General features: G+C 37.6%; 1 protein-coding gene across 1 annotated transcript; it reads left to right on the forward strand.

Moving 5' to 3' along the window:
• Positions 1 to 32,439: 32,439 nt before the first annotated feature.
• LOC149800913 (arrestin domain-containing protein 17-like) lies at positions 32,440 to 60,663 on the forward strand. Its single transcript, XM_089954973.1, has 7 exons — positions 32,440 to 32,732; positions 39,117 to 39,239; positions 46,675 to 46,904; positions 49,390 to 49,572; positions 52,505 to 52,690; positions 56,948 to 57,122; positions 58,470 to 60,663. The coding sequence occupies exons 1-7, from the start codon at positions 32,615 to 32,617 to the stop codon at positions 58,586 to 58,588; spliced, it is 1,134 nt and encodes a 377-aa protein (XP_089811099.1). The 5' UTR covers positions 32,440 to 32,614; the 3' UTR covers positions 58,589 to 60,663.
• Positions 60,664 to 60,948: the final 285 nt, after the last annotated feature.

Genomic DNA, 60,948 nt, shown 5'->3' on the forward strand with positions numbered 1-60,948 from the left:
TAGCAATGTTGACCGTGTGCAAATAAAACTTGCTGACCGGCAAATAGTGAGGATGTACAAATTCGCGGTGAACGTGGTAAGTGTTTCCACCTTCCTCGTCAGTGACCGTGGCAGAATCCACTTTGAAAGGAATGGCACGCAGTAACGGTAGGGAGGTGTGTCCCACCACGTTATACTCCACCACATCGGAGTACACAAACATCAAATTCAGTCCTTGGTTCAGTTCTACCGGGGCACGAAATAACTTGCTAAAAGACTCGTTGTCGTAAATGACTGGTAATTCGTTTTTGTTCAGCATGGTCATCCTCATGTTCGTGTCCCCACCCAACATGTCAAACAATTCAGGACAAAATAAAATGGACACGATTTTACTCCGGTCAAATTTCATCAAGAAGCGACGAGCTGCTTTGTGGTACTCCATGGTGACACTTTTTTGGGTACTTTCCAAAGCTTTCAGAAACACAACATTAAACCTGGAGCTTATGGTGCTGACCAAATGTTGACCACTAAAATAATAGCCTGGGGGAATCAACAAGTTGTAGGTCCACGTTTGAGTTTTGTCATCATAGGTTTTATTGTCATATTTGACATGGGTATTCAAGTACTTTTGCATTTGCTCGTCATGAACTTCCACCTTAAAAGAATTCTGATTGGGAAGAACATTGAGGACTTGGGTCGGGTGAATGATTTCTACTAATGCCACTTCCCAATGGGCTTCGTGATCTAATGGGATGGCCTGAGGTAATTTGGCCGTGTAACAGCACAACGTGTTGTGGGGAAACACCTCCATGGAACTGTCACTGGGTAAGGTTAAGTAAAATTGGTTTTGGTGACTCATAATTCCAGAGTTCTGTGGCTGTCCAAGGGGTTACTGGACGTCAGAGGCGTGTCTCCGCCTAAAATGGGGTTCTGGTTGTGGTTGTTATTGGAGTGGTGACTGACACTGGCACTGGACACAAGGTTCCCGTGGTTCCCGTTCGAGGAGAATTTCAGGGAGGGATTGGGAAGCAGGTAACCGATGCAACTGCTCAATAGGGGCCCCGAGTGGCCGAGTGGTCTAAAGCGCTCACCGTTACGGATCACTGCCATCTCACCTCTGTCTGCGTGAGTTCGAGTCTCAGGCTCGGCTAACGTTGGTACGTGAGAAAGCCTGTCAGTAGCTTCTCGTGGGTCGGTGGTTCTTCCCGGGGTTTTCCAGGGTTCTTCCTCCACCAATTATACTGACCGCCATGTATAGCTTATCTTGTGCTGAAAAATGGCGTTAAACCATACAACTACAACAACAACAGCAACTGCTCAATAAAATGGTCCACAATTGTTTGTCTCCTTGTTGCAAACTCAAATTGGCAATGGCTGCCCCGATGACACAATACACCACGAAGATTTGGCAGAAAAAGACGATTTACGTTTTAGGCACACGTTCTCCACACCACACCCACAAGGGTTGTTTTTGTAAATCTTGCACAGAAGAACTAGGTGAAGGAGTGGTCGACGTAGCTGCGTCTGTGTAAAAGGGCATGATGGTCACTTCTTTTTACAGTCGATGACTTGCGAAGCGTCGATCCAAGAATCAAAACTGGGTGGATATCCTTTTCAACGTACTTTGACTTCTTTGACACGTCGTTTGCCCACTTTACGGGTTCTGCGTTCGAGAATGCTTTCGATGTCGTACACGTCGTCTTCTTTTTTGGTGACACGTTGTAACTCGGGCAAATAAAACGTTCCTTTGAGCACTTCTCCGTTCATGTCTTCCAATTTATAGACGGCAGGATGACGGCCATGCACTCGTCCAGTGACACGAAACAATTCGGTCGTCCAGTTAGGTAACTAACCTTTGTCGAAAGTGCGTTTGGTTTTGCCAATGCGCACCCAATCTCCTACGGTCAACTCTCCACTTTTCTTGGGGACAGCCCTCGTCCGGGACGTACCGAACAGGCGCTCAAACACCAACACTTCGTTGTCGGGAGTCACTTCTTGCGGGGCACGTCCGATGCTTCGATGGTAAGATTGGTTGTACGCTTGCACCAGGTACGGTAAGATGTCGATGTACTTCAGAGTGTGGTGATGCGTAAAATATTTCCACGTGCGTTCTTTCAAAGTACGTTGAAAACGTTCCACGATGCTGGCTTTGGTTTCAGGATTCTCGGTGGTAAAAAAATGAATGTCACGTTTCTTTAATTCTTTTTGGAAAGCTTGGTTCAGAAATTCGGTACCTTTGTCCGTTTGCCATCGAAGCGGGTGACGACCGCTTTGTTTCAACACCCGTTGCAGGGCTCGCACTAACTCGCTGCTCGATTTGGAAGTCAAGGGTACGACCCAGGCAAATTTGGAAAAGACGTCGATGACACAAAACAAATATTTGTAGCCACGATTGTAGCTGGCCAAATGAGAGACATCGGCTAAATCGGCTTGCCATTGATGATCGATGCCTTCCACTCGGGTGCGACTTCTGGCAAACTTGCGTCGAATGGGTTTGTGTAAAGTGTAGGTAGCTTGTTCTTGTAACCATCGTTGCACTTGAGGTAAACGGAGACTTTTCAGTCGAGTTTTGGCATCACGATACAAATTTTGAACTCCTGCGTAACCTGCAGGATGGGAGGGATCGTAGTAAATGCTGGCTAACACCTTCTCCATTTTTTTCGTGTTTGTGTGTTAATAAGTCACCCACTCTTCGGTGATACTACTTTGGGTGGGTCGAAAGGGTTGTTTACAAACGGATTTACGTGTCCGATGGGCTACGGGAGTAGAAGTCGAAGGTAGTGGTGGTGGAGGTGGCAATGGAATGGATTTGCTCTTCTTTTCTTTTTTCACTTCTGGTTTCCCTTCTTTCTTTTTCTCTTCTGTCGAAGGAGGAGAGAACATCATCTTTTTAACCCATGCTTTCGTTTCTTCTCGTTGGGGTGTGGGGGACGGGGTCAACAAGGATGCTGCAATCTTACTCGAAATGGGAGCTGCTGACGGTGTTTGAAACACTTCTCGCATCTCTTCTTCCTCAGGTCTTCGTGGGGTATCATCTCTGGTGACCCTTGGGGATGGTAGTAGTGGTGGCGGTGGTAGTGATGATGGTGCTGGACTTTTCATCAAGGTCTTAAAATCTTTCAGAGTGGGTAGAGCTGTTTCGTCTAAAGCTTTCTGGTAAAAGAGTTGTAGTCGTTGCAAGAGTTGACCGTACTTTTGCGATTTTTCTGTTTCGGACAAATCTTGGCGACCCATCAAGGACTGCAATTCGTGTTGTAACTGGGACATCTCGCTCAAATGGGGATTGGGAGGTAAATGCGGGGTGCGTTGTTCTTGCCACCGATGGTATTCCATCCATCGTTTGTAAGGCACTAAAGCTAGTTTTCGTCCTTCCATGGGGTTGTCAGGGGTCGATTCTGAGATCTTGGGACTTCCGAGGGCCTTTTTATCTTGCTCCCACCAGTCCTCCCAACATGGTTCCCAAGACTCCTTTCAGTAAGGGACCTAACAATAGGGGTAAAATACCTCCACGTTGGACCAACATCTTCTTCTTTTGACGAATAGGAATTTTCTTTGGAACCGTTTGGCGAAGAGCGTGACGATGTTTGCCTAAGCATTGTTTCTGGTATTTGGACAAAGGGATCGTGCCTTTCAAGACGTTCAAGCAACATTCGCACACGGTATCGATGACCTCTTTGGAGGCCGATTGAATGAGTTTTTTTCGTAGAGGTGGAGAAGCTTTGGACAGGACAGATAACATGTCCCCATGTTTGACTAAACGAGGAGGCAGTCCTTTCCTTTTCTTTCCTTGGGGTTTTCTGGAGGGTGACATCTTTGAGTCTTCAGGAGCACCAAAAAACACTGATACCCTACTTGGTCACAGGCCTTTTTTATACTGGAACGCGTCGCCACTGATTGTCTTTACGTCGTATCAACTTCAGGACAGGCATGACAAGTCGTGCAGGGGTACGTAACGGACTAAATCGAGCCAGTTCTTGCTTGGACAAATCCAGTAAACTTTGTAACATGCCCGATCTTTCTTGGACTTTGATTTTGGGAGAAGGTACTTTGTGAGCAGCAGCCACTGCCACTAAATTGGAGGGTCCTGCCACTGGGTAAGTTCTTTTTGGGGTCATCAACGGAGAAGTTCTTGGTGTGATCAACGTCTCCAAGTACTCTTCAGTTCTTCGTTTCATCAACGGCGATGTGGATGAACGTGAGGCTGCCGGAGACGCAGTCACCGCCGTGGCAGGTCGTGGTTTGCGAGTGTAAGGTTGCGTCCTGGCCGAAGAAGTGCCTCTCTTGCGACTAGTTTTCTTCTGTGGGCTTTTCATTTTTTGAGGGCTTCTTTTCTTTTTCCGGGGTGGTGTCTGGTAAGAGGAGAGTCCCGCTACTGGAGAAGTTCTTCTTGGAGCTTCGTTTGACTTTTTTCTTGGGGAGAAGTTTGGGGGCATTAGGATCCCATCTTAAGAGAGAGGAATGATGACCCCTCCTAGAGTACCGCTCCCTCCAGGTTTCAAAATGATTTGTTTTTTGGTTTGAGTGTCGATGCGGGGATCGGCCAGTTGGACCAAAGCGACTTTGTTTCGATCGAAAAAGCGTTTGGTTTGATGAGGAATCTGAATGATTCCTTGGAGTAATTGACGTGCTGTCACCGTGAACCATCGTAAGACTTCTTTGAGACTAGCTTCTAAGACACGAGCTCGTATTTGTGGATTTTTTTCTCGACTGATGCCATACAAGGCACGAATCAATTTGACGGGAAGATGCGACTGAAGGGACGTCATGTTCAAAATGTGTGTGAGACAGACGAAAAGGGTCTGAGGTTTTTATAGATTTTTTTTTGTGGAGTGAAGTTAAGTCGAAGACGGAGACGTGTACAGGACAGGCCCTCCGTCTTGGCACCAGTGGTGAAACAAGTGGGTACGAAATCGCAAATCCTCGGGGGTGGTAGGTTCCAAATCGATGAATAAATAGGCGTGTGGCGTTTGAGTGGCATCGTCGTACGCCTGAGTCAGCCAAGGCGTTCCTAACTGTTTGGCTAAGACTTGCACTTGCGATTTATCTCGAGGGCTTTTAAACAAGACCACGTAATGCGCATTGAGACTGATGGTGCGATGGGCTTTACTTTGTTGAAACAAATTTTGGGTGATGTAAACGACACTGGCATTACGGTGATGCCCTTTGCGCGTGAACCACAGTTTAATTTCTTCTTCGTCTTCTCCTAACATGTCGTCAAAAATGACCAAATGGGTTTGACGGGAGTCAGAGACGATGCCGTCGTTTTCTTTAGGAATGCCTTCCACAAACACGATGGAATCGCCTTGACTTTCTCGCAAGAGGCTGTACGCCGCTTGCCACTCTTTGTAACACCACACGATCCGCTGAGGTGGCCGATCGATCAAATGATGTTTATGTTCGATCAAACGTTTGACGAATTCGGTTTTGCCTGAACCGCTAGGTCCAGCAATGAGCATGTTAAAGGGATGGCTAAGATACAAAGCCTCCCAATTGGCACGATCTAAGTTTTCGTCGATGACTTTGACAGTAGAGGAAGAGGGAGCAGAGACAGCAGAGGTAGCCATAGTGTTAGGATTGCCACTTGTGACACGAAAACAAACAAGACAAGAGTTTATATACTTTTTTCAGAACACGTTTATTGAATGTTTTAAACATGAATACGAAAGACAAAAATACATAAAAGCCAAAGGTTTAAGTACAACGATAAAAGGCACATGATAACCATCAACGTGGAATAAACACAAGTGTCTGTACAACATGTTTTGGGTAATGTTCTGACCAGTTCTATAGGGGGTAAGGTCACACAAGTGTCCTACCGAAAGGGTCTTTCAGGCCTGTCCACGACAGTCCTGTCCTGGGTGACGGGTTCTTCTGGCACCGTCACTAACACAGGTTGAAAAGTAACTTTTTTCTTTGGACGTTGAAAGGAAGGATCACAACTCTCGAGCATACTGGGCCACTTCTTGGGTCCAAGTCTCAAAATCCCATTTTTTCCAGGCACGGACATCTGTGCAATGGGGGTGTAAGTCACAAGCTACACACACATCGCCATACACGTCTTGGGTAGCTAAAAGTTGACGAATCTTTTTTCCCGTAGAGGTCGAGAAGTATCCAGATGAAAACGTAAGGCTTTGAGCAAAGGTAGTCTCTCGTGAACATTTAAAGGCACCACTTTCATGTTGAATGGGGTGGTAAGTACTGATCGTAAAGAGTCCACAAGGAATCGGCTGGTAAACGAAATCCCAGAAAACAAGTCACTAAGACACACACCACTTGCCGACCCAAATTGAATGGATACAGTTCTTGTAATAATCGATGGTAATGATCCACGGTTTGAATATGGTCATTGAGTTCCTTCCACGGAATCTGTTCAATAATATGTGACATAATCCGTGGCATGGCAACTTGATTTTATAGTCTCTTTGTTTCGGAAGCAATAAAGGTAATTTCTAACTAGACATGTTCGTTCTCCAGTAGGGAATTTAAATGTTACATACTGTAACTGAAACGGCAGAGTTTGTCTAGATGTTTCGTCTTTCTCTAAGCAGATTCCATGTAACAAATGTTGGTAATCCTTTAACTCGTCTTCCTCAATACGTTGCAGTAAGTGAATCTCGAAGTAACCAAAATTACGAACGATTACATACGATAAAAGTCGTGGCATGGCAGCCTGTTTTTATAGTCTCTTTGTTTCGGAGACAATACACGTACTTTATAGCCAGACATCTTCGTTCTCCAGTGGGGAATTTAAATGTTGCATACTGCAACCGAAACGTCAGACTTCGTTTAGAAGTTTCCTCTTCCGCTAAGTAGATTGCACGTAAAATATGTCGGTAATCCTTTACCTTGTGTTCCTCATTGTGTTGTACTAGGTGAATCTCGAAGTAACCAAAATGATCAACACGTCGATCATCGGGGGCCTGGAAGTATTGAACAAGGTCTGACCACTGAAACAATTTCTGTCGAATCAGTTCTCTTATACCATTCAGGTACCAGTGCTTAAAGATCTGGTGACGTAACGGATGCAATTGTTCTTTACGTTTCACTTGTATTTTGACCAGCTCACGGTAAATGCGTTCTCTCAACTCCACAGGCAAGCCCAAAATGTTCTCTTGTAAAGTATCCATGAATAGGTCAGTCCGTATAATTCACAATCTTCTCCTAGAGCAAAAGTAATCCACATAGTGAGTAATTTCTGGCCACTGTCATGCAGGGTAACGTCCAAGAATGTCACTGAACTCTTTTGATGTAAACGGTCTAGAGTAATACAATAGGACGAATGCACACTTGACCCAAAGAAATCTAATACACTGGTTGACTTTTTTCACTTTCCTCTTGTGAATTTCTCGGCACAAAAGTTCTACAGTCACCCATTGAGATTTCACTCTGGCAAGTCCCTGCCAAACTTCCTTGTAAATCTTCTCTTGCAGTTCTTTAGGTAATGATTCAATATCGTTTTTGAAATGAAGTTTAAATACTGGTCTCGTTGATGTCCAACATTTGACTCCTAGCCAAACTAGTTTCTTCTTCGTCAACGACATGGTAAGTTACTTTAATGTCTCGGTCCCACTAAGGGTAAGTAATGACAATTCGGTGACCATCGAGCATGTTCTACATAGGCCGAATCTTGCGGTTCCCAGTAATGAAGTGACACACCGCAACTGAAGCACTTCACTTTATCTCCTTCGCCCAAGTAGAAAAATCCGGCTCTGGCTAATTCTTCGGGGGTCGGGCCTCACAGATACTTAGGCATTTTCCTTTGAACGATTGAAGACGATTTTCAAAGTCGCAGTATTCCGACAAACGCACAGGAAACGAATATTCGTCTTTCACAGGATCGTTTCGATGAGGGTTGGGCAACATGGACAGGAGTTTGCTCAGAGCTGGATGACATCCGTAGGGGAGTAGACGTGAAGGTGAACATTTCCCTTTAAAACGAAACCCAGTAAAATGTCCAAGAGGACGAGCGGCATCGCTTTCGCATCCCTCAGGTTTGACACGCACAGCATCACTTTCCATGATAGGGGTAGTGAGAATAAAGTTCCCACGATGCTTTACGGCATCGCTAAGGTCACAACGTATAGCATCGTACCCATCGCGAGGCTCACAATCGCATTCCACTTCAGAAGCCCCACACTTGAATTGTGCCTTTCTAAGCTTGTTTTGTGTTTCTCTGAAAGTATTCATCTTGTTCGCTTGGTCTTGGTAGTCACAATGAACTATCGATCTTGCCTAGAGTTCCTTTTTATATACAGACCAATACCGACGTGTCCATACGGTAAGGTGAAATGATTGGGAAGTCGCACTCGCTTCTGGTACACGATTTGATAGACTTTTTCCAAGGGTCGACTGACGATGTGGTGAGTGGGTAAACGTACAATCTTGTTAGGTTGATAGGTGGTCACTTTAAAGTGTTCATCCTCTCCCGATTGCAAGGCTTCTTTCAGTACCCCGAAGTTCACCACTCGACTGGTACAATAATTCAGAGTCAATCCTTTCACTTTGCACGTCGTGTGCACTTCTCCTTGTTTGTCCCGGTATTCGTAGCCGTAATTTTTGGGACCGCCACTGACGAAACTTAGAATCTTGTCGTCGGGATGCTCGTCTGTCCAGGCTCCTAAACGGTCTCCTTCGATGTCAGGGTGCTGTTGACTCGCGTGATGGATGTAAATGCAACTGTCCGTGTCAAAGTACAGGACGCGTTCCCCTAACAGTTCTAAAGCTTCGTACAATTTTAAGCGAGCATGGGCTGTCACGTAAGCCGCAATGATGACATTTCCAAAAGGGTCGTCTTGTACAAAGTCCAGATCTTCTTCATAATTGACCAAGATCAAATCCTCGCGAACGACGTCCACGTGTTTCATGTATTTGGTTTTGTCGTGAATCATCTGGAAGTAGCGGGAAGGTTCTGTCAAATATTCCGTCTTGGGTAAACACGGACGTTTTGCCATTTTTCCCCACAAGCAATTTAACATCACTTTGGCAAACGATCGCCTGCCTTCGTTTTTCTCGATGTGATCTAAAGTGATGCCTTCTTGTTCATAGTATTTCTCTTTGAATGTCTTTTCGTCTTCGGGAGTGTGACACCAGGAAGGATAGCCGCTGGCTTCTTGTTTCAGTTTCAAAAAGGCATCCACGTAGTCGGCGAAAATGCCTTTCTGCGTGGGGTCACCCTTGTGGTATTGTTCTGTCTTGGGAAAGTGACAAATTTCGCACACTTCTAACAGTTGGTATCCCATGTCCATAGCTTTGAACAATTCCAGGCTGACCCACGTCCCCGTCAAGGCCCGTTCTTCCTGGGTGCGATGGCAAGGCTAGTCTTGGTTGCACGTTTCGGCACAAGTACGGCACAAAGGAAACATCAGTTTGCCTTGGCAATGGTGAGGTAACACGGGATGGTACAAGTCCGTGGGCGGCAAAACTTTGCACTTGATCAGACCTTCGTATTGTCGAATGTTTTTCAGGTCGATGTGTTGCGTCAGCAATTGTGGGTGCCCTACAGGAAAGCGACAATATTTGCACACGTAGGGATACAGCGAACACACATCCAAGTATTTGATTTCTTCTCCTTTCTCTTCGTCGGCTTGGTACAGCAAACAGGTGGCATTGGTCCTTCCTCCGTACAAACTATCTCTCGGGTTCAGCGGGTCCATCAGCTTGTAACTTTCCACGAGGCGTTTAAACTCGGGATCGGTTTTCAAACGGTGATCGTACTCGTGTTCCCACATTTCCACCTCTTGGTATCCTTCCTGTTCTAACTTTAGGCGTCGCTGACAAGTGTCCTGGTACAAGTCTTCCATGGTTCGTTGTAAAAACTGATTTTTAGTGCTACGATCAGGGTAACAGACGGGACATCCGTGAAATAAGCAACCGTTAAACTCGTACACGATCTTGGGGTTTTCTAAGTCCCAGCCATCTACCGAATACGTTCCGATGGTCTTTTCACCTCCGTTGCGGGCATGCTGAATCCATTTGTCTTCCTTGTCGCACAAGTAATGTAACCAACGTAGGGCTTTGACCGAGTATTGACGTTTGACATAGTTGGTCGATTGAGGGCTGATGACAGTCACGGTGTTTTCAGGCATGAATCGTTGGCGGTACACTAAGGAACACGCTTTGGCAATGGTGCAAGCTTCTTTCAAAGGATCGACCCCTCCGTGTTCCATGAACAGTTCTCGAAATTTTCCACAGCAACGTCGTAAAATGTCCACGTCGGAACGACAATACTTTAGCATTTCTTCCTGAAAGTCGAAAGGATCCGAGGCGTGAGCCTGGTACCAAGCGTAGAAAGCTTCTCGTTGTTCGGTACGCATGTTGTCGGGGTCGTAATAGTGAGCCTCAGGTAAATGGGGTAGAACGGCGTGTTGATTGGCTTCCGTATTGAAAAAGTGTGGAAAGTACCTTTTAGCCATTTCTGTCATTCCAAACGTTTTAGGCATTCGGCTCAAAGGCATGGCCAAATAACTCATCGAATCTTTAAACTGTACTTGTCCTACTTGCATGAAAATGATTTTGGCTGCGTTCAAAGTCACTTTAGGACGTTCGGTGCCTTGTTCCGTATAGTATCTCAAAAGAAACTGTCTATCGTATCCGGAGAAATTGTGAGCCATCACTGTGGCATGACGATGACAATCTCCGTAACGTTCGATGTCCTCTTGGCTCCATGTCTTGTCGATGGGGTCTAAGACCCATTGGGCAAAATCGGCTAACGTGTTCGGTCCTCGAAAGATTTTTTCACGTCCTCCGGGAATCTTACTGCAGTGAGGGCAATGACTGAAGATAGGTTCTTGAATGCACTTCTCGCACGCTCGATGAGCCACGCAGAAATTAGGAATGTGAATGCCAGTCTCTTGCATGCATTCGAAATCGAAAAAGATGAAATTGCCTTTCTTCTTCTTGTGACCGTCCTCTTTCTCTGGTGGGGGTTGGTATTTTTGCACGTAGCATTGGTGTTCCAAGTCCACGATGTGATGACAAATGTGACATTTTTTCTTTCCTGAACATACGTGTGCCTTGGCACTGTTGGTACGTATGCCTTGTCCACACGTAGGGCACAATCTCAGCAGTTGACAAGCACATTTCTTCTGTGAACCTTGCGTCTTCAAATGTTGTTGGTAACAGGTAGGGCTGACAAACGTGCGCAGACAAGTTGAACAAGGCACTGGTCCTTCGCTCAGACAGGGTGGAGAGGCCAAACATCCTGAGCATTTCAGTCCGCAATGCTTGTGTTGCTCTCGATTATTATAACCATGGTCACATTTCTCACAGTAATATCTGTATCCCAGGAATCCGGTAATAGTGGTAATGGTATCGAAATGGTCATCGTGATAATAGACATGAATGTATTTTCGATCCTTAAAGTCTTTCCCTCGAAACAACAGAGGCCCGCGCATTTCTTGAGGGTACACTTTTAAGGTGTAGAATGGAGTTAGGGCATCTTGCAATTTTTGCATCTCAGGAATGCCACAGGGTGTGTCTTTGGACAGTCCGGCTTGTTGCAACAGGAGTTCTGCTTCACTTCGTTGTTTGGCTCGGTTTGATTTTCGAATGTTCTCCCAGGCTCTTTTCCATTCTACCGTGTCGTTCTTGTTGGCATAGGTTCGTCCCACCACGATAGCCCTGGCTAAACACATCTGGTCTTGAGGGTTGTGAATTCGGACGAGACTTGTTTTGGTGTTGCGAAGCTCGTTCACCAATAACATCTTTTTGCGTCCAGTCCCTTGAAGAGGATAGACGTGGGTCATGTCGAGTGTGGCTTTTCCATCGGTGATGTCAAACTGGTCATTAGATTGTTGCACGTGTTGAATTTTGTCCATGACTTTGGAAGTGGTCAATTCTGCAGGGGTGCTAAACTCGATCCAAACAGGGGATTTCAAACCGTCGTGTTGTATGGAAAGTCTCAAGCGATCGTCTTCTTTGGGTTGACAGTGTCGCATGAGTGTGGTGAGCAAAGAATCCCACACTCCGGTGATGAACCCTTCTGCTTTCTCTAACGGTACTTCAGCCTTGAAATCTTTAAACTTCACCGTGTATTTGTAAGCCGTGGTTCTAAATTTTCTAGAGGAGCGCTTTTGCGTCTCTCGAATGGAATAGTATTTTTCAGGGTTGACTAAGGGTGGTGAACTTGGTTTAGAGGGTTCGGATTCTGGTTCACTCATGTCCTCTTCAAAATCACTGGCATGAATTTGTGCCAAGATTTCAGCCCTGGTACGAGGCGATAGATCACGTTTCTGCCTCTTACTTTCTTCTTCTTCTTTCTTCTCGAATGAATTAGATCGTTTCATCTTGAAAGCAAAAAGTCAAATGACTCAAGTTCAAACACCATGAGCTACTTTATAGTCATGGCAGACCAGCGTATATAAAAGGGTGTGTGTCTTATCCTTTCACTATTCATTTCACTCTCAAGCTGAGCACAACGATGGAAGAGACTAACCAGATGGAACGTTTCGTCAGAGCTTTGCGAGGGGTCATTAGAAAATTCTCTTCAGACCAGCCTACGGACTACTCTCCTTCCTTTAGAGATAAAAGTCAAGATACTTGCTATATCTGTCAGAAGAAAGGGCATTGGTCTTCAGAGTGTCCAGACCGTCAAAAAAGAACAAAAACAGGGACTAAAAAAGACAAAAGTCAAGATACCTGTTATTATTGTAAAGAAAAAGGACATTGGTCTCCAGATTGCCCAAAAAAGAAACAAGAGGAGTCAGAAGAAAAGAGGGATTCTTCAGAAGAAGAGAGGGATTCTTCGGAAGAAGAGAGGGATTCTTCAGAGGAAGAAGAGGAAGAAAAAAGACAATTCTATTTACAAGAGGCAAAGAAACAGGAGAAGAAAAGAAGAAGGGAAGAAAATGAGGAAAAGACGGTGAAGAAATTCAAAAAACAGAGAGACTAAACAAGGAGAAAGAAGAAGTCAATAAACTTTTCTTTAAAGTGTTGTGTTGTGAATTGTGAATTGGATTGTAAAAAATGGATAAAAGAATAAATGAATGATATAAGGTAAGAGTCTTTTAGTTTTGATTTTAAAATAAGAACGTACACTCACGCACTCATACACAGACACGTACTATAAGGGTAAAATGGGTGGGGTTTTTTGAGTTATTGGCAAATTGAAATTGTATTTCTTTTCGAGAAATGTGGGTGGCCCTGAAAAGGGCCTTTTTTATCTTTATGGTGTAGGGGTGAGTTTAAGCAATCAACTTTAACTGCCTTATGCCTTTGCCACGGCCAAGGCCTACTTCTGAACTGCGTAATGTTGATGATGATTGGGTTGAAATCACTAAGGGTGGTACGGTAGGCTTAGTCACAGGGTTGACGTGTTTAGCTCGGGAAGGTCGTATTCTCTTCGGTCGTGATAAAGAAGTCTGATACATTTATTTCAGACTTCTTAACTCCGCTAAAATGTCCAACAGTACCGTGACCGTTTGATTTTCACCCTCTTGTTTCTTTGCTGCTACTTCTTCTTGCTGTTGTTGCTGTTGTTTTTTTCTTACCTCTTCTTCTTGTTGCTGTTGCTGTAGGAGAAAAGCCTGTTCCGCTTCCTTTTGTCGTTGTATAAATTTCTCCAATTCTTCTTTCTGTCTCTGTCTAAAATTCTCGTTGTACTAAAACGATCCTGTAGGTATCTAAAGAGTGGTAAATCACACTCGGCGCTTTTTTTTTATACTGTCAGCAAGTTTGAAGTTGTTCCATATATGCCCTGAAAGAAATTAAATATAATTGCTGAAATACATTATAGAAATACGTGTAAAATTGCATTTACCTTATTTTATCCTATATTTTCGTTTGTATTATCCACCATATTAGTTCATATAATACCTACGTTTGTTTTCAGACTCGTTCCTTTGCTTGCCATATATGGACATTCGTATTTGGAGATGTAAACAGATCCTAGTAAATATGGCATGCATTGAATAACGTATCGTAGAATATCCAAATATAGTATAGCAAGCCTTATTTGGAAAACGGAATACGGTGAGAACCTCGAGTTACCTGTCATGGCGCACAAAATAAGGTTGCGTAAACATACCAATACAATTAACTTGTATTATAGAAGCTTGATAGCTTTATCATTAGCCAAACTTCCTGAGAGAAAAAAATTATGTTTGGTTCGTATTTTTTTAAAACTCATATCACCTTTTTGTCTCTGAAAATAGTTTTATTTGCTCCAAGCTAAAAACTTTTACGTGCTTGTAACAGTATGCATTTTGCAGATGTCAGTGAATGTGCAGATACCATTGTGGAACACCGCCATTTTAATTTGATATTTGTGATTTGGCACGGACTTAAAATCGATGGCATATGTAAGGCTACAGTACTTTAATCGGTCTGATGTAGAGATGATTGGTTTTTAATTAGGTTCCGTCTAATAAATATGTTAGGCGAATTGATCAAGAGGACGTGCTTGGTTACATACATAGAAAAATGCCAAAGGTAGCGTCTTTATTTGCTGAAATATTTGTATTAAGTTGAAACTTTGCATAGATCGATTAAGGAAAGCGGAACGAATGCGACATTTTCCAAACTCTGGAGGGGCGCGTGTAAATAATGACGCTTAGATAACCCCATTTTCCGATTGGATAGGTAACGACTTGGGATATGTCTCCATGCGAAGTTTCGAGTTTTATAAATGTGCTACCCCGCAAAATTAGTTTAGTTTTGAGATCGAGACTCAGAGGAAAGTAGCAAATACCTTTTCCCGTAAAAGATTGTCCAAATGGATGTGTAGGGAAGTCTTTGAGAGAAATGGAACCAGAAGATAAAGAAACTACTCTGTAAAGTGGGAAGCGAACGAATCTCGAAAACACCAGGTACGGTGTCTTAATTTCATGTAATGTTTCTTTGATACGAGTCCGAACAGAATTATTTTAATTTATCTGTCTTTTTCCGTACATCATTTTATTCGGGTATTAAAATAATTGATTCAAATTGTCTTAAATGATATAAATCATGGAAACTAAGAACTGATTATTATTAAGTCCGTAGGATGTTTATGTCGATGAATCTTTAGTTAGCAAATAACATAGTTAAGACGAGAAGTGAATTGTAGCAGCAGAGAGGGTGAACAGACCACTTAAGGGAGTGGTCACCCTTGTGTTTGGACCAAAAAAAATAGTGACCCTTCATAGAGGTCAATACCACGTCTACGATTATTGTTTGTCCCAAGCAGAATTGTAGACGCCCCCTCTCTGCTGCTATCCATGTTGTAAAAGAAATTTTAAGTTTGATGAATATTTTTCTTTTCATCTGAAACTTCGGAATCTTCGGAATCTTCATCTGTTTCATCTTCATCTGTTTCATCTTTATTTGTTCTATGTTTCAAGTAATATTCAAGTTCTGATGGTGGTTTTTCTATTTTTGGATTTATGTTCTTTCTGTGTTTATAATATATCATCAAACTTCTGTATCGATCTCCACCGCAATTTTTGCAAATCTGATATAATCCTCTAACGCCGTTGTTACATCCAACACAACTTCGTGGACCAGCATGAGAATTTTTCTTTATAAGATAATTATGTTTCTTGCAATATTCTCCACGGCACCTTTTGTTGCATTTATCTGTTGTTCCTTGACGTAACCACGCACAGTTGTTCATTATATGAACGATATCTTTTTAATTAAATTTACACCCCTTCTGCTGATATTAATTAAATCATTATGTTATAATAAAATGATACATCCAGAATCTCATACTGCAAGAATAGCTCGAGAACGATTAGAAGCAATTAAAAAATTTCTTCCTGTCAGAGACTCATTCAGAAAAAATCTGCAAGCGCAGCAAGAAGCACAAGTTGAGTACGAAGAAGAAACTAAAAAACTGTTTAAGCCCGTCACTGCAGTCATCAAAGAAGATCTTCTTCCGGTATCAAAACAAACTGCAGCGCAGACTGAAAAAATAGCAAGAAGAACTAAACAGACAAAGAAGATTTTACGAGATCTTCCAACTAACATAGCAGCGGCTCAGCCTCCACCTGTTGGTGAAGAAATACTTGAGGGTATTGGTAAAATTCGTGCTGAAATAGGTGAGATGAAAGATCATGTATCAGAAACAGAAACAGGAGAAGCAAGGGAAAAGGTTCATATAAAAGATAAATTTGATGAACGACATCTTAATTACATAAAGGAAATTGAAAAAATTGATATATTAGCTGGTTATGCCGCACGGAGTTATGATCGTCGAAAAGAAGTTTTAAAAGCCAAGTATGCCGATGATATTATAAGTCGTGAAAATTGGTACAAGTGGATATATCGTATACATTATGATGTTGACCAAGCTAGAAATAGTGATATTAAATATATTGCATTTATTCATGCAATAGATTCATATTTTGATCGACTGCAAAAACAACAACAGCAACAACAAATACAACCTTCTTCTCCGCCACCGCAGCAACAGAAACAAACTCCGCCACCGCAGAAACAGAAAAAACAAACTCCACCACCGCAGCAACAACCTCCTCGACCGCAATCTCCAGAAGAAGAATTTTACGATGTATCGGGTGCTACTGGCAGTGGTCTGGGAATATTTTGTTTGTCCTGATAATATCATCAATGACGTGTCACGGTTAGAAGTTCTCATAGGAGGAAAACGTGCCGGAAATAATTCACCAGAAATAATTAATGAAGCAGCTGATATTTGCCAGCGATTATTTCGTGGCGGCATCATGGATATCGGAGTTTACCGAGAACTTATCGATGAACTTGTTGATGACTAGTTGTTAGATAAATGGTAAATAAAAATAAGATGATAATACATAATAATCATCGCAAACCTGTACAGGTCAGAGCGGTAAACTCACGATTACCAATCCATAGGGTTATTTACGGAGATGGACTTGGTGATGTTATTTAGGGTCTATTTAGAAGGATGGCTCCAAAAGCAATACCGATTGCAAAACAATTAGGTATGAAGGCTATTGAGGCTGTTCGTGAAAAAGCTCCTGGTGCAATTGTCAATGTTGCTGGTAAGGCGTTGTCGGCGATCAAAGAAAGACTAGCACGATTACTGCGACGAAAACAACAACCACCAGTAAAATTACCAAGTACTGAGGTGATGCCTGCAGATGTCAGCAAAATAATAAATCAAGCTGCAAATCAAAAACTAGCGGAATTATCTGAAGAAGCGGAAAAAATATAACAGCAAATTTAATAGCAGGAAGCGGTCTTCGTCGACGATGATCATCATTTGGAAAAATGATAATTATAATAAAATGTTTAAACGCATATCCGACCCAGCATTTGACATGGATACACCGGTCCTCAAAGATGAATCGGTGCGTGATTATCAATTTTATTCCTATGACGCAAGACAACCAAATGATCGGGGGAGAATCGAATTACAGGTTCACGATACAAGTAGATATTTTTTACCCGCTGAGGCGTTTATTGAGGTAGAAGGTAGACTTGTAACGAATGTTGTAGCTAAAACGCCATATGCTGCCAATTTGCGTGTTGGTTTTGTTAACAACGGAATTATGGCACTGTTTGATAGCGCCACATACATGATTGATGGAAAAAATATTGAATCGATTCAGAAGGATGTTGATGTTGCTACAACAATAATTGGTCTAGCGAGATATTCTGACGACTTTACAAGATCAGCCGGTCCAACAATGATGTTTGCCAAGGATATTACTGACAACGCTGATCATGTTCAGTATATTAAGTTACGGACACCACAAGATACTGCTGATAATCCACAACCGGTTGATTTTGAACACGCAGACAGACCGGGTGCTGCTTTTGATATTATAAAAAGTGTTAGTGCGACTTACAACCTAGGATTTGCATCACGCTGAGCAGCGTTGTCAGGAGATAATAGAAATTTTTCGTGTGCAATTCCATTATCTCACATCTTTGGATTTTGCAGAAATGTTAGAAAGGTAATCTTTGGAGCTAAACACACAATTGTGCTCGTAAGAAAAAATAATGATAATGATGCAATCTGGCGAGGTGCTGGTGTTGCTGAGGGTAAAGTAAATATATCAAAACTCACATTGTGGATGCCAGTAATGACACCATCTATCACTGAAGAACAAAAATTACTATCTTTCATGGATCAAGGTGGTAAATCATTGATATCATGGTTAACAGTAACCACAGATGCTGTTCAAAGCAATATTAATGGTTTATTTACATGGAATATAGCATCACAACAGGGTGTTTCTGCGCCACGACATATTTTTATTGCGCTGCAAGATAATGCTCGGACGAATAATCAAGAACGTTCACATATGATATTTGATAACCTTGGAGTTAATGAAGTTTCCTTGCGGATAAATGGACATCAAGAACCGGCTGAGGATATATTGTTAAATTTTGATCAAAATCATGTTGCGCGTGCATATCATCGTTTGATGTCATTTATGGGACGTGATCAAAATATAGATACCGGTTTGCAAATATCACAACTAGATTTTACAGGTCTATATCCGATTTATTATTTTTCGCTGGAGCATCTTGATTTATCCAAGCAATCTGTCGTTGATATACACTTTCGAGCTCATGTTACTAACCCTCCTCATGATATACCTGGTCCACCACTTGTTCGCGGCTTCTACAGAGTAATCGCGGTCATACTTAGTGATAAAGCCATGTTGCTTGAAGGTGGTAGTGGTCGAATGAGAGTCGTTGACGCACCAGTAGAAAATCTTTAATTATTCAGAAAAAATATTATTTATATAAAAATGTCGTATAGTCATGTTAATGTTACTCTGACCCCCGGTCAGATCAAGAAGCTTCAATCAAAAACCGCCAGCAAATGCGGAACTAAAATATCACTAAAACGAGATCAGATTAGTGGTGGTCCAAACAAATTATCGTTGACAAATAATCAGATTAAACATTTCAATAAAGCTCTGGAATTAAAAACTGGAGTTCAAATACATCTTTCTCCGAGCGCCATCAAAGACATGATTAAAATAGGTGGATTTTTCCCACTATTAGCTGCAATACCAGCACTACTTGCAGCAAAAGCAGCTGCGTTACCTGCGATAGCCGCATCTGCTGCACCGGCGTTAGCAAAAGCTGCTGCGTTAGGTGCTGCTGCAGCAGCGGGTAAAAAAATTTTTGATAAAATTACTGGTGGACGATATAGCAAAAAAAAGGGACGCGGTCTAAGATTGCCAGGATCTCGTTGGGGGAGAGGCCTAAGGCTTCCAGGATCACTTCGTTAGACGTTCCAGCATCAAATTTTGATTTACTTGATGCTGCTAAAAAATTAAAAATAAAAGCCTTTAGAGGTGTTTTTATGCGAGATCAATTACCGAAACAACCAAACAAACTTGAAACAGGTATTATTAATCTCGACGAACGTTCCGGACCCGGTACTCATTGGGTATCATACGCGGTTGATCCACGTGGAATCGTTTATTTTGATTCGTACGGGTTAGCTCCACCCGTTGAATTTATCAAGTATGTTGCACCACTTCACGCAACAACCTCTGGTTATAAAGTTTGGTATTCAACGCTGCCCACACAAACAATGACAGATCCGCCAATATGCGGTCGTGAAGTAATTAATGTACTCGACGCTATATCAAAATCATCCAAACCACCACATAAAGTTGTGCATGATTATATAAGTAACCGATTCGTTGCGCGTAAAGCGTTTTAAACAACAGGTCTTATTATAATGGTTGATATTTACGGAAGAAGATCTTCACGCGTTAAGAAAAAAACCGGCGACGTTGATTTGTCGAAGTATGCGACTAAAGATGACCTCGCTGATATTATGAACCTGGCTGGAATTGACCCAGATGAGGTTGTTATTTTTCAAGATCGATATGGTAAACTAAAAACAAGCAATATCAGATGGAATGATATAGTTCGACGACTACTTGGTGCAGTTACGGATAATATTCCCGTGTTTACTGACAGCGGCAAAATCAGAGATTCAAGTATATCATTAACAACAATTAGAGATGAAATTGCAAGAAGCGTTGCTAATCGTGTGAGAAATACCGATGACACAATGACGGGTGAACTCAGCATGAACGGAAATAAAATAGTAGTTTTAAGAGATCCAACATCTGACGAAGACGCAGCAACAAAAAAATACGTCGACGTCAACTACAACACCGTAGATGGTAAATTATCCACGTTGCGGGCTGAGTATGATGTTCACGTGGGCTCTTTTGCAAGATTTCGAAGAAATTTTCAAAAAACCGACGAATCCATTGATAAATTTTTTGGCACTCCACGCACCATTGATATAAAACTCGTTGATATCAAAACTAACCTAGACACGATCAAACAAACACAGCAAAACAACGTAGTGGGAATTCCTGAGATTGTCAATAAAACCAGTCTGATTAAAATTCCAGCTGGAATAACTCCCGGGCATATCACAAACATCGTATGCACGGTATCATCGGGATTTGCAACATGGTCCAAACAAAATAATACTATCAAATATACCGCAATAGTCACTGGCGTGTACAGGCTGTCTGTGTTCAGTGCTGCAAAATTTGAAATATTTACAACGTTTCCATGGCGTCATTCCACCGACAGGTTTTCCGGGGTTGTATCTGTTATATTAAATAGCGGAAACGAGGAAATATTTATTCTGGAAGCAGCTGATGAGAAATTAATCACAACATCTTACTGGTGGTGTATGGAATTTGTAGCTGAAACACCTCAATTGGTTACTGCATAAAAATATATGGACGGCGCACAATACAGGTACAATCAAGCACGTGAATGGCAGGCGGCGCTAAAAGATCAAGTCGATCAATATACAGTAAAAGTAAAAAATATCGACGACGATTGATTATCGTTGATGTGATTGTTTATTCAGTATCCGCTGTTGTTGCTGGAACCGGTGTTATATTATCAGCGATGACAATGATGGCACCAGTAGCTGTAACTATTTGTATTTCAGCAGCAACAACTATTGCAGGTGTGCTTAATATCATCGCAAAAAAAATATGTACTTGCACGAACGAAAAATTATCCGATTACATAATAAAATTACACACAGCGACGGTGGCATACTCGAAATTATCCTCGTTGTTATCAGCGAGTCTCAGTGATGGAATTATATCTGATTTCGAGTTTTCAATGATGATCAAAATATACGACGAAAGTTTCGGTATTAAAGATACAAGTATAAATAATGACAGAATTACTCCAGCAGATCGTGACCAACACAACTCCGCCAAAGATAACGATGATCTCGGTAAGTTCGTCTAATCCTGAATTTAGTGTTAATTTTCCTACTGCAATTCCAGTAAAAGAAATAGCACTAGCGCAATTACGAGTATAGTACAGCTGGCCAAATATCAGATCAAAATCATTTAATGGTACACCAGCAAATAATTCGCTTGTGTTTGCTAACAAGAACAAACCCAATGGAACACCCGACTGGGTTGTTGTTGGAATACCAACTGGCAGTTACGAGATTGAAGAGATCAATGAGGAATTTCAACGTAGAATAAAATCAATAACGGGAAAAGAAGCAAAAATATCAATTAATGTTCATGAACCGACCCTGTCCTCGACGGTTGAAATACATTCTCCCGATTATGCCGTTGATATTTATCAATCCCGATAAGATCCGTAATAGGTTGGCCTGATATTATGCCAGAATATCATGGACCATCAGAACCGAAGTTAGGTGAATTTCTCACGGATGAAGCAAAACTTATAACAGTTCCAGGATATCGATTTTCTCGCCAATATCCAGCATGGAGAGATTCTGTTGCTGCTGCTGGTGGAAAACTTATCACACCAGTATTTCCTCATTTTGTTGTTGTTGATGTGACAGCTTCAACCACAACTGTTGGTGAGGAATATGTCAGGATTATATCCGACGAAATTAAGGCCGAGTTTACAAATACATTAACGACATTAACACAGTTGTTTAAAAATTATATCCTGGAGTATCCTAATAACAATCTGAAAGAAAAAATTATTGAAACAATACAACATTTGAATCAAATTATATTAGATCTTAAATACGTTAATCGATATTTTATTGATGTCATAAATGAAAGTGTTCTTCCGCTTAAGACGGGTAAAAGTACTAGACAAACCTATCTTGATCATTATAAAATAACTGAAGCGGATTTATTAGATTTTATACTACCAGGATTTGCCACCGACGACTTGACAAAATCACTCAAGGATCTTATCAATGAAAACTTTCCTAAAATAACCGATGCATGGAAAAAAATAACTCCACCGGAGTTTGTTCTCAGATATGATAATGATCCACATGGCGGCGGGAGACACATATCTCCGGGAATCGTTAATATAACACCGACGGTCGCGGTTAATCTAGTTTGTGACGTAATCGATGGCAGCTATCAAATAGATCTCGGAAGATCAAATCAGGCTCAACAAGGATACATCCTGTACACGTTCACACCACAAGTTCCCCCCGGAAGTTTAATCGTGCAAGAACCAACTAATCCTGTGTATTTACGATGTCACAATAATATGTTAACACGAATAAATTTTAAACTCACAGACCACCTTAATCGCTTAATTGACATACGTGGAGAAGAACTTGTGATAAATCTATATGTGAAATCGTAGATCTTTGATCTTAATATTATGTAATGGGGGGTTTTTATACACGAGGATTTCAGGTTCAAATTCAATCAACTTAAAGAAAAATATTTTATTATTACTGGTACAAATTAATCAGATTGTATGTTTGGTACAAATTAATCAACCTTGCAAAAAAAATATTTTTTTTCTGAAAATTTCATTCTAGTCCACACGTGGTCAGCGTTGACAGGGACCCCAGTTACCAAAACTTTCATTTTCATTATCACCAGTAACGGGGTTACTTTGGATCGTTTCACCAGTAACGAAGTTACTCTGGATCGTTTCACGATCTAACATAATTTTTCTTAATTGTCTTATACGAGTACTAATCGTTTTCTTTGCCTCGTACTCGTGGGATAATAGCGATTTAATTCTTTCTACGGCGGCAGAGAGAGGAACGAACTCCTTGACATGATCATCTTCTACGGTAGCTAGCGACTGAAACATTGCCGCCTGAATCCGTTTCATGAGTTTGTATTCAGATGATAGTGTGTGTGTTCCCTGGTTTTTACGTTCTTGTAAAATCTCAAAATCAGAAACTATTTTTTCAGGACTTAGTTCGTCAGATATATTAATTCCATCTTTTTTCAATTTTTTAATAGCAACAATTACATCATTGATATTTTCATGATTCATTATATAATATATAAATCTTTAAAATAAAAAAAAATTATCCCTAGAACTCCTATCGAGTCTTTAGCGAGTTCGTCGGGATGTTTCAAGGACAGCACAACATATACAATGAATGAAGAGCCTCTATCGAGTGTATTAGCGAGTTCAGATTATGAATGAAGAGCCCCTATCGAGTGTATTAGCGAACTCACATTATGCATTGGACGGCACAAACATATAACTTAATTAAGGAAATGGATATATACAATGAATGAAGGACGGCACAAACATATACACTCAGCAAAATCCCACCCACAATAATTAATCCAGTGGGTGATACGAAAATGTATCAACCACCAGTCAATATGATGGTTGAATTTTGCTGAGCGGGGGTTTTTACGGTTCCCCCATTATTATAAAAATCGCCATTATGCGTACCACCGACAAATTGTCAGCCATGGGGATTCGATCCTGGACCGCGAGCGTCACAGTCCAATACCATACTGATTGAGCTATCGAACCTTGTTACGAACATATGTTTCGGAAGTTAATATATAGCTAAGGAACCAATATTTACACTAAAACAGCAGTTTCTGAATAATAACAGTTTCTGTATTTATAACAACAGTTTCTGAATATAAAACAGCGTTTTTCCTAAGCAGACTGCGAATCGATAATAACAGCAGTCCTAAGCGGTATGAACACACCTGCAGATCGATTTATACCATAACAACGGTTTCTGTTCTGTACCTGTATTACAGCTTCCCTGCGGATCAATAACATTATCATGATTTCTCGTAATGTTGTATGATGGGAAATATTTAAAAACCATAAATAATACTTCTACGAGTAATTAATTACGACGTAATTAGTTAAACTGACTAATTACGATCATAAAAAATCAAAAATCTACGAAGAAAACTATATATTACAAAGTAATCTCCCTTTTATATAATCAAAATTTCAGTAGTATACAATCAGACAGTACTGGGTCCCCTCAAATAATAAATGGTTTTGATAGTTTATCTCGTTAACAATACTGAAAGGTGATTTTCTGCTTATATTTTTTCGAGAAAGTAGATCTGGTTATATTTTCTGCGACGTATTTTACCACACGCGAGTCAATATCAAAATATTTAGCAGCTGAATGCATCGAACGAAATATTATTTCTTCACCAGTTTCTGTGTTTGTAGAATTTACCGCCCTTCTAGAAACTGTCTTACATCTTCCTGTATTACCACGTGCAGAGTTCTCGCTTTGCGTGATAGCTTGTAAATTGGATAGGGAGTTATTTTGAGGATTCCCGTCAATATGATCAATAACAAAACCATCTTTGATCACTCCAAAGAAACATTCGTAGATGAAACGATGACAATAATAATGTTTCTTCCTAACAGTAAACATTAGATAACCAGCATTAGTAACATTACCAACTGGTCTCTTCAACCTACAATTTCTGATGATACCATTAATATTTGATTCATAGTTTGTTATGACTGGATGTGGGACAAATTTATTTTGCTCCATTATAATAATATTATTTGTTTAAATCATTGTTTGTCTGAAATCTTGATATATAATCCTCCACGGATTTTATAGCGTTTTCACCGCTATTATTTTTTTTGTCATAATATCTTTTAAGTTCTCTGAACCGTTTTCCGCCGCACTTTCCACATAATTCTGTTTTTCCTCGCACTCCAATACCACACCGCAGACATGGTATTGGTCCTAGACTTCCTCGTCGTAAGTTTTGTGAGTGCATCCAACAAAATTCCTTTCTGCAGGATTTGTTGCATCGATTTACTGAGCCGATCATCAACCATCTGCATTGAGACATTGTATATATAATATATTTTATTTTAAATATTTGTTTTAATTATATGAACGAATTTGAGAGATTATCCCAAACTAGGCCTGTTAAATATAAATTCAACCTCGACAGATTATCTCCAGACTTGCCAGTGCGAGATTTGGTTGATCCGAAAAATAAAAGTTTGATCTCGAAAATTCACGACGCCAAGAAGGAATTTTACACGGATGGTGCATCTCATACATGGTCAACGTTCAAGATTATACGCCTTGACGGAGTCAAGGAAGCTGACAAAGTCACGGACGCCACAATGAACGACAAGCGAGCGGCAACTATCATCAACTACATCACTGAATACGAGGGCAATCAAAAATATTTCTTCAGAGTAAAATTTATTGTATTAACAGAAACAGGTAGTTGGATTATCCGTGACAAATATGATCCTGTCCTTGGTAATAATAAAACTGTCATATTAAGTAAAAATTCCAGACCGGGTCTACTGACGGGTATTGACAAACCGTATTATGAGCGAGCGTATCTTGTAACAGCGGTTATTTATGGAATCTATGAGATAAATAAAAAACCCAATGTTGATAAACTAGCGCCGATGAAATTTTCAAGGTTAAATTGTGTAGCCGAGCGAGTAATAGAACACTTTACAAACGCGATGCGTGGAAATGGATTAACTGATTTAAGGCGTGAAAAAATAAACTCGTGGGCTGATTCAGTTAAGGATACTGGTGCTACAATAAAAGTTGTTGCTGAACTAGGAAAACTATTAAAATTTCCAATAACCGTAGCGACAATAACGGGAGAAATTCTGTACGAATCTAAATATAAATCGAAAGGAGCTCCAATAAATATTATCGATCATAACGCGCACGCATGGACTAGTGCAGTAACAATATATCCACGTGATCGAACTGTTAGATTTTACACCCCAGATACGAGTATATTTGATTTTATTAAAGAAATAAGTAAAACCGATCCTGTATCGGTATGGTTATTTAAAAGTAATGAGGAAGGTGAATTTGATCAGTTTGTCAGACCAAACGGTGAAATATATCGAACAGAATCCCTCCATGACGAGATGAAAAATCTCGCGGAAAAGTTTTTAGAGTGCAAACACGCGGAAAATACTGAAAAATTACTAACTAATTGTTTTACCGTTCCATCTGTTGCGGCTCATTTCGCTAGAGAAAGAAATTCATGGAAACCAACACGATTTGATTTACTCGAGGACGTACGCGCAAGTTGCGTCGAATACGGACATGGCGGATTATGGAATACCAAATATAATTACAATGATGTTATTTCGGTTCATATGGTTGCATGTTATCCAGGAAGTTTTCTGGGATACGGAGATTGTTCTGTGTACTTTGAAAGATTTGGTCACCCAACAAACGAGATGACGCGAGTGGTAATTAATGGACCATTACCTGATTTTGATCTGATTGGATTCGCCTGTATTGAATCATTCGAGTTTAACGAAAATCTTCACAAGATTTGTTATGTTTGGTTTGGTAGACATTTTTGTGAAAAACGTTGGGCACCTATAGTTTTGCTACGACATATGCTAGATTGTATGATACTGACATCGTTGGTGGTCAGTGAGGCAATTATATCATATCATGCACAGACCAAAGTTTGGTTGCCCATGTCAGATTCTGAAGTTATTAGCGAGTTTAAGGAAAAATATCCTGATATTTCCGAAGATGATATTCCTAATAAACTCAAAACCGCAAAAGATCTCGGTAGAAAAATTATAGGTAAATTTACTCAAGGTGGTGCATATGATTATAAAAGACATCACGCACGATTAATTCTAGATGATGCCGAGTACGATTTTATAATCGCTGACACAACAGCGAGAAATATATTTGTAAATCGAGAAAGTGTTTATTTATCCGACGGAACAAAATTAGGTACGATCGTTAGTTACATAAATGACGTTTCCCCACAGTATACTCATCTAAGATCTTCCATGTTGGCTTATGTTTCTATAAATTTATTATCGATGATTAATAGATTTCCTGAAACCGCAGTCAGAGTCGCAACAGATTCGTTTTATATTTCGAGTAAATATTTAGAACTTGTTATGAAATTTACAAGTAATGATGAACGATGGGGTTCGTGGAGAATAAAAAAGGAACTATTACACAATTATGCAGAATCAGCAGATGTTCCAATGAGAGATTTTTATCGTAAGGGTAATAAAATATCAGAAATGTCGAAAGCACCATCGTTGAGTGATCCAATAACCAGATATAAGACAATATATCTCAATGGACCTGGTGGATGCGGCAAAACGACTCGAGCGATTAATGTTTTTAGAAATTCAGATATAATCGTGCTGACACCCACACATAGACTTGCACGTGAGATGAAACAGCGGCAAGTACAATCGTGTACGTATCATAGTTTCTTTCGGTGGCGCGGAGATACATGGACTCCTGAACGGATGGGAGAAAAATATATACCTAAAATAATTATTTGGGACGAGATATGCACGGTCTCATTGGATACATTAAAAATGTTTCTTGATTGGTTGTTGACGAAAAATACCGCTATAATAATGTGTGGCGATCATGGTCAACCGCCGCCTTTTGTTGGACCATCTCCACATGATTGGTTAAAAAATTTCGTTGATTATTACGAAGAAATAGATGATGATCATAGAGCTCTTGATGCAAATTTGAGGGAGTTTAAAAAATTAATCAGATTACAATCAAACAAAATTCAGTGTGAAATAATACGTGGAGTGATCTCAGAGACCTCAATGAGTGATTTTTTAAATTTATGGAGACCCACCGATTTGATCGTAGCAAGTAGAAAAATAATCAGAGACGATTTACAACAACAGTTATTTCAACTACATAAAGAAAAATATTCAGAATTACCCGTACCGTTGTGTTATAGACCATCAGATACACGAAAACAGAATATTAATGTTGATATTCCAGGACAGACTGAGAAGCAAAATCTGGTATTAAATGATATTGTCGCTGTTGATATCAGTGTGGTCGAAGATGCAATACACGCTGACAAATCGCCATGGGTGTTGGGATACGCTATGACGATCCACTCGTCTCAGGGATTAACTATTTCTGATACACGAGTCTGGATTGTAGACGATCGCATCGAGTGGTCAAATTTAGTTTATTAAGCGGTATCGAGGGTCAGAAAAATATCTCAATTACGTAGAATTATAATTCCTGGAATCGTTGATAAATTTAACATCATCGATGATGATATAATAAGAAACAAATTAATCGGATACAAACAATATGATCAAAAAAATAAACGTGACTTTGATCTTGATGTTGAATTTATTATTGAGTTAAAACAGCAGCAGAATAATCATTGCGCAAGTTGTAATTGTATAAAGTTATGGCGGTATTCGAGTAATGATTCAAGACAATTTACCGTAGATAGAAAAGAAAATAGTCGCGGTCATACACGAGAAAATACCATGTTGACCTGTCTTGAGTGTAATCGACGCAGAGGCGCCAGCGCCTTGGGTGCTAGTTAAGTGATCGAAATCACTGAAGTGATTTTGGCGGTAGTTGTGTATCCGCGGGGATTATTTGTAGTTGTTCACGTACAAATCCACGTTGAGGAGCAGCCGAATCTAATCTGTAGATTGCAGGTCTACCTGAGGATCTTGTCACGGTGGATATTTTGTGCGTGGTAACACTCCAAATAGGATCAGTCGCTCTTCGTTTACCACCTTCAAGTTCACCAGGCTCATATAAATATCTAACTGTAACATCACCCAATATTTTTTGTTTTTCAACATCTTTTCGTTGTGTTGGTATATTTTTTTTTTTTGTAATTGCATTAATGGGTTTCATGTTGGTTGTTCGTGTAATCTCATTATTTAATGCAGCTATCACGCTTGGTAATCTTGCAACCCATTCGCGAGATCTTTTATCCTGAATAAATTCCCTCGCGTATTGATATCCAAATAACCGCTCAGCGAGTGTTCGATTAAATCGCTCAACAATTGCCTGATCACGATGAATTGCAGTATGACCTCGTCGTATTTTGGTATTATGTCGTTTCATCAGCGATGATACTGAACCAAGAAATTCCTTACCAGGATCAACCTGTAATAATTGTGGCCATCGCAGACCACCTTGTGGTCCGAGTCCTCGTTGATAAATTCGTTCAAACGCATCGGCTACTTCAGATGATGTTTTCGCTGATAGCGGCTCTGCTTCTTTGTATCTACTTGCAACATCAACTACGGTTAACGCGTATTTGTATGTTTTTCTACGCACAGTATCATGCGGTAAAAACAGAATATCAGCTTGATGAACTTCATTAGGAACACTGACATCGAAATACGCGTACTGTATTCGTTTAGGACGTGGTAGATAAATTTGCCATATTGCTTGTTTGGATAACCACGTTTTAGCAGTAGAATGTTTTACCGCTGCTGCATCAGCAAGTTTACCAATTGCTTCTTTGCCTCTCCAGTATCCTCTTGGTGAAAAATAAATCGATTCCATTATTAATTATCAGCCCCAAGCGCTAATTTACCTTTCATCGAGGATCTTACTAACCAATTAGCTAATGATTCTCTAATATTTTTATTTTTTATAGAATTTAATGCATGAATTAATTTCACATCTGCAATATGTCTATCTTGTAGATTTTGACTTTTATAAGCTACATCATGAGCATGACAAGCTCGATCAATAGCGTTTATTGGTTCCTCGCCTGGTTTTGGTTGATCTTGATTATCGAGCCTGATATCAAGTCTGGTACCAGGACCGCAATAATTATATCCCGGTAGATGTTTTTCTCCGCTGTATTTAGCCCATGGAGCACCTGGAAACTTTGACATCAAATTAGCAATATCACCACCAAGCTTATTAGGTAAAAACGAAAATTTCTTTCTACCGCATATAGAACATTTTCCACCATACGCTATTTTTTTATTTTTTGTTGTAACCGTAGCTAAATCAGTAGTTGGAGTTTTAACTCTACAACGTAAGCAATATAAATTCATGTTATAAAATATATGGATATAATTGATTTCTCAGCAACAAGAAAACGAGAGCCAGTTAAACACCATCCTGCGCTACCAAATTCCATCAGAATGATTATCATAGGACCATCTGGATCGGGTAAGACGCAATTATTACTTAATCTGATAATGAGATGGTTGAAATGGGATAAATTGTATTTAGTAGCACCATCCGCTGATGATCAACGATGTTATGATGTACTTAAAGATTTCAATGAAAACGCACGATTACTGGATGAAGGTAATGATGTTATAGAGTTTATAACTGATATTGATGAAGCACCATCCGTAGATTCCATAGACGGATTTATTAATAATTTAGTTGTATACGACGATATGATGCTAGATAAACAATCAAATCCAGCCAGAATATTTTCCCGAGGGAGACATAAAAATACAGACGTGATCTATGTTACTCAACGATATACACAAATTCCGAAAGTGATCAGAGACAACTGCAACATTTTAGTTGTGTTTAATGGCGTAGACACACACACACTTAGAAATATTCATCAAACTTGGTGTGGTGGTGACATGGATATAATTAAATTCAAAAATTTCTTCTCACGAGCGCAAGCTACTCCACATGGATTTATAACAATAAATTTACATGATCCAAGAACAAGATATCGTGTGGGTCTTGATAAAATCTTTTAACGTTTCTGATGAGCAGCAGAGAGGGGGCGTCTACAATTCTGTTTGGGACAAACAATAATCGTAGACGTGGTATTGACCTCTATGAAGGGTCACTATTTTTTTGGTCCAAACACAAGGGTGACCACTCCCTTAAGTGGTCTGTTCACCCTCTCTGCTGCTATTGTGTTTGATACAATTGTGTAACTAAAATTTGAATTCTTTTAACCGAGAATATGTTGTATTAGCATTTGGAGGAACAATGCAGACAATTCGGCTATTGATTGTCGGCCGTATGGTGGAGTCCCAACAGCTTAGTGAAGTTGCGATTAATAGTTCACATGACCGGGTTTTAATTGTTTATTGGGTAATAACAGGCTATGCTATAGTTCAGTTAGTGATACATTTGTGTTGTGTTGGGGAAATAAGTTAACCATGCTGTATTATCTTTTTTATATTTTTTTATGGAAAGAACTAAGGAAGAATATATACTATATGGAATGCATGATTGGGATTTGAAACCATATTAACAGTTAGTGTCTGTTTGAAATACCATATAACTATCTCTTACGTAACTAGAGAGGAGTGAGTATTCTGTCCAAACGTAAAAGACCCAACAGAATATTTAGGTTGCATATATCTTATTTTCAAAGGAACGTAGGGAAAACTATCGCTAGAGCAGTTCATAACCTGTGAGAGACTCTGTGTGTGTGTGTGTGTGTGTGAGAGAGAGAGAGAGAGAGAGAGAGAGCACTGTAATCATCAACAGACGGGAAGCCCGATTAAATAAATTAACCCCAGCCTAATAGATGTGCCGAGAATCTGGAGTGACCCGCATCCAATCAGATTACGTAGGCATGCCGGACAACTAAGTTCGAAACGCTCATTAAATTTTATGATGACATTTGTCATATCTGTGTGAACGGGACAGCTAATTCCATTCTTTATAATTTTTGTTAATTATTATCTGACAGAAGTATTTCCTTCAATTATTCTGTAAAATTTTATTTTGTATCTAATTAAATTGTTACATCATGTATACAGTATGTGTAGTTCTATTCTATATCTCTGCTCAGATCTCCATTTATTCCATCCATTAATTTATTATTTTTTATTCACTCGGCTACAAAACCGAGGGTGGTCATCCTTTAAACATCAACTACCACAATTTACCACCCCATAACAGTGTTGTTTTCGATTATAATAACAATTCATTGATGAAAAAAACCTTTTGCATTCTCTACAGTGATAAATGACTGACTCCACTGGGTTTTTCGTCACAGCTGTAAAGGGGTCTCACTAAACACCCCAAGACTCCCCAAGAACACATCAAGACTTTTATAAAATACCTACTTTAAATTTCAACAACAACACAAAGAAAGAAACAACAATTGTGAATGTTTAGCGATTGTTTATGTAACTGGAAATGTAGCGAGGTGCATTGCCATTTAACGAGGAAACTGTTTTAAAAAAATATTATAAAATTAAACAGATTTGATGCGTAAGAGTTAGTTTCCGTAGGTTATTGGAACTAGGAATATCAACCGAAACCAGTCATTGACAGTAACAATGTCTGTATGTGTGTTTGTTTTGTTTTTTTGTTTGTTTTTTTTTTTTTTTTTTTGCTTTTTTCTTTTTCTCTCACTCTATAGTACGTTTTCGAGAGCTTTGGTGCGAATATATGTAATATTGGAGAGTCTCGGGGTGTCATGGGGTGTTTAGCGAGACCGACTGAAAACTGCAGAAAGTTCTTGTCCTGACCGTTGTCTTGTGGCACTAGATTTAACGGAACAATGATAGGTATACACCCAACGCTAAATAAAGTGCATCTTTAAAGCAATGTTTTTCCGTTGTATAGTGATGTGCGAAGTTTGCATCCGGCTCAAATATTATGTAACGTGGTACATGTCACGTTGTATATTTAATGTGCCTGCTCGGAAATATATTCTGAATACATGACTATACTGCTGGATTCAATATATAACACTAACGAACAATGCCCAAGTTGGAGAGATTTGACGTCGTGTTTGAACCGTACCAGGAGATATGTCTGGCTGGACATTGTTTGCAAGGGAAATTAGTCATCGTTCTAAATGCAGATATGAAGATGAGAGGTAATTATATGCACAGGTGCTCGCTGCAAAAGAAATTATGAGTAATGGTTGTTTTGGGAGTTGTGGTTCTACGTCTTCTAACTAAATTATCGGCCTTCTGCAATTAGTACCCAAGTCGACTGAGAGGAGAACGAGAGACCAAATATTCAAGAATATCTCACATATTTTGCAGCCCATATCGACGCTCTTCAGCAAATTTAAGTCTAATTTATATTCTTACTTAGTCCTACATGTAAGACCTGACGCTAATATTTATGTTGTGGGCACCTAAACAAAATCAGCATGTGCTATGTCTTACAAGTAGGATTAATTCTTACTGTGCTTTCGTCATAATGATGGAATAAAAATCTGACAGTAGCAAATGAACACATTTGCTTGTTCCATTGATATACATTTCGGTTGGTTGAATTGCGATGGTAATCGAGAAATGCTGAGTAGGTTTCAGCTTGGATTTCTTTATTTAACGAAACGAAACTATGTTTACAGTGCTTTTTAAATGTAAAGCACATTTCATTTAGTTAAAGAAACAAGTTCCTACTCCAGCCTAGGCCGATAAATCAGCCCTTCACCCGTGATGATATTGATTTTTGGGTGAGGGGCCGATATCACCTATTCATTAAAAGCTGCAATTATCTGCATCCAAAATTTGGCTGCACACATCGATGTATATTTTATACACTTACCGGTATTTCTCATGGTTGTGCAGCTTCCATCAGCTGAAGGATACTTTTGGTGACATGTAGATTATATTTCCTGAGCAAATAATTTGTTTGGTGACTTGTAAATCCACATGGAATAGCACAACCATCAGTCATGTGGCCATTTTGAATTTTGCGCTTGATATGTCTGTTACCAATTCAACGGTATGTGTCTAAAGTGTACACGGGTTTGTTCCGGAATGATTTGCATGCAGTGAAATTGCATATTTTAATGAACAGGTCACATCAGACCCACAACATCGTACATCAGTATCAACACAGATTTGTGTGGTTTATTCATCAGACTAACTCCAGCCTACTTCAACATACTTTGGCATTCCTTGACTACCGTCACTTGGGTGATTTTGCTTATGTAGGCAGTCACTTGGCCTTTCCTAAATGTAACATATTAGAATTGATATATTAGCTCAGTTCTTAGGTATTAATAGCGCTGCTTCAAACTCCACCTGTATTTGTGGCCATGTGCGCCCTTTTACAGGTAATTGTCATAGTGTGTATGCCTCAGCTCTGTATGTCCACTTTAAATATTGCATACTAGACCTGTATATAATGTCTGCTCTGTTTTGTCATAGAGATTTAGACGATGGGCAAGACCAAACTGACAACCAATCTACATGTGTCGCTTACTCAGATGCCGATCAGTGAATACATGTAAGGCTGTCATATTAAGGACAGAAGTCAATGGGCGGCAGTACTGGGGTACTAAAGGGGAAAGGCACAGAAGCCCACCCTGAGGGATGTGGACATCATCAGTTTGCACACTAGTGTTTGACACCATAATACTTGAAGGGGAGTGAGATGGAGAGCAATCAGTCAGATATAATCTCACATATCAGAATCAGCTATGTGGATTAGTAAACTGATCCATCCTAATCTCTAGGACTGGACACAACGTCATGCCAGCTAAGATGGTCCTGTTCTGTCACATCCGGACTCTGCCATATACCTCTGATAGTAATGCATCATCACTACAATCGATCATACAGTATCAACCACCAGAAGAACAAGCTTTCTTCGGTTTCACAAACTCAGGTTATACATGGGTCTGTGTGCGACAAGGCGAAATGCCAGACTCCCAATCTTTGTTCACTAGTCCCGGATCCTAAGGTCTGGGTAGTCAGTTCTCTTTTTATTGTTTAGAATGGCCTGAATGCATATGCTTATCCTCCAACAGATCAGTTTCTGATGGTGATTCAGAAAACAAGAGAATCAGAGTGCCACCAAATCCTGATTTACTACACTCGAAAGAGAAAAATTAAGGATCAATGACCTAAGCAATATTGCAACAGAAATCTCCAGAAAATCAAGATACATGTATTACCTTATCTGCTCAAGCAACCATGATGACAAGTGTTTATTCGAAATCCAGAGTTGATGTTGGGATCTTGTTAAACAAGCCATTGGAAAAAAGCTCTCACAGTGGTGTAAATCAATCAGGTGAGATGGCCCTCCACTTTCAGAGCATATAAAGGCAAATGGAAAATCTTCACATAATAGTATAAACGAAGAAAACATTATACCACTGCATTCATCAATACCTCAAATGGCTACCGGTAACTTCCTACTGTGGCTCTTTGACCAAAAACAGTTAGTACCAATCACAATCAAAGGATACCATTCCACATCATGGAGACCCTGCATTCCTAATGAAAAGAGGATATGGACAAAACAAAGACCCATCCATCGTCTTGTTGCCAATTTTGATTACACACCTTCAAAGATTTTTGCTCTTTGCCCAAAATGGAATTTATTATGGGCACTAACCTGGTTGAGCAAGACACCAACCTAATCACTCTCAGCAACATCATTGGTTCACCTCATATAAGATCTACTTCCTCAAGGTCATCAGCAGGACCCCATAGCAAGCTCTGAAGTGTTAAGCCATTCCATCAAGAGGGAGAACACACCAATTTTTTTCCCAACCCCAAAGAGGGAAAGGATGAAAAATGGACACAGACACTTTGAGCTGGGATAAAGTGTGTTACTTGTTCTGCATATTGGAAAATAACCCTGACCAAATGAATCTGTTTCATATCTCAGTTCACAGAGTTAGGGCTGTCGCCACAGACATTGTATTTGAGTGAAACTGTTTTCTAACTAACGTCATGCATGCAGTGAGATGGAGATCTCAAGTCCACTTTTCAAGCTATTATCTCGGAGATCTTTCAGCCTTAAAGGACCTATAGCCATGGCACAATAGGTTACCTTCATGGGTCATTCAAAGCTTGACATACTATCTAGACGTTGTCTCTCACATACCTTAGAGATGGTCTGTCATGGGTAAGGGGATTTATTTCCCTCCACTCTTAAATTTTCTCCTAGGGTATTATGACTGAGTGACATTGTTGAAGAAGAAACCAATTTTTTTCTAGTCATATACGTACATGTATATTGTTTCATTAATATTGACTCGATTTTGGTACACATACACCCTCCTAGCCTCCCAGCAGTTGCATCCATATAGAGATTGTGCCTTCCACTCTAGTATTAACTGAAATATTCACAGGATTTGGCACCAATCCCCTTTTAAGGGAAGATCACTCTAACTGCCACTTTGGTAAGCAGAGAACTTTTAGTTTTAGCCTAGGAGGGCTTGATTTATGAGGCATTAGTAGTTCTCCTAAGGTATTATGTTTGGGTAAGTATTACTGAAGAAACGTATTGTACTTCAATCAATTGGTTTCTTTAGCAAAGCCCCTCACCAGCAAATATGAAGAATTATGATGTGCAATACAGAGTGTAGATGGAGGGAAGGGCCTTGACCCCATTTCCTCTATTACAATGAGTTTCTTATCTGGTGTACTGTAAGCTCTGTCTGACAGTGGCATACATTTTATTTCATTGAGACCTTATTTTCAAGGGTCATCACATATTTAAATAATGGAATTTTTATGAAAAAAAAACTTTTAACTCCATGAGTAGTAGAGTCTTGTCAGAGCATTGGCAATCAACTTTTCATGCACAGTATATCTGAGATAGATTATCAACTTTTCATGCACAGTATATCTGAGATAGATTTTTTATGCAGAAGGTAAGACTATTTTCTTCCCTTTTATTTTACCTTTTCTTGTTTTCACTTATGTACAAACTTTTCACTTAGAACTGTATTATACATCCAGTTTTAGCAAACTAAATTTTGTATAACTAATGTTTTGTAAGGTCATTATTTTTGTTGCACATATATTAATCCTGGAAAGTAGTTATGTCACAGTGAATGATACAGAATTTAATGTGAAATTTATGACTTTAAGATTTATTGACAGGAAGTTAATGACCATCTATTGGCAATGTGAGTACAACATTGTATCTTTCAGTTGCAATGTTGTAGAGTTAACCACTCTTGTATTTTTTAATGTGCACATCGTTTACTCGAAGATAATTTATAAAACCCAAAAGCATTCTGTGAAACATTGACTTTATATCCTTAAAGACATAAAACTCTCTGATTCCTTGTATTGGATCATCAGTACATGTAAATACGAACAGGGCATGAGTAAATTTAGTTTTCTTTTTCACCTGCTTGCAGAAATGAATTTTTAATGACCACATTTGCCTTCTCTTTACTGATAGTTGTTTTCCTCAGGTGATAGAAATAGCGTATAATAAGAGTAGCTTGACCTAATTAGGTCAAATATAAATGTGAACAAATAAAATCAGTAGCTCAGTTTTGTGAGGAAATATTCATTTTAGAACATTTAAAAAATACATTGAAGCAAGGGCTGACGAGATATTTCGGGAGAGAGGCAAGACAAACCAAACAAGAGATTAAGGTAAACAAATAAATGTCCGACATGAGTGTCTAGTACTAGTGTCATGCGTAAAGGCAAGATGTGCCAGTTACAATGTCTTCCATCTGCTTGTATGTCTGATGCTATCTTTTTTGTTACCGTAACCTACCTTCATTTGCAACTAGTAAATTTATGTTTCTCACTCTCAAAATACATTTAATGAATACTAGTAGCATATGTTTCCTACAACTCACATATTTATTTCTTTTAAGATTTTCCTGTTGTTTATATGTATTTTTTGTAACTCCTGGTACAGGTTGGTATCTAATTTTTTAAATTTTTATTCATGCCTGTAAATCATGGTACTTATTTTTAGTTGGTGGCGTACTTGCATATGGTCTATTCTGAGATATTAAAGAATGTAAAATGGCATAGGATCTATAAATAGTTGCTTGCGTACATCTTGTCAGTTACTAATAATAGAATAATTAGTAAATATGAAATTTGGTCGTTTTCACACTGGACAAGGTTGGTCAGGTGGGATCTTAGAAGATGAGTTAAGTCACAAGAATAGGTATTTTGAAATATATGAATGAATAGTATGGTCTAGCACGTGGAGTATGTTGTGAAATATAGTCGTAATAGACACTTTGAAGGTGTATATATGGAGAAAACAGCATTCAATTTCATTCTTATATTGAATTCACTTTTATTTGTTCTTGTTGTAACATCAAGAGTGCACACATATTTTAGCTTGTATTTTGATGTTATTTGAGATGAAAACATTTGTATGGACTATCCAATGGAAATAAAAAGTGCTCAGTTGGACGATAATGTTATTTTGGAACTGTTGTGAATTATGCAGATGAGCTGTGGACAACAACATTTTGATAATGTCATGATTCTTGGCAGACAAGTACATTTCTGGTTCTGAAATTTGTACGGAACTTTTCATTTTTTGGGGACTTTAATGGAACTTTTCCGGACTGTTTTGGATTCACTTCATAATACTGTAATTTCCTCTCACATTTTCGTTTATTACCTCGATAATTAAATTGTTCCTTAAGTTTTACAAAACTTCTTGGTTTTGCTTCTTTCTTTTACTTGGTTTATGACCATTGAGTCATAATAACACTGGCTATTTAATTTTGCGGATGGAGTCCTTTCACACATTTTGCAAAAAATCAAGAGTACAGGTATGAAAGACAGCTTAAAGTGTTTTCTTATTTAAGGGCAGATCTGGAATTTTTTCTGTGGGGTTCAGCCATAATAATTGCTGATACAGTGTGGTTAGAAAAAATATGTGAACTATTCTAGCTGAAAATATGAAGTATGACTGATCACCCCATTTTAAACCCTTAAATTTGCCCATATATATACTCCAATGAATAATAGTAAGACTTGATCAGGTTATATGGGAATATGCAATATCTTCCGTTACAGAGACAGGCAAAAAGGTTAAGATGGTAAACTGTTTACATTTACCAAGAGCAACATCAAACTTGTGAATAGGTATAGTGCATCCTAATGAATGTAATACAAGGCAAATAATAAAGGCATGAGCTTGGATGGCTCAGTGGTTTTCGTGCAGGACTCATGACTGAAAGGGTGAGGGTTTGAATCACACCATAGCATCTGTGGGGGTCAGCGACTTTGGTGTGTCCTTGTGCAAATCACTTTAACCTGATTGCCTAAATACTAAATAACATTCCTATAAAACACTAAACCTAACTTTGCACATTATTGACCTAAATGAGATGGTGGATGGAAAAATATGTTTACTAGCCGAATTGGTATTGGTTTGTTTTATTATATTTCTTTAGAAACAATTATAATTTTATGCTTTTGTCTATGGAAAAGCTATAGTTCTGAAAATTGAGAAATGTCAAAATTCATTGTCAAAGGAGCAAAACAATAACCGCATGATTATTTTCCAGGGGTGAGGGTCCGTTTTCGTGGGATGGCCCATGTGTACTGGTCAGAAGGATCTGGAGATAGTGAGCGGATGTGCATTGCATCAGAGGAGTACTTTGACAAAACTGAAGTTGTTTTGGGGAGAGGTAGGGGACAAATCTTTATCCTTTCAGAGGAATATTCATAGCAGGCTTGGTCCACATAAAAAAATATGGGCCATGTATTGCATGTATATTGAATTGAAGGAATCTTCATGACTGTTTACATCCAGCCTGTACATGGCATGCACACCATCCTACCAGTTTGTTTGGTTGACTGGACCCTGTTAACTATGGACAAGTCATTCTCTAACTGTACACAAGACAGTTGTAGAGGGGAGAGACACACAAATACACACACCCCCTCTTTATTCACACACCAACACACTATGTATTGTTGTTGGTCTTTCAGATTTTGAAAAATTTTGTTCATCAATTTATCGGAAAAAAGTTTTTTAAAGTTCCCATTTTGTTGCAACTAGACATATAGACCTGAAGAGTTTTTAGAATGATCTTTTGCTCGTCATCCTTCATCTGTAGCGCATTATTTATCACTCTTTGTCATGAGTTACCTGGAATGTTGTCATGAAACTATATAAATGCATTCATCCTGAAGTCTAGGTGGTCCTAAATGAAAATAGTTATCCAGTATGTCTGACAGTGGCAATTTTGAAAATATTTTTATCATTACTCCTTCTGAATAAATGTTGTATCAGCATGGGATTTTCACAATGAGACTACTTATGTTTAGTTGGTTTAAACTGAAAATGGTGCCAGTCTGACATCCAATATGGCTATCACTCTTGAAAATCTTTTTATTGCTGCTCCTTTTGAACATGGAGTTTTCACCAGAAGACTTCTTAACAATTTTGTTGGTCCAAAATGAAATGATGCTAATCTACCCTCCAGTATGGCTGCAATGCAGGCCTTCTTTAAAAATCTAATCTTGCTTTCAGTACTTCTAATAAATAGAAAGTGATATGGATGTGAGGTTTTCTTATGGTGACTTTTCGCTCTTAATTGAAAATGATGCAGAGCTAACATCCAATATGGCCATCATTGGAGCAGTCTTTAAAAATCTTATCACTACTCCTTCTGAATGGATGGCCATATTGACATAGGGTTTTTAACAATAGACTCCTTAAGATCTTGTTAATCCTAAATGAAAATAGGGCAAATCTTTTATCCACTATGGCTATCACAAAGGCCATAGTGAAAATATTCTTGCTACTCTTCTATGGATGATCGTATTGACACGAGATTTTCATCAAATGACCTTTAATGATCTGTTTTACCCTTAATGAAAATGGTGCCAATTACATCCAGCATGATCACCACAGTGACCAATTTGAAAATCTTGTTATCAGTCAACACTTACTCTGCAGTTAGAAAGACACAACAGTCTTGTCTTGGATTGCTGGAAATTTTCTCATGCTGTAGAGCATCAGTCCCATGGAGGGTCTCTTGTTTTTAGCAAGTGGTGGCTGTTGTTTATGACCACTCAGCGAATTTACAGATTTCAAGAACCTTCACGTCATTATGCTTTCTGCCAAATGTTTTGAAAAATGTTTCAATATTGTTAAAGAAAAAGTTGAAAACGGCCAGTGTTGACAGATTTATTGTTTGCACTGAAACTGTAATAAAAAGAAGATGACAGAACAATCACATAAGATTTTGCTAGTGATATTAATATATCATCGGGAAGATTGCCTGGAATTTTGCAACTGGAAATTTTGTGCAGTTAGTGCTCATTTGATTCTCAGTATTCTACTGAGAAAGAAATAAAGATGAAAGTTTAAAAAAATATTGACATTATGTACAAATATCATAAATGTTTTTACATAAAAGCCTTACAAATTTGCTGCTGGAGACAAAACTTTGATGCACCTTCAAATAACTTAAGGAGAGAAGCAATTCTATTTTACTTTCCCCAGGAAAATGACAGTACATGTCAAAAATGAATGAAGGCAAACAGATGTTAAGAAGGAGATTTCTCATTTTTTTATTAAAATTTCTTGGAAAAGTCACAGTTATCATAAATATTTATGAAACAAGGTAGAAATATCACCAATAAGGTTTATACATCATATCTATTGAAATAAGTATAAAAGCACTGATGTTTAAAGGAGACTACAGAAAGGCAAGGAAGAAAACCAGCCTTATGTCGCAGTAACATATTTATGCATATTTCAGATTGCGTTTCAACAAATAATAATAATAAGATGGTAATTTAACTTGCTTATCCACTCTGCTTACAAATTCACTTCATATGTAACCTTTCCATTTACTGTACCAAAGTAAAGCAGATAGGATTGTTGTTACAACTTGAAGCTTGATTTTGAGTCTCATATATTTCTATGATGGCTGATATCAGCTGACAGATTTACACTGGTCTGCAGCTATGAAGTAGCACAAATTTGTACATGTACGTTTTTTTAAATATATACAGGTGCACATTTTTTTAAATGATGACCTTGAAACTCTCTAACTTGCGCCCATATTATTAAACATAGTTTTTAAACATGCTGAGGGGGCCCCGAGTGGCCAAGTGGTCTAAAGCACTCTCAGTTACGGATCATTGCCATCTCACCTCTGTCTGCGTGGGTTCGATTCTAGGATTTGGCCAATGTGGGTATGTGAGAAAGCTTGCCAGTAGCTTCTCATAGATCGGTGGTTCTTCCTAGGGTTTTCCCAGGTTCTTCCTCTACCATTAATACTGGCCGCCATGCATAGCCTATCATGTGCCGAAAAATGGCATTAAACCCCACAACAACAACAACAAATATAAACATACTGAGTTAATTGGTGAAAAATGTTTTTTTTAAAAGCATGCAACCCCAACTAGCAATTGTTCATTGGCTTATTTTAAATGTCAATTAGTGGCATTCCATTCACAGAACCTTCATGTAAGATGTGTTGTCTGCATTGATGTGTATAGTTAAATACAAATCTTATGGTTCCTTAAAGTATTCATCAAAACTAAACCTGCTTATGTGATTGAAATACAATAAGCATAAAATATATCATGAAATTGTGATTACAATCAGAAGTAATTTCATAATGAAATGTATTATGCAATTTAATGCAGATTTTTGCCATGATTTTTCTCTAAAACAAGAAATTTCCTTCTTTGTGCAGTTTTTTTCTTCTTCAGGGTAGTGCAGAACAAAATTCAGTAAAATCAGGATTAAATAATTAAGCAAACAGTGTAGTATATGTAGTAATAATCCATTCATTGATCCTATTATTTAAATTATTCATATGGGAACATTCAAGTGGATATATATATATATATATATATATATATATATATATATATATATATATATATATATATATATATATGTGTGTGTGTGTGTGTGTGTGTGTGTGTGTGTGTGTGTGTGTACATACATATACACACACAACATATACACACACGTACATGCATGCATACATACATGCATAAACACACACACACATATAATTTAATTCTTTTCCATGGCTGTAAGATTCACAAATTGATATACATTTTTACAGCATGAAACATAAATGGTAATTAATGCTAATTTTTAACACATGCACTGCATGAATCAAGTCATAACAAATATGATTTGCATTTATTAAATTATAGGTAAACAAATATATTGTAAGATACATTGTCATTTGGCCTTTCCTAAGTTGATATTATTGTGTCCTATTCTTAAATACAAATAGTGACACTTCAGTACATTTTTATGTGCATGTATTGTATGTATTTTAGAAAACTGAATTATATTGCTGCATATTTTGCACTGCCAAAGTATACATACAGGCACGTTTTATATTTTTGTCATAGCATCCACTTCATAGTTACTGTAAGCAATGCTTTGGTGATTTTACTTGTATAGGCAGTCAGTTGGCCTTTCCTACAGGTAACTTTTATTAGAATTGATATTTTAATATCTGCTTCATAAGTTTTAATTGCAGTGCTCTAATACTCCACTTGTATTGGCGGCCATGCACACTCTTTTACAGGTAATTGTCATATTGTGTAGCTCTGCATGTTCTTAAAGCAGAACGTTTACTGTACTACGCCTGTGTATAATGTCTGCTCTATTTTGTCTCACAGATTTAGACCATGGGCAAGACCAAGTGTGAGTTTTGTAAACATTGGAAACATGGGACTGAAAACTGCACTACATTTATAGCTTGCTCCAGCTGCCAATCTACAAATACATGTCATATTTGCATATTATGGATAGAAAGTCAATGGACTGTAGTACTAGGGGTACTAAAGGGAAAGGTGCAGTAACCCACTTTGAGGGACGAAGATGTCAACAGTTTGCATGCTGATGTCAGATAACTCCACATGGTTCATCAACCACAATGTGATTCAAGCTATCATGATCAGCGATGGCTCTGACTCCTACCTCACAGTTGCATCATGATCAATCTATCTTGGAAGAACCTGTACAGCAAGGGCTCATTATTAATCTCCTCTAATTACCTGCCCTTGAATGAGATGGAGATCAAAACAAACCAACTCAGTTACAGTCTCGCACTTCAGATATAAGGACAGGCTATGTGGATCAAATATCCTGTACCTCATCCCAGCTTAATGAACTGGACAACATCATGCCAACTACAGTGGCCTGTTCTGGCATGGCTAAATGGCTCTAATTGCAATGGGTCAATACCACAGCTGATCGTCCATTGTCAATCACCAAATTAATGATCTTTATCCAGTTTGCTGATCCCACATGATAGAAGCATTTTCATGGATCAGTCTAACCCACACAGTGTGCCACAAGGCATTCACATCAAATGATACCCAGCTTTAAGTACCTCAGTACCTTGGGGATGTTGCTTCACTTTGTAAGTAGAAGCCTTTACTTAGCGACCATTTGGAACTTACCATATCTCACTACCACAGTTGATTGTACGTTGTAAGCCATGGATGGTGTGTCTTTATCGACTACATTGGAGCAAGATAGAGACTAAAGAAATCTCATATTATCTTGGGCAGACTGGTTTTGTGGATCAAATATTCCCTTACCCTTCTCAATGAAAATGATGGCACAGTATCTTGCAAGATTAAATGGCACTGTTCCTTAAAAAACAGATTCTGTGATATGTCTCAGAACGCAACATGTCACTACCAAAGTCAAGTAGCCAAAGACCGAAGGTCCATGCTTGAGCTGTATGGACTGGTTTTGTTAACCAATACCCTGTATCCTGTTTTTGAAACAAATAACGGCACAATGTCATGAATGATAAAATGGCATTGTTCCATCAAAACCGAATTCCGCCACACATGTCAGAGTGCAACTGGGCACTACCACAGTCAATCTTACTATGTATGCCTACTTCATACAGCAAGGCACTTTCGTTAATCAGCCACAGGTCACTCAGTGCACCAATGCCAATTTCGTGCCCTAGTACACACAGGATATTGAGAACACTCAGATAGTGATTTAATCCTACTCCATGATGGACCACTTCTTTAGACAATCTTCTTCAGTTGCATCACATTTCACAGAAGGCATCAGGATTGCAACATTCACCTCAACATGATGAATTATGCTGACATGCTTTTTGTGTTTACTAGATCTCACTGGCAAGAGAAGACTATGCCTTCTGAGTGTTAATCAAGAAGTCTTTCACTTGTTACCACAAGGGTTTATGTTCTACTCCTTCATTGTCAATTGGTTGGTCAAAGCTAAAGCATTAGTTGACATGATATTCAACAAAGACCAACCAGTGTTCAACTGTTCTTGCTGTTGAGTTGTGTGGCTGATTTGGAGAGCATTATATACACATAGCAGCCATGAGAATGGTGAATCCCTCAACTGTAATCACCTCAGCTGCTGTCTCGTATGATGCTGATGGGACCGGTTTTGTATAGTACATATCCTGTAACCCGCTACCAACATAAAGAATTTGACAGAGTTTTATGTGATACAGTGGTCCTGTTCTGGGACTCTCAGACTGTGTCAGAATCTGACTGCATGAGGTCAGTAACAAAGCTGATCATTCCTAATATGTTGAATCACACTTTTATAGTGAAATACCTGTCTTCTCTGGACACTTCATCTCAGGGTCATCTTCAGGACCAAGTACAAGTGGTACATAAAAAGGATTGAGCTGGTGCATCGAGGGAGACCATACTTTGTCTCATCCCTAAAAGAGAAAAAAAATTGGTTTCTCCAAATGTTACCTGATCATAATACCTGAGAACAATAGGTAAGAGTTGGATGGAGTTACAGTGGAGAGGCCACCTAAGGTCTACTAAGGTATGTGAGGTGGCTTTTAGATAACCCAACTCCATCTTTTAGGGAGCAGCTTCAAGAGGTAAATGTTTTGCCTCTAGCAAATCCAGGGGAAGTCATGAAGACACATCTTTATGAAGCTGTCAGATTACTTGGGAAGGTAACCTATTGCACCAGAGCTTTAAGTCTTACCAGGTCAAGCTGAACCTTTCAGGATGAAAGATCTTAGAACTGCAAGTAGATCAGTTCAACTGATAAAGCATGTGTCTCCCTAATTCTCTCTATACGGAAGCTTTGTCATTGTCTCAGAAACCTTAACATTAAGTAATTAGGAGCAAGTTCCAACATTTCAAAACTTGGTTGTCCTTTGCAGAGAAAACCAAGTTTTCAGAATAATTTTAGGCACTGTGAGTTTAAAAATCTAACGAATATATCCATATTTTGTATGGAAATAATATTATAAAAACTCTATAATCACTTTGATAATTGTTTTAAAGAATCTGTAAACATGATGACTATAAAATCAAAGCTGAATTTGACTTAGCTTCCATTTCCTCAGCATAATGTAGCCATTAATTTGCATGAAGTGCCATTAAATAGGGGAGAAAACACCATTCATATATCTTGTTTTTGCCACCCAAATAACTTTATTCAGGATATACTAAATATTACCATAAATATATTATATTATATTATATTATATTATATTATATTATATTATATTATATTATATTATATTATATTATATTATATTTGTGCTTAAAATCAGACATCCACAATCCTCTGTGTGTGTGTGTGTGTGTGTGTGTGTGTGTGAGAGAGAGAGAGAGAGAGACAGATTTTTATCAGTTTATGGTGGATAATATCTGCAACCTTTCTCTACTTCTGTCAGCAGATAAACCTGTACTGTTATCAAAAGCAAGAATTAATTTATATAAGTAAGTTATTAATCAGTATTAAAACCTACAGATGTATAAAAATGAAACTTTACACTTGCATCCAGAGGTCGAGTTGACCCTGAATGAAATTATGTCCCTTGGACATATAATAAGGTGGCCATAATCGTCATCTGAAAACAATTTCAAAGCAGCATCTCTTAAATGGGTGATAATATTAACATGAGATTTTTAACAAAAAACCTGAAACTTTTATTTTGCATGGCAACCATGCTGAAATCATACTGTTACATAAATTTTTCCGACTTTCATGAAAAAATGACATTTACAATTTGTTTTCTAATTTCCGGAAAATGTAAGTGCACTTGTCAGTTATACAACATTAGTCCCTTCTTGGAACTCTTATGCTAATTCCAGCTCCCCAAGAAACAAACGACACAGTGGTTCTTCCAGCAGGACAACACATATTTCCATTTAATTTTATGTTACCACATGGACTCCCTTCCTCGTTTGAGGGTAAATATGACTGCTATATCCGCTACTGGGTGGAAGGGATCATTGACAAGCCATGGAAATTTGATCATCGAGTTAAAATGCCTTTCACAGTTGTTGCCATTTTGGACCTTAACCAGGAACCAGATGCTTTGGTAAAATGTTTATCAAGCAACTTGTATCTATCCATCCTATTTCACAAACACACCTTACAGATAATTTACTAGATGATGGCCATAAGGGACAGACCATTTAAATTTCAGGAGGGAGTTGAGCCTGTGATTTTCTTTTGAACCATGACACTAGTATTTTCTTCTTTACCTTAAAATAATTGATATTTTTCTCATTAATATAATGGATACTAATTGATATTTTTCTCATTAATATAATGGATACTAGTTATTTTCTACAAATAAGAGCCTTTTTTTCTTCTAGAGCCATTTTAGGGATGGAAATATGTATTCAGAAGCTTCTCACCAAAACTTATATGGCTTGTCCCTAATTATTTTGTTGTCGTGGACTTTCAAGCCTAATGTTGTAAGGTTTCATTTTCATCGATAAATTTTGCCTTGACATTTTGTATTGTGTGAAAAATCGATGACCAAAATTTATTGTTGTTTTATTGTTTCTGAGAGTGAAGTTAAGGATCTTACTGTTCAGTTCTGACTGTATTATAAACATAAATATTGTTGTAGCGATATTACTGGAAGTCTTCGATCATGATTTGGACGCATATGAAGAGACTAATTAAGAATATTTTGTGATTTGATTTATACTGATACATCCAGGCTTGTTTCATTGTTTCAGACTATATTATGGCTTGATTCAGACCATGTGAAATATTATTAAGCTTCTTCTTAGATGTAAATGTGTTTTTTTTTTACAATTGTTATAAATATGATAATTCTCAGATATGTTGAGCAGTTCAAAACCATATTTAAGGAAACAAATCCCTGACTTTTACGTGATATAATGACATATAGTCCTGTATACAAATCAAATGAAATAATGTATGACTGTTTATCCTGCACTGTCAGTTGATAGTAAACTATTTTCAACGAAGTAAAAATTTTGCAAGAGTGAAAATGTTTACTTTATTATATTGGGAAATAATACAATTACTAACATGCTGAAAATACAACATAGAACAGGGCACATACAGTAATATTTTCTTTCTCTCTCACTTTCTCATATATATATATATATATATATATATATATATATATATATATATAGTTTCAATGATATTGCATATTTTACATTTATGTAGAATTTATCTTAATTCTATATCTCATGCTATATACTAATATAAATAAATAAGACCACTTTTATATGAGAAAATGAAATTCCAGTCCTATAAGCTTTACCATTGCATTCAATACAGTATCATACATTCATATTCTGAGAATTATGTTTTTTTAATTGTAAACATTGAAGATTTATTTTGTTGTTTTTTAATAAAAAGAATAGCTCATCTATTTTGTTCTAATCTCTGCTAGAGTATTTAAAAAATAGTTTGAACTGACATGGTAGAAAGCCTAAGTGATCTTCATGTAAGGACTATGTTATATGAATTTTCATGCTGAAAATCAGCTTTTTATATTCTCTTGCTAAATTTGCAAAAGAAGGTATAACTACTGAAAGAAAACAGAAATGTATGTTCCAGTGTTTTTCATTATTGTAAAATATTTTACATGGTTTGAATCCGCGAGGCATTTGGTTCAAACCAGTCCGTAATTTTGATTTGAATCGCTAGCATTCCTTGCAAGGAGCGCAACAAAATATAGCTCTTGGCAAATGAAAAATCTGCATATTATATTTACCTGTTCATAACAACTAGACAGATCTTCTGTCTCATAATATGTTGCCAGATCAGGCTCTATGCTTTCCACAATACAGTTTGGGACCCCCATTCCAGATCAAGGTCTATACTTTCCACAGTACAGTTTGGGACCCCCATTCCAGATCAGGTCTATGCTCTCCACAATACAGTTTGGGACCCCCATTACAGATCAGGGTGTATACTTTCCATAGTTCATTTTGGGAACCCCATTCCAGATCACGGTCTATGCTTTCCATAGTACAATTTGGAACCCCCCATTCCTGGATTTTTAGAATATGAAATTGAAACAAAATCCAAAAGTGAGCAGACAGGTTTGTTACATCCCGTTATGACTATACCACAGGAAATATGACCTCAGTGTTGAATAAGTTGTTTTTGGAACAAATTAGATAGTGTTTATTTATAATAGATTAATATTATTCAAGAAAGTTTTTAAAAACAAAGCCAGAATAAGATGATACAATATGATCAAACTGGTAAGAGCCAGCAGAAAGCAACATAAATATACTTACCAGATACACTTTTCCCAGCTGATAGTCAAATTTATTTTTTCCCATAAACAGTCAAAGTGAAGAATTGATTACCACAAATTTTAGTCACAGCTGAAGTCTTCAGAAAACCAAATTATTATGGTCATATTTCCTTGTTTGTGCAACTAATCCCACACCTTTTTAGGACTTTGCTTGCACATATATTTTGAAAGTACTGGGTGGGGGAGGGGGATTTGTCTCCAGTAAAAACATTACCTGTTTTAAGTTAATAAAAGCAAGAAAACATGACATCTTCTTTTATTTCAGAATTCAGCTCAAGTTCAGGACTCTAAGACAGTATGCTGTTGCTGTTGTGAGAGTGGACCGATCACTTGTGTGTTCAGAATTGACCGTATTGGCTATGTACCAGGGGAGAGCATTGTCTGTAATGCCGAGATAACCAACAATTCTAACCGAGTCATTTGGTCCTCTAAAGTTATACTATACATGGTAAGAATATTGTTTTTCACGAATAATGGTAATCCCCAAAAGTAAAATAAGTCAAAGAAGCAAATCTGGTATGTGATAAAATGACATATCATGAGCATTGAATTTATACATGAAACTACACAGTCACGTTTTATTCCAATGAGTTTTTCAGAGAAGTGTTTTTTATACAGTGTCAGATTAGTTTTTTCCTCGACTCTGAACAAAACACAGAATGCTGTTTTGTTTTCATAACATCTCTTTCTTTTATGCTCCTTAAAGATTTTTAGTTTTAAAATGTGAATGATACTCAGAACAAATTGGAATTTTATAAAAGTTCAGTTCAGTGCTTTAAAGAATATTGACATGCAGACATCAGTGAAAATACAAGTTAATAGTTCCAATCGGGGTGACTCTGTCATACAGACATATGGATTAAACATCTGTACTGCATGCTAGTTATGCCATGTAAGATTAAATGTAATCAAATAATGGATAATGTGTTGTATTCATCCAATCATCAGAATGTAGTAAGCCTTTTCAGATCACTGGTCCATGACGGGATTTATATTGAAGGATCTCTGATTGTGCTCATGTTACATCACGTACCAAGCTATACTGAGACACTGTACATCAAGTCCAGCATGGTACATTCATCCAGTCTTTATAACATAATACCCCTTTTTAAGTCACTGGTCAGTTAATATGGAACTGAACTATAAATATTGCATTTGGATTTATTTACTGCATGGGAAACATGGTTAAAAAAAAGTTGTTTTCAGATGGCATCATGTATGGTTTCTGGTACTGCTTCCAAAATGCATGAATGTAAACCGTCTGAAAAATTAATGGATAATTGGATAGTTTCTTTTAGAGAGCAAACTTTTAATTTTCTGAGGATGTGGGCCTGGGATTTGTTTAATAATAAAAAAACAAATCTGCCCCCCCCCCCCAAAAAAAAGTGTGATAATAATACTTTTCTGACTTGTGGAGAAAGATGTTATTCATTCATTATTCTTTTCTTCATTTTAGTTGGGAAACAAAATTATTGGGACTAAAAATTAACAAGTTCAGGAAGAAAATCCATTCACCCTTCCCCACCAAATTAGATGGTTGGTCCTTTACATATTTCTCTAATCTCCATTAACATGAAGGGTCCCAGGTAGCAGGCTGGTCTAAAGTGCTCACCTCTGTCTGACTGGGTTTGAGTCTTGGCTTGACCAATGTTGGTACATGAGAAAGCTCGCCAGTAGCTTCCCATGAGTTGGTGGTTCTTCCCGAGGTTTTTCAGGGTTCTTCCTCTTCCAATTATACTGGCTGCTATGTATTGCCTATCATGTGCTGAAAAATTAAAACATTAGAGTTTATGTAAGAGAATCTTTCTTTATCCAGTTTTCAGACTGTTAGCATTATTCCTTTTTTTTTATTCAGCTCCCAATAATATTCACTATGTCTTATGAAATCAACTAGAATGATAAGCACAGAGAGATTTTTAAATTGTGGTCATAAAGAATGCACAGAAATCTAATAATTAATGAAAATTTGTGATCTCCATCATTGAATAGGTAAGAAGGAACCTTTTATCAATATTTTTATTAGTCAAATCACCATTTCCATTGCAGGGAAGAGAAATGCTGTTTTATGTTTCTGCTTGGCACAAACACATCCAAATGACAAGTCACATGACAATGTGAAATTGTTCCTAATGAACTTATATACATCCTTTGAAGCAAACAGTCATTTGCTTTCAAAAACAGGGTTTTTTTAAATAAAAAGACAAAGTTGTAATATAGAGATGGTGTGACTGTTGACTCTTGCCCTTTTAAATATAGTCAAAGACCGAAAGTAATATCTTCTAATCCGAGTCACTTGAGGTGAAGACACCTATTTGTGATAATGGTTTCCATGGAGACCTATTATGCATGGAGAAAGGTATCTTTTATATTAATGTCAACAGAGGGAAAAACACATTTTTACCTATGTCAGCCACCATTATACTTCCAAAGTGGCATTTTTACTTTAATGAATATAAATGTAGCTATCTGCAGTAGATTACTTGTTATCATTAAACACAGATTTGACTGTATGCTAGTCTGTTGTTGTAATTTTACTAATTAATTTGAACCTTTTAGATGTGAAATACATTATGAATAATATTTTACTCATTCACAAATAGAATTATTTGTAAAGTTTTAATCTGGAAAGTTCTCTGTATTATTTCAAAACTCACTTATTTTGACTGCAAGAACAAACTTAAAGACCTAATAATGTTTCCTACCGGAAATATTCTCAGCATGTTTTTTATTTTTTAATGTTTTTCTAATTTCATGGTGTTTGTTTTTGTAATAATATTATTATATGTTTTTTATCTTATAGGTGTTGTCTAATGTTGTAAAGCGCTTAGAGCTTCTAAAGATTAGGCGTTAAACAAAGTCCTCATTATTATTATTATTATGTGGGGCCCAGAGTGGCCAAGTGGTCTAAAGCACTCACCATTATTGAACATTCCCATCTCACCTCTGTCTGTGTGGGTTAGAGTCTTGGGTTTGGTCAATGTGGGTATGTGAGAAAGCTGCCAGTAGCTTTTGGTGGGTCAATTGTTCTTTCTGGCGGTTTCCCGGGTTCTTCCTCCACCATTTATACTGGCTGCCATGTATAGCCTATCTTAAGCTGAAAAATAGCGTTAAACCCTACAACAACATCTCACTATTATGAGTCATTCAAGAGATTGCAAAAGCACATTCTAATGACAGGTATATAGGTTAAATAAATATATGAAATTCACATTCAGTGATAATGTTTTTTAGGAGCAGGTATCCTTAATATAAAGGTTTCACTATGACAGGTTTCACTGAATCAATAAGATGTAAAACTTACTATTATTTTTCTGAATTTTATGACATTTGTAAATTTGAGGGTTGGAAGGCTACAGTCAGTAATACTCTTTAAATTTCAGGAAATTACTTACAAAACACATGATGGGTACACACTTCAAGAGAGAAAAGATATTACCAAGCTGGAGAAGGGGCAGATTCCTGAGGGAAGGAGTGAAATCTGGAGTGGAGAAAGGATCCTTATTCCTCCCATACCTCCCTCCTATCTGCGGGGTTGCAGTATCATAACTATTGATTATTACCTGAAGGTATGATTTTATCACACCTGTGTTTGCAGATGGTGGCAGCTTATCAGTAACATACCTGTTATAAGATTTAGAGTTACCAGACTGTAAGAATGGACAATACATTTTGTGCTGTTTAAGTAAATTCTGTGAGATCTGATGTACCAATGCTGTTTATGTTAATTGATTCGAAACTAAATCACATTTTGTGTTCTGTTTTACCATATATTAATGAGTTGTGTGCAAATGGCATAAAATCAGGACTAACAAACATATGCGCTTTTTACTGTATGTTTAATTAAAGATGTGTCCTATTATAAAAATAGTTGCAATTAGTGTGGTCTTCTGGTTCAAAACATGACCAGGAAAATTCCTAGTCAGAAGTGTATTATTATGTGAGAAATTTAAATCAAAGAGTAAGATTGTAAGATGGTCCAAAATTCTAAGATATTTCCTCACAGAACTGTGAGGTATCACTTTTGTATGCAGTATCTATTATTTTTTAGTGGCAACCACTCTGGTGGCTTAAGCGGGAGGTCACAAGTTTGAACCCCAGCTGAGTCATACCAAAGACTTATAAAAATGGCACTAATACCTGCTCACTTGGTGTTCTGCATGGAGAGGTTATTGTTAGGACTGGTTGGCCTTGCATTAGAAATATGTGACTGGGTGGGACATGATGCTACATGTCTGAGGCATTATGCCCTGTGCTATACATCACATTAAACTGCCACACTGCAGACGTCATAGAGATATGACTGATTTTTTTAAAAACTATGTTAAAAATCCAAATCGCACACACATGCACACACAAACTCTAAGACTGAGATAGAACTTAAAATGACATGGTTGTGCGTACTGTCTTTTATTAAGTAATGAAAGAGAAATCATGTACGATTGTAATAATTGTAATGACAGTCCTGTCAAAGGAAATGATACGGTCAACTAAATGTATACTAGACATTGGAAAACTGTGTCGTACTGATAAAAATTCACTTGCTAGCATATGCTTGTCTTTCATACATGTGATTCTACTTGCGGTAAGCCAATAATACCATTATAAAGGTAATCTACTGCACATACCTTTTAAAAGTTGAAATCTTTTGAAAGAATTTTGTTCACAAATAAAATTATAAACACACCCACCCACACACACATTTACACACAACACATAATTTTTTTACATGTTCTATCTACGCATTAGAGAAACGAGCCAGAACCAATCTACTGGGTTCCAGAAATATTCCACCAGTACCTCGACTAATGCAATGAAGTATGGCAGAGGAAATAAGATCAGAATTAATAACAGTGATCTGTACACAAAGGCTATTACTTGATTACCTTATTGTTGGAATTCAGGGAGTTTTAGGTCAGATGCAGTAAGCTTTTGGGGGATGTTACAAGTAATAAAAGAAATTATGCTAGTTCCGACATTTTTTGATCCTTCTATGAAAATTGGCAGACCTTTGTTGGAGGGAGACCAGATATTAAATGATTTCAGCAGACACACTACAGTAAGTATTTGGACTTTTTGTTTTGTTTAATTGTTATTGTATTGTTTAAGTTGTGTAAAGAGGAATATTTAAGAACAGCTCTTGCATATTTGTGTAAATTCATGGCAAAATTCCAAAACGTATCTTTTCCCCCAATTCCCAAAAAAAACACTGACTACAAAATAGTACAAGTTTAAGAATGCTTGAATATCAGAATTTAAGCATGTGCAAGTGAGTAGTATGGGTCCTGGATTTGCAGTGTGTATTTCAAAGGTATGTACCTTTTGTATTTCATAAATGTTTTGAAGTTTCAGGCATGTAAATGAAGTTCAGTCCCTACAGTAAGGTAACAGTACATTAAAAGATAATTAAATTTGGGATAAATTATTCATAAAAGTATAAATACACTGTATTTTTTTTCATTTATTTCAGGACTAAATCTTTATTAGTTTTTTTTCTTCTTCTTTTATTTACATTGGTGAAACTTGCCAGCAGAGTTTTGGATCTGAGCCATGAGATAAAGCCCTTAAGGATGAGACTCAGAAATACATCTCAAGTCCAAGTCAGGAACTTCCTTTGTGGGGTGAACATAATATGGAGAAGTATTGGAGATCAGTCAGCAACCTTACAAACTCAGCAACAGGAAAACTTACATTAGAACTTCTTTGCAGGAAGAGCATTGTTCCTCTTCATACATTCTAATGCTAATACAGAGAGGACATTTAATTGAAAATTACAAAATGATTCACTTGGAGATCTGAACCAGAAAACTATTTAGAACCTGTTAAGTGTGAGGTTTGACAATCACATGGATGTCACCAGTAGTCACCACATAGTGCTATTTGGATGTTATTAAAAAATCTCTGCAGTAAACTATAAGATAAACAACTCTTTCTTTTTCATTAATTGATAATACGCTGACTCATTAATTAATTATTATTACAACATACCAATAGTATGAATTTGATTTATGTTGAAAATTTGATGGTTTTTTTAAATACTTAATGAAGAGAATACATAATGTGTTTTGTTTTCAGTTGCCATGAAGAACGTAATATTTTTACTGATAACAAAATCTACTGGTTTAGAAGTCAGTCTGCTGATCAAAATTTGTAAAGCTACTGGTTTGTAATCCTGGTTCTGTCACATGTATAGTCTTGGTGTATTTGATACGAAGAGTCTAAGATCTCCAATTTGTGTAAGTTTGATGGACTTGGAAAGTCTGAGATTTCCAATTTGTGTAAATTTGATGGATTTTGATGAGTATGAGATCTCCAATCTGTGTAAAGTTGATAAGAAGAGTCTGAGATCTCCAATCTGTGTGAATTTGGTGGATTTTGAAGAGTCTGAGATCTCCAATCCATGTAAATTTGATGAGAAGAGTCCGAGATCTCCAATCCATGTAAATTTGATAAGAAGAGTCTGAGATCTCCAATCTGTGTAAATTTGATGGATTTTGAAGAGTCTGAGATCTCCAATCTGTGTAAATTTGATGGATTTTGATGAGTATGAGATCTCCAATCTGTGTAAAGTTGATAAGAAGAGTCTGAGATCTCCAATCTGTGTGAATTTGGTGGATTTTGAAGAGTCTGAGATCTCCAATCTGTGTGAATTTGGTGGATTTTGAAGAGTCTGAGATCTCCAATCTGTGTGAATTTGGTGGATTTTGAAGAGTCTGAGATCTCCAATCCCTGTAAATTTGATGGATTTTTAAGTGTTCATTTTAATTTCAAATAACTCTTGAGTTGTTTGTATCATTGTTGGAGTATCTACATTTGTAAAATTTGATGCATGTGTTAAGACATGTATGACTGGGACTGGAATCATGCAACAGACTTTCTCCCTACCCCCGGAACTTAACCCCAAGCTCATAATCTAGAAACTACTGAAGTCCACACCCTATATCCATACATACATGTACTGGGGAAAAAAAGACAGATGTATACTTGTGTTTAACATTGACCACAGGCTTCCAAGGACTTACCCCTTGGGATGTACCTTGGATACTGTTGAGATAATCAACACCCCATAACTCCATACTGGACATAAATAGACTGATTTGGATATGCAGCTAAATTTGCCATGGGTCTGTTCTTACCACATGTGGCTTGATTTTAAGGTGGCACAGATTTTTGGTGGGGGTGAGACAAAGTGGGGGAACATGTACATGTTTTACAAACACTCTTTAAAAATGTAACTAGAAAATATATACAAGTTGCACGTTTTACTATGGAAAAACTGATTGTTTAGTTTTGTAAATTACATGAGTAACACCTTTTTAAAAATTCTGCTGATTTAGTTGCCGTTTATATTTTGGAAAACAATACCTCATACTGACCTGTTTCAGTATAAATGTATTAAAAAGCAAAGGTACAGTAAACATATTTATTGGCTGCAGGTTATATGTAAACTAGTTTTTAAAATAAATTTGTTTTCTCAAAAGTGAAAATGTTTTTCACCTAATTATGGTCAGCATACATCAGTAGACAATCAGTTTAGCCATCAATCAAAGCATCAGGATAATGTGACCGGGTGGGACATCATGCTACATGTCTGTCACATGATGCCCCAGTTCTATATGTCACTATAAACTGCCACACTGCAAACATCATGGCAATATGACTAAAATAGTTAAAGCTGTGTTAAAAATCCAGAAACACACACATAAAAACGCTCAAAGCTGTGAAAATCTTCTTCAATTAATAAGTGAATACTATAGTGCTAGATTTGCTCTTTCCTGTTGTTTTATTTGCTTAAATAAAACTGTAAAATCAGTTAACATTTTCAGCTGAAAGTTGATGTCGCAGATACACCATATGATTTGGAACTCCCTGTAAAGATTATCATTGGTACAATACCCATGCAGTCTGTAGTCCAACGTTACAATATGTCTGGTCAACCCCCAGGAGCCCCTGTCCAGGAACCAGTCACAGCACAACCAGGACTAAACACGCCAACTTCATGTAAGTGTTGAGCCAATGAATATTAAAGGCAAAAGAAGGCTTAACTTACATAATAACCATAATGTAGTTTTTACAATGCTTATGGCTATTTTCCACACACATAGTTCAAAGATGGATGACCATAGGGGCCGAGAGAAATGGAGAGTTGAGAAAATTATCAATTCATATATATATATTGAAAAGTTAATCATTACTTCTTAAAAAAGAGTTTTAAAAGAATTCTTTTGTTCAATTAATCATATAGCTCAGTGAGCCATTGGTATGGTCCTGCATTCAACTTGCATTATCTGCCAACATTTCCAAGTTTAAATGTTTGAGAAACACTGGACTGTTTTCATGCAAAGAGCATCCTGATAGAAAGGGCTTTGATGATATTCTGCCATCAAAAAAGGCTTCTATTTCTAAAAATAGAAATACCTTTAAATAACTTCACTTACAATAGTCTTGACTAAATTCCACCAAAAGCATCCTGGCATTAAGTTCTTTCATATTTATAATAATGATGCCAATTTGTCAGCAGATATGTCACTCTTATGTTACTAAAGGCAGCTTTTTAAAAAAAATACTGAACAGAAAGCATTCTTGTTTTAAGGCCTTTAGAATTATAGAGATGATGCCTTCAGGTGTGATGTCATTACTAAAGTATTTGACAACTTTATTCTGTTTTAAAAAGCATTTGCTCAATAGATTTTGAGCAACTTTGACAAAATTACAAACAAGATGAAAGCATTTTGAAGACTTCTAAGAAATAATAAAATAACAAAATCTGTCCAACTTTGACAGAAAGTATCCAGGTACAGCTTTGATAATATAGCTGGCAGAAAACCAGACTCATAATCCAAGGATTGCAGGTTCATTATCCACCCAGACCAGTCCAGGTGGACTGCTTTATTATATTTTTGGGAAAGGCACTTAGTTCTCATTTACTTAGCATTATATAGCCAGTATTTTGTGGAAAATAAGAACAATAAAACCAATCAATATTGGACACAAGATTCTAATTCAGTCAAATAAGAAAGAGATACAAAAAAGAAACCAAGACAATTTTTTCCATAATATATGCTAATCAACAGCATTGGATGAAATGTCTGCAGACAACTTTCTACAGACCTGGGTTTATTGGATAACTGCCTTGCATTTTTCCATTAAGCAGATCTCAGGCTAGTGATTGATGAACCGCTTGCTTGCAATTTTGTTGTCTCCATATTTGAATGGAATGTTTTATCTTCAGAAAGATGTATTATGAAGTTCTCCATTTTTTATTTTTTTTTAGAACTTTAATTGACACCATCTGACCATTGTTGTGCTGATGTGCTGTTAAATGCCATTTTCAAATATTGTTTTAAGCACCCCCGACCTACCAGGAGAGTGTCTTTGGGAAGTCAAGTATCCGAGATAAAGATGATGAGCACACATATGGTGACTTGAATTATGCACCAGTCTATACCTACTACAACTGGACCTAGATTAACGGTGGATGGATGGCATTAGAACTTTTAGGAAACAAGAAAAACTATTGCTTTCCTACTTGTATTCATTTCAGTTCTTGCACAGGTTATAAATATACCAAAATTGTGTATGTTCTATGCTATTACAGTAAAACGTTGTCTATCCACACTCATCTGGAGACAGGTTTTGTCTGGGTGCTTGGTTATTCAGATTATAAGTATCTTTGTACTGGATGAATCTTACATCCAGGGAACCCAACATTAATGTTCAATGAATGGAGTCAGAAGAACCTGTGTCCAGATCTTCAACATTTTACTGTGAGGTTAAAACTCTGACGTAATTAATGTTGGTGATATTTCAGCACAAATTATGAATACAATAATTACGTTGCAACCATTCATAGACAATTAAATTATGAATACAATAATGAAGTTACAGCCCTTCATTTTCAATGGAATTGTGAATACAATAATTACGTTGCAGCCCTTTCATTTTCAGTGAAATTATGAATACAATAATTATGTTGCAGCCCTTAATTAAAAGTAAAATTATGAATACAATAATTAAGTTGCAGCCCTTCATTAACAGTTAATTTTGTTATGTACACTCATTTCTAGTCACAGGATTTGTATCACCAGTATGTAATATTTATGGATATTTCTTGTTATTAAAGCTGCTCAACTCTCAATTACTAACAAAGTTGTACAAAGTTGTTTTGCTTGCAAATTGGAATGTTAGCAAACTTGAATTCTTTAAAACAAAGTTATTAAGTGCCACAAAGGCTATGTGGCTAACAGGGTGGTATTCAAATCCTACCACAAGACAAGCCCAATGTGGCTACTATGATGTGTCTCTGGGCAATGGGCTTGACTCTGCTGGACTCAGCTCTAAATAACCTTCATGTGTTGATGTGCTGCATAAACACCAAATCATACAAAAGAAACTTACACAAGATTCCTGGGCAACACTAATACCTGCATTGTAAAATCAGTTGATTAGGGATTTTTTGGGTGGTAAGAAATATATGTAACCCCAAAAAGAAATCCACCACAGTTTTGTTGAGATTGGGAGTTATCCTTCTTGTGTAATTGTTTACTACCAAACCACAAAATGATGAAAATGTCCAATTTTCTAGTGTGTACATTTCTTAGTTATAAACCAAAAAGGCTTTCTTTAGTCATACTATTAATTTTGTTCCAACAAAAAAATTATGATCATGTTCAATGAAGTTGTTTTCCATGTAAAGTTGAAATTCTGGGGGCCAATAAAAATGTCTGACAGGAGGCCCACCACCATCACAGTTTGTAATTCATATGTGCCTTACTAGAGAACTTTTCCTAGGGCCAACAAACGCTGTCGATGGCCCAGGTATGGCTCACTTGGTGATGTCAATGTCCAAAGATAAAAAGGATGGGTCACCACAATAAAATTTAGTCATAAAAAGATTAATGGGGGATTTACAACACTAAAAAACAATGAATATTGTTTTTTAAATTTCTATATTTAAACAGATCATAAGCAGCCACATGTTGGAAATTAGAAAAGTGGCCTTCCAAGGCAGATTGTTGCTTAAAGGAATAAAATTCTTGTTACAATGTAATGGTGGTGATATATGTGTGTGCATGTCTGCACTTGTATATGTGGTTTTTATTTTTCTTTTATCCTCCACCGAATTTAAATCTTTAAGAAATTACTTAACTTCATATTTATTATCCCAAAAGCTGATGATAACTTAATACTGTTATGTCTCAAAGTTTTGTGGGTATTAATTTTCTGATTTTGTTGTGCCTTGATCCAAAAGAATTTTAAAGACCCAATCAGACATTAGCTGTATATGATGCTGAAGACCTTCCCCCCCTTTTTTTTTTAAACTGTTCATTCCTGGTGATCAACAAAGCTATTTGATAATTGATTTTGTTTTAACCCTGTAAAGGAATGAATTATGAAGTATTTTATATTGTTCCAATGCACATGTATATATATGGTAGTTGTCACTTTCACTTTTCTGCTCTCTTATTTTTCAGTTAATAAAGCCTTGCCTGTATATAGAATCCGTATATATTAGTAATAAATAATAAAGAAAATGTCCTTTTCCCCTGTTTGTCTTTAATATTTGCACTTTTTATTTAGTTAATAAAAGTTGGTAACATACTTTTAAAGATGTCCTTGACCTTTATTCCTGTCTCTTATTCTTGGCTTTACTGGAACAATGCAGACAAACAGGTCATAGTTTTAAGATTTATTATTACTTTATTTTATACAGTTTTAATTTAGTAACAAGTGTTGTGATTTCATAACATTTTAGAAAGAATTCAGACTCCAGCTGTACATTGTAGACAATACAAAAAAGAGAACAGTATTGGTGATTTTTTTTACT

This window comes from Sinohyriopsis cumingii, chromosome 4 (genome assembly GCF_028554795.1).
Source record: "Sinohyriopsis cumingii isolate HCF-2022 chromosome 4, ASM2855479v2, whole genome shotgun sequence".
Classification (NCBI taxonomy): Eukaryota; Metazoa; Mollusca; class Bivalvia; order Unionida; family Unionidae; genus Sinohyriopsis; species Sinohyriopsis cumingii.

Bases quoted from the DNA above. Each gene is read 5' to 3' on its own strand.
- LOC149800913 (XM_089954973.1), top strand. From the start codon at position 32,615: ATGCCCAAGTTGGAGAGATTTGACGTCGTGTTTGAACCGTACCAGGAG. The intron at 46,905-49,389 runs GTAAAATGTTTA...CTTTTATTTCAG, and splicing joins ACCAGGAACCAGATGCTTTG to AATTCAGCTCAAGTTCAGGA. The intron at 52,691-56,947 runs GTATGATTTTAT...TAACATTTTCAG, and splicing joins CTATTGATTATTACCTGAAG to CTGAAAGTTGATGTCGCAGA.